Raw genomic sequence first — 72,089 nt, 5'->3', positions numbered from 1 at the left:
GACTTAGCACGTATTCTCTTATCTCACTCATTCTCTTTCTAAAATCGATTCCTATTTACTATACATTACTTTAGTGTGAAGAGAGTTAAAGATGTATTTTAAGAATTATTTTGTTGTTGTGCTGAAATTATAACTCAAGAGCTTTGGTTTCTTATATATTTATAATTAACAATGAGTTTTCAAGATAAATATGATAAAATCTCGACGAAGGTTGTTGTGCGTGAAACGACAATGAATGTTATCATTCTATCTAGTGGTGTGCAGAAAAACCGGTTATTTTTAACTAAATTGATATCCAAATTATTCCACTTTTTAAAACCCAATCCAAATGTTAAAATGTAAATGCGGATATCCATTTTGTTATCCAAATGTAAACCGGTAACCACAATAATAATGATTTGGTTTAGTTATTGGATACCCAAATTTTATTTTGAATGAAATTTATGTAAATCTCACCATTTTTATACTGCAGTTCCGTTCTCTATCTCCGGTACTCATTAATCTTGCACTGCTATCCATTTTATTTTATTTATAGACGGCGATGAATTGATTTCAACTGTTTAAAAATTTAATTATATTTTAATAATCTTACAAGTCTTTATCTTTTAAGTTATATTAGTATTTACTTTGTAACTTGTAACGAGTGTGATTTTTTCTTTTAAGTTATACTACTATTTATTTTGTAACTAGTGTGATTTTTGTAATATAACATGTGATTTTTTACATAAAAAAATGAATTTAATGAAAATACACCGATAATGTAAAGCAGTTTTACACTGTCAGTGAAATCCAAACTGTTAAATTTTATAAAAATTTGACTTTTTCTTTAAATTAAATATAAAATATTTATTTTTAAGGGTTGTGATGCACTGACCGTGTAAAAAAATTTACACTGACAATGCACTACCTTTAAGCTCTAAAAAAATTTTTTTTAGTTACAATATTATAAATTTGTGCAATTCTTCTACAAAATAAAAATTAAGAATATAAAAAATACATCTAAGTTTTAATAAAATTGTTTTTTTTTTAAATAAAAAATTGATTTCGAGAGAAACCGGTTTTAAATCGTTTTTTTTTAAAACTGACTTTTTGAAAGAAAATGAAAATATGGTTTTGAGAGAAACCGGTTTTAAACCGGTTTTTTATTTAAACAGGTTTTTTTTTAAAAACCGGTTTGGAACTGAACCGATCCACATGTAAATCGGTTTTTAAAAAATTAACCAATTTTAAAAAAATAGTTTTAAGATCCAAACCAAACCATATATATGATTCAATTTGGTTTGGTTATTGATCCATGCACACCCCTAATTCTCTCTTTATCTTATTGGTTTCTGTTCAATTGATTTTCCACTTCTAAATCTCCGCTTCTATTCACTTTTTAAAATCAATCAATTTAAAATTAACTCTTGCAGAACATAGTTTGAAGAAAATAAATCGCCTACTGTCAATTTTTTTTGTGTAATCAAGGATTTCCATTAACGCGAGAACAAAGGGTTCCCGAACCTTTACCCGATAAAACAGGGCAAAGGCCCGCCAAAAGAAAAGAGGAAATTACAAACCAATTATAAACCTAAATTACGACATAAATAGTAAAGAATCTTTACTAAAATCATAAAAGCTAGAATTGGGATAGGTAATTTCGCCTATACAATTCCATTTCCACGCCAAAAATTTAATACTCTAAACCATGTCATTGACATTCCACTCGTCGTTTTGGAAGCACACCCCATTCTAATATAGCCAAATGGTTCAAATTGTTGCATGATGGTCCAAGTCATTCCAAACCATGTCAATGACTTACCGTAATTTGATCTTAACATGATGGTTTAAAAAAGATAAATTCTGTTGTTGTGCTGAAATTATAACTCAAGAGCTTTTGTTGTTATATAGAAAATTGAGTGATGAGAGGCAAAATAAAAGAAAATCATGTGTTTCTTACTAGATAAGTCACCAAAATGCATATTATTATTCTGGATCAATTGAATGTAACTTAAAGTTAGTATAATTGTAAGCTAATTGGAAAACAAAAATTAGCTATGACATAGGGTCTCTACTCTCTACGCACTAGACTTATGAGGATCGAAATTTCCCCACGTGTGCAACCTATGGACACCGCATGAGTTTTAATACCGACGGTGAGAAAACAAAAATGAAACGCAACCTACTAATAATGCGCATACAGAAAAAAAGAAGCATAACGATTTTAAGCAATTTTTGTTCGATTTCACATTTGTATTTTTGGTAGGAGTACCTACTTTATTACACGTAATCAAATCAAAGAGTATGTAATTGTTTTTTTTGAAAAGGCTAAAATATATTAGAGTCTATACTAAGCACAAGGTGTGCAAAGCAAGACTAAGAACACATACAATCCACAGCAGTATACAATGTTGCACCTTTCGGTTGATAATACACAGAACCCCAACCCTGCTATGCTATCTAACTCTACCATACAATGCCATGACAGTTAAAGCCAAGTTATTGTCCAATGCTAATAGAAACTATCGGATTACACTGACACACTGCTGCAAACAATTATACTTAATAACTTAGCCACAGCCTATTTCATAGCAATCCAAATATCTTCCAGCAGAGCAGGCCAGTTTCGAACGGTAACCAAACTAAAGCCCCAAGCAACCTGCATAAGAATCCATAACTGCCTCCACACACTCTGCGCGAGCTCCTTGGCGTCACACCCCGACCGACTTCCTAACCGAGCCCCTTGCGAAGAATTTGAATGGGGTTGACGTACCAATGCATCAACTCACAGTTTTGGATTTTAGGGCTTCTACTCAACCAGTTCCACGAATTCCTTTGGACAGCTTCAAAAATCTGCATTACCGATTCTTCCTTGTTTTTAAAAATCTTCAAATTCCTCGCTTTCCAGATGCACCAAATGCATGCGAACCACACGACTCTGATATTGGTAGTTGTATTACCTCCACTGCCGAGTAGAGCTTCGAATTGCTCTAGGTGCTCTGTGCACTCTTTTGGCATCACCGACAGCAATCCGAATCACTTGATCACCTGAGCCCATACACCTGCAAAACTAGGACACTCAAAGAATAGGTGAGAAGCCGACTCTATCTCCCCGCAGCCGCCAACACACCGGACATTTTCTTGACATATGCCCCCTCTCTTAACTAGATTGTCCTTAGTTGGCAATCTATTATGGAACAATCTCCAACCTAGACACGATACTTTTGACGGTATCGATTTGTGCCAAAGTGCAGACCACTTCTTTGTGCACTCGAACCTGTTTTCTAGCCTAAACACCTTGTAACTCTCCTTCACTGAATATTCTACTGAATTCACCATGTCGCCTATGTCTATGCTGCTAATGACTCTCCACCATTCTGATTTTTTATTGGCTTGAGTCACAGTATTACCCTCGGTCCCACCGTACCTATCGCTCAGAGCTTGGAACCAAAGACCAGACCTCTCTTTACTCATTTTCCAGACTCACTTACCTAATAGGGCCTTATTAAAGACACTCAAGTTTTTTAGACCCAACCCTCCCTCATTAATCGGATTGCAAACTTTATCCCATTTAACCCAGTGAATTTTTTGTTTCTCCTCGCATCCCCTCCATAAGAACTGTTTGAATAAAGACTCGATTTTAGAAATGATACCTGAAGGTGCTCTGAAGAAGGAGAGAAAGTAGACCGAAATTGCAGACAGGACAGATTTTAAAATTACCACACGACCTCCGATGGATAAATGTTTTTGTTTCCACTTTGACAGTCTGGACCTGACCTTATCAATCACTGGCTGCCAGGTTTTCTTTGTAATCTACAATATAAGAAAATTGTATGTTCTGTCAAGTACCATTTTACCCTGCTGCTCATACAACTAGCCACGTGGATAACCTAAGCTTCCTTCAATTGCTTTTCTTTTATTTTCACAACTTTTTCTCTCTCTTCACTTCACTTCACTTCCTACATCTCCCTCTTTTTCTCTTTCTATTTTCTTCTTCTCTTTCTACTCTCTTTCTCTTTTACTATCTTCTCCTATTTCTCTTCTCCTCTTTATTTTCTTATTATTGCTTCTGTTTTGTGTTTATATTCTCATTCTTCTACTATTCAGTTTGCAATAACATGTATATTTTCTTTAATCTTACTTGAGTTTGTATTCAATATTATAATTTTTCTTCAATATTTTGTATTCAATATTTATTTAATATTATTGAATTTTTTCAGGATTCATTATTTAATATTTAATATTTTCTTCAATGTTTTGTATTCAATATTAAGAGTGTTTAATATTTTTGAAATATTGAGGGGACGACCAAAATATTGTGTAATTGCATATCTATGCAGCTTCGATGGAGATCTCCAACCCCACGGGTTGTTTTGTCAAGTATGAACCGACTTTTTTTAATCGTTTCCTTTATGTTTTTTCTAACGTTAACTATTTTTTTTTTCCTTTTAGATCTGAATCTTTGTCGCTCAGATGTGCAGTTTGGAGGTGAAGTGTTTGCAAATGAACATTGAATATTGCTTTCAGATTATTATAATTCAAAAATAAGTTAAACAATGAACTAAGATAAAAAGGTGCAAGCTTTAGACATCGCTTCAACTTTTTCTGGTAGAACTTTATTTTTCTCAATTTTTTTTTTAAATCCATATCTCTTAAAGTTAGATTTTTTTTAATCAAAAACAGTTTTGTTATATTGTCTTTCATATTGCTACAAGTTTCACAAATTTTTAATTTTTGGGTTCCAATTTGTTTTTCTAATATTTAGCTTTTAGTTTTTCAGACTTTTTCAGTTCCAAATCTCCCAATTTTCTTTCAATCTTTTTTTTTATTTGGTCTGTACTCATTTTCTTTATTGTGAACTTTTAATTTTTTTTCTTTTATGCATTTGAAATGTTAAGAGGACAATCAAAATATTGTGTTCACTGATGCAGAAGTGTTGTAGTTGACACACAAAAATGGAGTGACGAAGTGGTGTTGTATTAGAAACACAAAATAAAAATCATAAACAAAACAAAAAGAGGAAGAAGACTCCAATGGATAACATGGATGATATTCTTTTGTAATTTTTTTATTTCTTTGTAATGGATAAAAATTGACTTTATTATATCTCTATACCATTGTCCATAACTATCCAAATTCAATTGTAACAGTAGAATTTTAACTTTTTTATTTTCAACTATTAAAATTTTTAATCAATCTAATCAATGTAAGGACAACATTATTGTCTATATATTTATGATATTTTTATTTTCAATCAATGCAAACAATTGCTCCTAATGTTGCAGGTATCAAAATGCACTAGCAAGTTAATAAATTCACTTATCGAAAGCTATTATGTACAAACACAAATTTACTTTAAAGCTACTTTATAGCCATCATTATCATATTTCTAAAATTTAATTTATACTTCGTCACTCTTTTAAAATTTGATTTCTAATAATTTGATTTCACAATATTAACTACTTTATATAGTTATTACGAGTTTCACGAAATTTCATTTTCACATTTATTTCATCCTTTCTTTATAATTATTCTTCAGGTAATTATTCTTCACAAAATTTAATTTATTTTATGTTTTTGTAAACGATACTAATAATTTTATTTTGAAATTATTTTTATGTTACCGATCAAAATATTGTTTTTATTAATTATACATTAAATTATTATTTTTTACACGTACCAGAAATTTTTCTATTAAAAAATATACATCTGGAACACATGCGCGTCCCATACCAGAACCCGTGCATCAAAATATTTTTTTATTAATTAAATATATTTGATTTTGAACAAGAGTGGATTTCTTAAATAGCTTTGAATGTTTGTTTTATAAACCATTAAATTGAATTTGTTTACTATGCATCTAATCAATCAATTAAAAATAGATAAAATTTAAAAACTTGAGTACCTGCTGCTACTATTATTATACTGTGCTATACAGGCTCTATGACTATGCACTATACTGGCTCTATTACTATGATGTCCTATACTGGCTCTAAATCAAAAATAATTTTTATTTTTTTATCTTAAAAAATACTATTTTTTTTATAGACTGGTCTCCTTCCTGCCACTTAATGCCTGATCACGTAACTTCCGAAAGTTGTTCCTAAGAACACCTTCGAACTCAGGACCTCAGGAGAGCATACCCTTGAGGCCCAAGCACCCTCCCACTAGACCAACCCTCTCGGGTTAAAAAAAAATTAATATCCTTATTTTTTAAAATTTCACCAATTTTCATTATAAATTGATTAGACAACACTTGACGGTAAAGATTTGACACATTGTGAGTCTCAAGATAATAAATATTCATTATAATTTAATAACATTAAATGGTAGAAAAAATATGCTTTTTTTTTATTTTCTATACACAACAACTATCGTTTTTAAATTTTTAAAAATTTGTTTAAAATTTGATGTTACCACTGTTTCATATTCTCTCATCTTTAAACTACTACTATATTATAATAGTAAAAGAATAACATGAACAATTTTTTTAACAGTTCAATAGACATGATAGAGCAATGCATCTACAATATAAGAAAATGAATTGGTCTGGAAAATACCAAATTAGCCCTCTGATTTATATATGCTTCCAAGTGGCTGCTTGCTTTCAAATTATATTATTTTTGTTTTCAAAAGTTAACTATTGCACTTTCTATTTGAATTTTGAATTTCCCCTCACAGAAATCTATGTTATGCAACTCATTAAATGCCATAGGCCTATTTTCATTTTCTGCAACTCATTATTAAATTGATTGTATGTTTGCTACTATTAATGTTGAGGTTTTTTATGTTATAATATTTGTAATAATTACCATTAAATATTGTTATCAGGTGTATATTATTATAATTTATTACATGATTATCTTGACGTATGAAGTTTGAAAATCAATATTGTTTGTTATATTATAATTACCAAATTAATGTATATCAAGACAAATATTTCTCAACTTTACCTTAAATGTTGTATTTAATTTTACCAAAAAGGTTGTAAAATTGAATTTCAACACTATTTTTACAAAAGAATAAGCTTAACATATTTTATTGATTTGTAGAATTAAATATGAATAAGAATAAATTTGTTTGTAAGTAAAACCATGTGGTTGACCAATTAAATATGGGTTGGTTTTGAATTGGTTAAAATTATTTATTTTATGTTGTGTTTAATTAAGTTTTTAATAATTATCCTCTAATTTAAAACTAGACCTTAGTCCAACTATATATTTAATTATTATTTTTTCACGAGACATTTTTCTATATGATCAATTATTATTTTTTCACGGGTACCAGACGTTTTTCTAAACATTCAATTATTATTTTTTCACGGGTACCAGATATTTTTCTAAACATTCAATTATTATTTTTTCACGGGTACCAGACATTTTTCTATACATTCAATTATTATTTTTTCACGAGTACCAGACATTTTTCTAAACATTCATTTATTATTTTTTCACTGATACCAGACATTTTTCTATACATTCAATTATTATTTTTTCACGAGTACCAAATATTTTTCTAAACATTCAATTATTATTTCTTCACGGGTACCGAAATTTTTTCTATACATTCAATTCTTATTTTTTTCACACGTACCAGACATTTTTCTATACATTCAATTATTATTTTTTCATGGGTACCAGATATTTTTCTACACATTCAATTATTATTTTTTACAGGTACCAGACTTTTTTCTATTAAAAAATATACATCTGAAACAAATACGCATCCCGTATCAGAACCCGTGCGAGCGAACGCACGGATTTGTTACTAGTTTGTAATCTAATCAAACTTGTTCATTTTCTTTTATTTCTTCCTTTCGCTTCTCTTCCATCCTTTTCCCTTCTTCAAACCTTTTTGTTTTTGTTTCTTCTCTTCCAGATCATCATATCTAATCTTTAAGGGTGTGTTTGTTTCATGGATACAAAATATATTCCTGGTAACTTAAGGTTGGAAATAAAAATACTTATGTTTGTTAGAAGGGAATAAAAAATTGTTCCTAGGAAAAAATTATACCCAGAAAAGAATTTCTCTCATGTTTAATGGCTTTCTAATCCCCTCTCATAAGTGTGAGAATCTTTTATTCCCGACGGTTACCACCAAAATAGTAGTTACCTCCACTACTACATACTATTTTATTTATAATTATTATTTTCTATCTATAATTATAATATATTATTAATTAAAAATAATTTAAAATTAAAAGATTCCTAGACTTTTTAAAATACTTTTCAAACACTTTTTATAAAAACTTATTCCTTAGAATGTTATGCCAGGAAAAATTATTTGTGGGATTAATTTTTTATACCATGAAACAAACGCCCGCCTTTAATTCCATCTAAGCTTTCCCCAATCGGTCCCTTCATATAGAATAAGGATATATATTAATAATTAATATTAATAATAATAATAATAATATAACACTAAAGCATAAATAACAACATACTAGTAACTCACATGGTGTCACTTTGTCTCTTTCCGTAAGAACGTTCAACCATGAATGAAGTGGTCAAGTCTTCAATTTCCTGCTCCACCCTCCTTTTCTTGTTTATCGTTTCGTGCATTTCGTAAGTAGTTTGCATCAGAAGCTCTTTTTTCAAATCATCTTTTGTTTTCTTTTTCTCACGCGCCTTATGAACACGACGAGAAGTAGTAGTATTGCTACAACAATAGTATAACAACCATTACTCTTCATACACTAATCCAAACATATATCATCAACCTAATATTCTAAAGATATAACCAAGGTTTTACAAAATGAAGAGCGGTCGTGACGCAGTTTTGTTGCAATCAGAACTAACTTTCGAATACATCATAAAATTAGCTTATGAAAATATAAAAGATTCAATAGATGAAATGAATCCCATACCTCAGTTCTCCCCTTTCGAATACCACCCTTTTTCCTTGAAATTCAGGTGAATTAATTATATCATCGTCGTCTTCACCCCAACTCCAACCACTGTTGTCACTATGGGATTCAAGCACTTTTTTCTTGAGTTTCTTTTTCTTCTACTTTCTACAACAACGTTCAATCACCTACAAATACAATTAAACTATGTAAAAATTACCTACAATTAAACAAGATTCAAGCACTAATATAACTAAAGTTACAAAACCTACCTACTGAATTCACCTCCAGTTCTTTCATCAACTTCCAATACTTCTAATCCGTACATTTCATTGCTATAAACAAAAACGAAAATTAAACTATGTAAACAAAACGGGTTCATATTTCATACAAATAAAATACGTAAAAATCACCTTTCGCCATCCTCTACAATATTCTTGCCCTTAATCTTTTTCTTTTCTTCTTGAGTCTTTTCTTCTTGAGTCATTCTGAGAGTGAGAGTGAGAGAGAGATTTGTGAGTTGAGAGTGAGTGTGAGAGAGAGATTTGTGAGTTGAGAGTGAGTGTGAGAGAGAAATTTGTGAGTTGAGAGTGAGTGTGAGAGAGAGAAATTTGTGAGTTGAGAGTGAGAGTTGAATTATAAGCATGTAGAAATATATATATCTAATCTTGGAACGAAAATTTGTTACAAACAGATTAACTAACTTTTACAAAGCTCTTTCGTCAATGAATAATGATTTACTCAATATTTTAACTATGTATGTGCGCTTACATTAAACGTATAAACATATGCTATAGAAATTATTTTATATTTTTAATTTTCATTTTTAAGGATAATTTTTACTCCTATTCATGGTATTTCTCATGTGGATTGTTTTTAAATTATTTTTATTTTATTAGTTAGATACAGCAAGGCCGCCACTACAAACTATTATTTTCATATAGAGATCCATATATATATATATATATATATATATATATATATATATATATATATATATATATATATATATATATATAAACGTGTCCTCTAACCTCTCTCTAAAAGGGGTCTAAAAGGGGTTAGGGTTTTGTGTCAATCTCAGTGATGCAAGGAGGGTTTCAGCGTCAGAGAGATGAATGGGAGAGGTGAAGAAGAGAAGCTTCAAGAATTGGACATCAAGGTGGGATACGTTTCCATGTAGAGGAGGTTTTAAGAAATAGAGACATGAGCCTCTAACTTTTGTTTACATCTTTGAATTTCTAGATTATTGCAATGATAGGGCTTTATTCGAATTGTTTGACTGTATATGGAAGGTGGTGGAGGTGGCTATCTCTCTGAGAAGGAACAAGTTGGGGAAGAGCTTTGGTTTTTCCAAGTTTGAGGAGGTAGAGGATGATAGGCTTTTGGCGGTCCGTTTGGATAATGTGATGATGTCTAGGAAGAAAATCCACCCTAATCTTCTAAGATTTGAGCGTTTCAAGGAGTTGGAGCAGGGAAGGTTCGGGGGAAAGATGTATCAAAGGTTTTGAAATAAAGGTCAAGCACCACGTCGGGATTTGGAGGTTAATAATGCGAAGAGAGATAACAAAACATTTGTGGATGTCGTTACAGAAGAGAAAACTAAGGAAGATGGCAATGAGATGGATTGCTCGCATTTCAGTTTTTGAAACTAAGGAGGAGGACAGAGCAAGACTAAACAAAGCTTACATTGGGATTATGACTATACTAGGATCTACTTACAACATTCAAACACATTTCAAAATAGAAGGTTACTTTGCGATCAAAGTTTTGCCGATGGGAGGAAATTTGTGTTTGTTAGAAGAAGTGGAGGAAGGAGTAATCGAAGATCTTATAGGTGATGGAGAAACTTGATGGAAACAATGATTCAGGTTATTAGGAGGTGAAATGATTCGGATGTAGATGGTGGGTAGATAGTTTGGATAAGAGCGCATGGTGTTCTGGTTCGCAGTTGGAGCACGGAGTTCTTCGTGAAGCTGGCCGATTCTCTAGGATCCTTTGTTTTCCTTGACGAATCTACTTCAAAAGGTACTAATATTGACATAGCTAGATTCATGGTAAAGGTGTCTCTTTCATTCATACTTTTGGATAAACTTTACGTTAAGACTGATGGGAAGAAGTACGAGCTTATCCTTAGGGAAGATTCTTATGGCCCAACGAGCAACACTACAAGTAACTCTAAGACTCTTATTTTTGCTTCAATGTCTTCTGAGTCTGAAGACGATTGGTCGAATAATTTGTTCGAAGGAGAGGATATTTATGATTTAGTAGATAGTAATGATAGTATACAAAACTCCTTGGAAACAGGGGTGAAGGATGATCCTGTTATGTTAAATGGAAGGTTGAAGAATAAGTTTGGAGTGCACAAAGGCAGGCTCATTACAAGGGAGAAAGAAGCAAGTTCCTTTTTGCGTAATGCTAACAATGGAGATGGAACAATGAGTGGTTATTTTGATAAGGTTGTTGTTAAGAGTCAAAGGATTAAATGCTATGAACTTGTCATTGTGGTGGATTCTTAGTTTGCTCTTCTGCCGAGTTGGAGAGGTCAATCGTTCAATGTTTATTAATGAAACACTGCGGAAGAAACAAATCTAAAAAGGTAAAGTTCAAGAATTTATTGGAGATGGGAGGTACCAAATGCAAAAGTTCCTTCCCTATCGGAAAGGATATTCTCTGTAAGGGGGAGGAAGGTTCGAATGGTAAGGTAAAGTTACCTCCTTTATACTATTCGAAGAGTGGTAAGAAGGGTGTTGCTGATTTTTCTATCGCTCAATCGGATCTGGGGATGCAACAAAGTGGGAGTGTGTCGGTGTGTTATGGTGAACAAAATGAAGAATCAGAAATTTATAGAAACAACGGAAGACAATGGGAGTTTTTGAATGGAGATGTGGGAAGTAAACTATAGTCTACCATCGTAGTGTTGGGTGTGGTGGATTCGGAGGAAAGAAATAAATGGGTTAGTATGATCGAGAAATTGGAAAACAGAGGAGGTAAACTTAAGGAAAGTAGGGAGGAGCTTTTAAATCGTTCGTCATGATTATTGGATCAATGAATATAAGAAAGGGTTAACACTCTTAAGAGGAGAAGGGGGATTTCTATTATTAAAAAGGGAAGGGTGGACATCTTTTTTATTAAATAGACTTGTAATACGGTGAACTGACTTTATCGGAATGTACGGTAAGCAAGAGTCGCCACGGACTTTTATTTTATCCAATTTTAGGAAAGGCTAAAAGAATAGGAAAAGACCTTTTAAAGATTTTGAGTTCGGGGGGTAAGTTATACAAAGGGAAGGTATAAGGCACCCTTTGCATCCATGGTTATCCATGGGCTCTTAATTGCTTAGCTCACTTGTTTGTTTGTTTGAAATGTTTGAAGTGAATTTGGAAATGATTTTGAAGAATAACTTTAGCTTGTAAATAAGCGTAGTCTTTTTGAATTTGATTTTTTTGAAAAGAAGTGGGAAAAAGATTTTGAATTTAGAGCAAGCAATTAGTATCAACTACCCTAAGTTAGAAAAATTGTTCTTTTAGTCTTTCGGGCGAAAGGGTCTATCCATACCATAAGAGGGCAGGAAGTCTTTCAATTGGATGTTGAAGGGTCATCGAGTTATCGTTCGCCATAAGACTGTCCCTTGCCATAAAGAGGGCAGGTAGTCTAAGGGAAGGATATAATAGTCATTAATCTTTTTAGGCATCATGCGAGGATACCTTAGCAACGGGACAATCATCATTTACAAGGCAACTTCGAGGGGCAAGATCATTTTTGTTAAGGCAACTTCGAAGGGACATATGATCTTATGATGATTTATGAACCGAGGGCAACATTTGTTTTGCTTTAGGTATCCTCGGAATCGAGGGACTTGACTATTTAGTATAATTAGAGGCAACAAGCAACAATTAAGGCAACAAGGCAACAATTAAGGCAACAAGGAAACATAGGGATTACCCTAAAGGTGTGTGGGTGCACAATCATGTGGTTAACTTCGATGACATTTATCTTGTAATTAGGTGATCTATGTTCAATTCATGGTTATCACTCCCTAAATTACTAACCACGCAATTAAAATAAAATAAAGGCAGAAATAAAATTTCCTACGCTATTACAATAAACACCTGCGGAGATGGGGGAAATTAAAGGCAGAAAAATAAAGGCGGAAAATAAAGCCTTTTGGCCACAACAATACAACCTGAACGCAGTTACATAATTTATAATAGCAAGCAATAGTATTGAATAAATTGAAATAATTCAAATGAAATAGATAATTAAAAAGGCACAAATTAAAATAAAGGCAAAAATTGAAATAAAGGCAAACATTAAAATGAAGGCAAAAATAAAGGCAGAAATTAAAGCAAAATTTAAATAAAAACAAACATTAAATAAAGGCAAAAATTGAGATATGTAATTAAAAGACATATGACATACACTGGAGTGGGAGATGAGGAGAGAATTCGCGAATAAAAAAGGAGTTTAGAAAAATCAGGGTTAAAAGCCTTATGGCTAAAAACCTAAGGGTAAAATCCTAGTTGACGGACAACACCTACCAAATATGACTTTTTAGGATTAAGGGCAAAGGTTGGTGATAAAACCTATTAAACCTAAATTAATCAGTAGACCTAAAATTATTAGCCTAAATTTAATTAAAAACTAATGTCTAAATTAAAGTTAACTAAAAAAACTAATTTTAATTACTAATTAATTTAACCTAATTAACTGATTAATTAATTAAAGAATAAAAATGCTAATCCTAAAAATTATTAATCTAAAATTTAAATTTAAATTATTTATTTAAAACCTAGTTGATAAAAAAAGGTATGCTATTTGTAAAAAGAAAAAAAACAGATTTAATAAAATAGAAAAGGAAAAAAAAAGGAAAGAGTTTCTCTAAAAATAAGATAAATGATAAAAATAGGAACCTGGCGCTATTTCTAACACCCCTTACTAATCTCGCGGCAATTTAAACAAATCATTCAGAGTACATGAAATAAGGGTGCCACAATTCATAATAAAATAAACATCATTCAGTCATGTCATGCATTCACTGAGGTAATCATCATTAATGAAAAATGTTTCATGTTAACACAGCGGAAATTAAATCAAATGGACTGAGTTTAACATCTTTAAAACTTATCCTTCAGCACATCAAAACATAACTAGAATCATAAAACATAAACTCTAAAACATCGCGTCCCCAGTGTTACAACTATCAGAGCATGACACCTGACGCTAACTAAATAACTTACTCATGAGCTAATCCTCACCGAGTCGAATAGCCGCTATCCTCAATCTGAAAATGACAACATGTAAGGGTGAGTCTCATCATAATTAACAAATGTTATAAGGTTATAAAGCAATAACACATCACAGTTGCATTGTTCACCCAATTGTTTCATAATCAGACATTCAACAAGTTTCACCATCAAAAACAAACAACCAACACATCATCAATATTTATAACACTGGAATACATCCAATCATGTTATAAAGATATGCATATGTATGAACTGACATTATGCATGTGGTACCAACATCATCAAATGGGACTAACCCATGACTGATCCAACATCATCAAGATACAGCCCTGCCAGCATAGATTCCACACAATGGGAATCATGCCCTTTACTGATCCAACACATCATCATGGATACAGCATCATCAACATATGATTATGAATGAATGCAAACATATACAACATACTCATACCATCATCATCATCATCAATATCATCATCATTATCATCAAGTATGTTCATATATATTAGCATCATTCATTTATATCTCATTCATCACCATCATCATCATCAAAAGACATACATGTATTCGCATCGATCATCGTCATCAACAAGAAATAACTGAAGGATAGAAAAACACTTAGAAAGGGGGGGTTTGAATAAGTGTAGCTTTAAAAACTTGACAGATAAAAATAAATTGCACAGTTATTTTTATCCTGGTTCGTTGTTAACTAAACTACTCCAGTCCACCCCCGCAGAGATGATTTACCTCAACTGAGGATTTAATCCATTAATCGCACGGATTACAATGGTTTTCCACTTAGTCCGCAACTAAGTCTTCCAGAGTCTTCTGATCACACACTGATCACTCCAGGAACAACTGCTTAGATACCCTCTAAGACTTTTCTAGAGTCTACTGATCAACGCGATCACTCTAGTTACAACTTGCTTAGTTCACTCCTAAGACTTCCTAGAGTATTCTGATCAACACGATCACTCTAGTTACTTACAACTTAATGTAATTCTAAGAGTATTACAAATGCTTCTTAAAAGCGATAATCACAACTGTGATATTTCTCTTAATCGTTTAAGCTTAATCTCACTAATATATTACAACAGCAATGTAGTGAGCTTTGATGAAGATGAAGATTCTGAGTTTAGATTTGAACAGCGTTTCAGCAAGTTTGATATAAGTTGTTTTGGTGCAGAATCGTTAACCTTGCTTCTCATCAGAACTTCATATTTATAGGCGTTGAGAAAAGATGACCGTTGAATGCATTTAATGCTTTGCGTGTTCCGTACAGCATCGCATTTAATGTTATACGCTTTTGTCAACTACCTCGAGCCTTGTTCACGCTGTGTCTACTGACGTAGCCTTTAATAGCTTTTAACGTTCCTTTTGTCAGTCAGCGTAGCTTGCCACTTGTACTTCCTTCTGATCTGATGTTTGTGAATACAACGTTTGAATATCATCAGAGTCAAACAGCTTGGTGCATAGCATCTTCTGATCTTCTGACCTTGAAGTGCTTCTGAGCGTGATACCATCTTCTGAGCTTCAGTGCTTCTGATCTCATGTTCTTCTGATGCTTCCATAGACCCATGTTCTGATTCTGCTTCGACCATCTTCTGATGTCTTGCCAGACCATGTTCTGATGTTGCATGCTGAACCCTTGAGACAAAGCTTCTGAGCGCTGAATTATGCGTACTCTTTATATATATTTCCTGAAAGGGAAATTGCATTGGATTAGAGTACCATATTATCTTAAGCAAAATTCATATTATTGTTATCATCAAAACTAAGATAATTGATCAGAACAAATCTTGTTCTAACAATCTCCCCCTTTTTGATGATGACAAAAACATATATAAATGATATGAATTTGCGATCAGAAAGAACAGTTGGCAAAAGACAAATTACACAGCTATAGCATAAGCATATGAATATGTCTCCCCCTGAGATTAACAATCTCCCCCTGAGATAAATAATCTCCCCCTGAAATAAATACTCGAAGAACTTTAATAAAAGACTTCCCTGATTATTTCGGTAGAGACGATCATATAAGCTTCTTTTCTTCAGAGAATTCATAGCTTCTGACTTCTGCTTCCATAGGACAGCTTCAGAACTAGAATTTCCTTAGATCCTTAGAACACTCACAGCTTCTGATTCCTGCTTCCATCTAGGACAGCTTCAGAACTTGAATTTCTTTGATCTTCTGAACATTCACAGCTTCTGATTTCTGCTTCCATTCAGGACAGCTTCAGAACTTGAATTTCTTTGATCTTCTGAACATTCACAGCTTCTGATTTCTGCTTCCATTCAGGACAGCTTCAGAGCTTGAGTTTTCTGGATCTTTAGAACATTCGCAGCTTCTGATTTCTGCTTCCCTCGGATAGCTTCAGAGCTTTGAATTTCTACCAACATCACTTCATGCTAGATTTGTATCAGAACATTGTTGAATGTACCAGAGCATCATCTGAGCATCTCTACATCCTGAAATGTTACAGAACAAAAACTAAACGACAAAAGTCAGCATGAACGAGTTAGAACATAAGATGTATGTTTGAACACATTATATGTATCAGAGCCATATAGGCTGAAATAATGTATCAGAGAAAATAATGTATCAGAGCCATAACATTATATGTATCAGAGCATATAGAATTTTGTCAAAATAAATAGACGAATATAGATCAAATTCTATCATCAGTGCTTCTGATAGTGCTTCTGATTCATTCTTCTTTCTTGCTTCTGATCTCTGAAGCTTGACAGCACTCGGCTTGCTTCAGTTTCCATGGTTTTGCTTCTTGTGTTTGCTTTTTGCTTTGAAGATTCTCTTCACTTCTTTATACCTGCAAAACACTTAAACCATGTAGAACTTGCAGTTCTTGTTAGTGAATGTGTGGGAGCTTTACCCAGCAACTGATAGATTTAATCAAATCATTTATCATTTATCTTCTCCCCCTTTTTGTCATAACATCAAAAAGCAATATGTCAAAAGAATTAGAGGCATAAAACGACAAATAAAATCACTGGAATGTAAATCAAAGAAACTTTTCATTGATAATCAAAAGATATTACAAAAGGTTCCTATGTTTAACAAGATGAGAAACATTCCTAGCAAATACAAAAAAAGAATTTCCAAAGAGGAAATCACTACAAAAAATAAAAACAAAACCCTAGCAAGACACACTCTGTGTCAACCCATCAAGAATCCCTGAGGACTTCTTGTCTTCCATACTGGAACCTCCACTGTAGGAGAGATCCAAGTGACCAAAGAGGAAGATAGGGACAGTTCACAGACAGAGAGCTAATGTTGCAAACGGGGCTTTCCCTTAACATAGAAGTTAAGAATATCATTCTTAACCTCCTCCCATAACTCAAGAAAGTCTTCTGTCTTTGGGTGAAAGTTGATAACAACATCAAAGAAGAGGTCTGACTTGAGAGGTATTAGGAGAGCCATCCCGAGATATGCAGAGATCTGTCGCCTTTGAGTCATAGATCTTCAACAGGCTTAGGGTGAACGCTAGGTTTGAGCTAGGATTTAAAAAAAATTGTTTGAGCAAGAGACGAAAAAAGAGAGAGAGAAAAACTTGATGAGGAATGCAAAGAGATAGAGAGATATGAGAGTATTTAAAAACTTTGAAGAGTTTGAAGAGTATTTAAAAGGAAAATAAAATGAAACGAATGATGAAAAGCATTTAATGTTACGTGACGTGAGGAGAGATAATAAAGACAAATGAGGTGACTAGCACAGTTACCTATGGTCGGTGTCCCTTCAACTGCACGCACGTTTATCCATGAATAGTAACGACAGGTTTACCATCCCGAGATAAAACGTAACAGCTGTTTTGCTTTAAAAGAGGTTCTGAATCAACTTAGACAATGAAACGTTAGTAATAACCGAATCATAATTTCTAAAAGATTTCAATCAGAACTTCTGATATAAAAAATAATCCATTTTCATTTCAGAAGATACTCATACATGAGAACTTCTCATCTTCTCATTCTGGGCATAAATCCATACTGATGTTCTTCAGAATGAACTTAAACCTATCTTCAGCCAGGGGTTTTGTAAAGATATCAGCCCATTGATGGTCTGTATCAACAAAGTTTAAAGATATAACACCCTTCTGAACATAGTCCCTTATGAAATGATGTTTAATCTCAATATGTTTAGCTTTTGAATGAAGAATAGGATTCTTAGATAAACATATAGCAGAAGTATTATCACAGAATATAGGAATGTTACTCTCAAATATCTGATAATCTTCTAACTGACTCTTCATCCAGAGCATCTGTGTACTACAACCAGCAGCAGCGACATATTCTGCTTCTGTTGTTGATAGAGCAATAGTTGCTTGCTTCTTGCTATACCAAGAGATCAAATGACTTCCAAGAAACTGGCAACTTCCTGAAGTACTTTTTCTTTCAATTCTGTCTCCAGCATAGTCAGCATCGCAGAATCCTACTAAGTTGTATTCTTTAGATTTTCTGTAAACTAAGCCAACATTAGTAGTACCTTTCAGATACCTTAGAATTCTCTTAACAGCAGTTAAATGAGATTCTCTAGGATCTGATTGGAATCTAGCACACAAACAAACACTGAACAGAATGTCAGGTCTAGAAGCAGTCAGATATAGAAGAGATCCAATCATACCTCTGTATAACTTCTGATCTACCTTCTTACTTACCTCATCCTTACCTAGGATGCATGTTGGATGCATAGGAGTTTTGGCTTCTTTGCAGTCCAGAAGATTAAACTTCTTCAGAAGTTCCTTCACATACTTGGTTTGATGAACATACGTTCCTTCTGATGTTTGATTTATTTGTATTCCAAGGAAATACTTGAGTTCTCCCATCATGCTCATTTCAAACTCAGCCTGCATAGACTTAGCAAACTCCTTTCCAAGTGTAGCATTAGATGTTCCAAAAATAATATCATCTACATATATTTGACAAATTAAAATATCCCTTTTAAAGGTTTTACAAAAGAGAGTAGTGTCCACTTTTCCTCTAGTGAAACCATTATCCAGAAGGAAAGAACTTAAGCGTTCATACCAAGCTCTGGGAGCCTGTTTCAATCCATACAATGATTTCTTAAGTTTAAAAACATGATTAGGAGACATAGAGTCTTCAAAACCAGGAGGTTGATGGACATAAACTTCTTCATCTATATAACCATTTAAGAAGGCACTCTTGACATCCATCTGATAAAGAGTGATGTTATGTTGAGTGGCAAATGAAATTAATAGACGAATAGATTCTAACCTGGCCACTGGTGCAAAGGTTTCTGTATAATCAATCCCTTCTTGCTGACTATAACCCTGAGCCACCAGTCTGGCTTTGTTCCTTACCACTTCACCTTTCTCACTGAGCTTGTTTCTGAAGACCCATTTTGTACCAATTATATTGAATCCATCTGGTCTAGGAACAAGATCCCAAACATCATTCCTTGTAAACTGATTCAGTTCTTCTTGCATAGCAATTATCCAGTCTGGATCTTCTAGAGCATGATCAACAGAAGTTGGCTCGATCAAAGATACAAGACCTAATTGACAGTCTGCATTGTTCTTAAGGAATGCTCTTGTTCTGATTGGATCATCCTTCTTTCCGAGAATGACATCTTCTGAATGACCAGAGATGAGTCTGGATGATCTTCTGACAGATGGTTCTTCAGAAATGCTTAGATCCTCCAGAGAAGCTGATACTTGATCTTCAGATTCTTTGCTTCTGAGGAGCTCTGCTTCTGATGCGTTGCTTCTTGGCTCAACAACTTCTGATATATCAATATCACAATCTGCAAAATTATCAAACTGCTTTGGTTTTTCAGAACCAAGCTTATCATCAAACCTGATATTGATTGATTCTTCTACAATCAATGTTTCAGTATTGTATACTCTGTAGCCTTTTGAGCGTTCAGAATATCCAAGAAGGAAACATTTTTGAGCTTTGGAATCAAACTTACCAAGATAATCTTTAGTGTTCAGAATAAAGCATACACATCCAAAAGGATGGAAATATGAAATGTTGGGCTTTCTATTCTTCCACAATTCATAGGGAGTCTTATTTAGAATAGGTCTGATAGAGATTCTATTCTGAATATAGCATGCAGTGTTTATTGCTTCTGCCCAGAAATGCTTAGCCATATTGGTTTCATTGATCATGGTTCTGGCCATTTCTTGCAGAGTCCTATTCTTTCGTTCTACAACCCCATTTTGCTGTGGAGTTCTAGGACAAGAGAAATCATGGGCAATACCATTTTCTTTGAAGAACTCTTCAAAGGATCTGTTCTCAAATTCACCACCATGATCACTTCTGACCTTTATGATTTTACACTCTTTTTCAGACTGAATCTGAATGCAGAAATCAAAGAACACTGAATGAGTCTCATCCTTGTGTTTCAAGAATTTTACCCATGTCCAGCGGCTATAATCATCTACGATGACTAATCCATATTTCTTCCCTCTGACAGATGCTGTTTTGACTGGGCCAAACAGATCAATGTGCAAGAGTTCTAATGGCCTTGAGGTAGAAACAACATTCTTGGACTTGAATGCAGGTTTGGAGAACTTACCCTTCTGACATGCTTCACAAAGAGCGTCTGATTTGAATTTCAGATTAGGGAGTCCTCTGACCAGATTCAGTTTGTTAATCTGAGAAATCTTTCTCAAACTAGCATGACCTAATCTTCTGTGCCAGACCCACTGCTCTTCAGAAACAGACATAAGACAAGTCACCTTCTGACTCATAAGATCTTGCAGATCTGTCTTATAAATGTTGTTCTTCCTCTTGCCTGTAAATAGGATTGAGCCATCCTTCTGATTTACAGCCTTGCAAGACTCTTGATTAAAGATTATATCATAACCATTGTCACTTAATTGACTGATAGATAAGAGGTTATGTGTTAATCCTTCTACAAGAAGTACATTAGAAATGGAAGGAGAGTTACCAGACTTTATAGTTCCAGAGCCAATTATCTTGCCCTTCTGATCTCCTCCAAACTTGACTTCTCCTCCAGACTTAAGCAACAGGTCTTGGAACATAGACCTTCTTCCTGTCATGTGTCGCGAGCATCCAGAGTCCAGGTACCATGACATGTTGTGCTTTGTCCTTTTTGCAGTCAAGGATATCTGCAATAGGAATAATCTTATCCTTAGGTACCCACATTTTCTTGGGTCCTTTCTTGTTAGTTCTCCTCAAGTTCTGATTGAACTTAGGTTTAACATTGTACGCAGAAGAAGGAACAACATGATAATTCTTAATGTGAGTTTCATGATATTTCCTAGGTTGTGTCACATGCTTTTTGGTGTGTGTTATGTGAAAACTTTGAGCATGTGAAGTGTGCCTAATATCATGGGAGTGGCCATACTTGAACTGATCATACAATGGCTTGTATGTGATTTTCATTTCATCAACAGGTTCAAGTTTGTATGGGGTTTCACCCTCAAAACCAATGCCTACTCTTTTGTTTCCAGACACAGCATATATCATAGAAGCTAGCTGACTTCTGCCAATACTTCTAGATAAGAACTTCCTGAAACTTAAATCATATTCTTTCAGAATATGGTTTAGACTAGGAATGGATTTTTCTGAATCAGAAGGAGATCCAACATTATTGGATAATTTTAAAAGTTTTTCTTTTAATTCAGAATTCTCCAACTCAAGCTTCTTTGTTTCAAATTCAAATTGCTTTTTCAGCTTTTTGTATTTGAGACTAATCTGAGACTTGAGTTCCAGAAGTTCAGTTAGACCGGAAACTAACTCATCTCTAGTAAGTTCAGAAAATACCTCTTCAGAATCTGATTCTGATGTAGATTCTGATTCGTCATCTTCTGTCGCCATCAGCGCACAGTTAGCCTGCTCATCTTCAGAGTCTGAATCATCTTCTGACTCATCCCAGGTTGCCATAAGACTTTTCTTCTTATGAGACTTCTTCTTGGGATTTTCCTTCTGAAGATTTGGACATTCATTCTTGTAGTGTCCAGGCTCATTGCATTCATAGCACATGACCTTCTTCTTGTCAAATCTTCTGTCATCAGAAGATTCTCCACGTTCAAATTTCTTTGAACTTCTGAAGCCTCTGAACTTCCTTTGCTTGGTCTTCCAGAGTTGATTTAGCCTTCTGGAGATTAAGGACAGTTCATCTTCTTCTTCAGATTCTGATTCTTCAGGATCTTCTTCTCTAGCCTGAAAAGCGTTAGTGCATTTCTTGATATTGGATTTTAATGCAATAGACTTACCTTTCTTTTGAGGCTCATTTGCGTCCAGCTCTATTTCATGACTCCTCAAGGCACTGATAAGCTCTTCCAGAGAAACTTCATTCAGATTCTTTGCAATCTTGAATGCAGTCACCATAGGACCCCATCTTCTGGGTAAACTTCTGATGATCTTCTTTACATGATCAGCCTTGGTGTATCCTTTGTCAAGAACTCTCAATCCAGCAGTAAGAGTTTGAAATCTTGAAAACATCTTTTCAATGTCTTCATCATCCTCCATCTTGAAGGCTTCATACTTCTGGATTAAAGCTAGAGCTTTAGTCTCCTTAACTTGAGCATTTCCTTCATGAGTCATTTTCAAGGACTCATATATGTCATAAGCCGTTTCCCTGTTAGATATCTTCTCATACTCAGCATGAGAGATAGCATTCAGCAAAACAGTTCTGCATTTATGATGATTTCTGAAAAGCTTTTTCTGATCATCATCCATTTCTTGCCTTGTCAGCTTTACGCCTCTGGCATTTACAGGATGTTTGTAACCATCCATCAGAAGATCCCATAGATCACCATCTAGACCCAGAAAGTAACTTTCCAGTTTATCTTTCCAGTATTCAAAGTTTTCACCATCAAATACCGGCGGTCTAGTATAACCATTGTTACCGTTGTATTGCTCAGCAGAGCCAGATGTAGATGCAGGTGTAGGTGTAGTCTTTTCACTTTCATCAACCATCTTTTACTGAAGCGTTTTTCTCTTCCTGAATCTTTTCTAAACACGGTTAAGTGCTTGCACCTTAGAACCAGGCTCTGATACCAATTGAAGGATAGAAAAACACTTAGAAAGGGGGGGTTTGAATAAGTGTAGCTTTAAAAACTTGACAGATAAAAATAAATTGCACAGTTATTTTTATCCTGGTTCGTTGTTAACTAAACTACTCCAGTCCACCCCCGCAGAGATGATTTACCTCAACTGAGGATTTAATCCACTAATCGCACGGATTACAATGGTTTTCCACTTAGTCCGCAACTAAGTCTTCCAGAGTCTTCTGATCACACACTGATCACTCCAGGAACAACTGCTTAGATACCCTCTAAGACTTTTCTAGAGTCTACTGATCAACGCGATCACTCTAGTTACAACTTGCTTAGTTCACTCCTAAGACTTCCTAGAGTATTCTGATCAACACGATCACTCTAGTTACTTACAACTTAATGTAATTCTAAGAGTATTACAAATGCTTCTTAAAAGCGATAATCACAACTGTGATATTTCTCTTAATCGTTTAAGCTTAATCTCACTAATATATTACAACAGCAATGTAGTGAGCTTTGATGAAGATGAAGATTCTGAGTTTAGATTTGAACAGCGTTTCAGCAAGTTTGATATAAGTTGTTTTGGTGCAGAATCGTTAACCTTGCTTCTCATCAGAACTTCATATTTATAGGCGTTGAGAAAAGATGACCGTTGAATGCATTTAATGCTTTGCGTGTTCCGTACAGCATCGCATTTAATGTTATACGCTTTTGTCAACTACCTCGAGCCTTGTTCACGCTGTGTCTACTGACGTAGCCTTTAATAGCTTTTAACGTTCCTTTTGTCAGTCAGCGTAGCTTGCCACTTGTACTTCCTTCTGATCTGATGTTTGTGAATACAACGTTTGAATATCATCAGAGTCAAACAGCTTGGTGCATAGCATCTTCTGATCTTCTGACCTTGAAGTGCTTCTGAGCGTGATACCATCTTCTGAGCTTCAGTGCTTCTGATCTCATGTTCTTCTGATGCTTCCATAGACCCATGTTCTGATTCTGCTTCGACCATCTTCTGATGTCTTGCCAGACCATGTTCTGATGTTGCATGCTGAACCCTTGAGACAAAGCTTCTGAGCGCTGAATTATGCGTACTCTTTATATATATTTCCTGAAAGGGAAATTGCATTGGATTAGAGTACCATATTATCTTAAGCAAAATTCATATTATTGTTATCATCAAAACTAAGATAATTGATCAGAACAAATCTTGTTCTAACAATAACGTACATTAATTCACATCATTCTAAAACAAATCAATTATCATCATATAGATTATTTTATAAGATTCGTTTAGCTCGAACGACACATCAAACGGGCCAACGGTTAAAAGTTATGCATCTTTGAACTTTTTAAAATATCCCAAACACAAACAGCACGCGGCGCCATCTTAGTTCGCGGAGCAAACTGAGCGTCTCAAAAATCCTTGGCTCTCTTCCAAGCTGTTCGCGGCGCAAACATATGCACGCGGCGCGAAACGAGAAAAAGTTACGCATTCGCGGCGCCAACACTGGTATGCGGCGCGACCTGTGCGTATCACAACTTCCTGGCATTCTTCCTAGTTGTTCGCGGCGCCAACCCTTGTACGCGGCGCCAACCGGTAATTTCAGAAACTCCAACCTGTAGAAAACAGCCTTCTACACATCCCAAAAGCCCTCAAAATCATACCAGTACGAGTTTCAGAAAATGAACCACACATACAACACAATTTGCACATTAGAATACACAATTCAAGCATCAATTAACATCATAACATAATACACATCATAGATTTCAACAAAGGGATCAAACATCACACAATTTAACCCAATCCCTAAACCTATCATATGACTCAATTGATACGAATTCTACATCTATTTAGTATTATCAAACCCTAACCCGATAATAGATGCTAATCAGATAAGTCCCCCCTTACCTTAGCCAAATTCTTGAACTCTTCCTCTTTCTCTGCTTCTGCACTTTCACATTCTTGCTCTCTTCTCCTCTTTTGCTCTTTCCACGTTCTTTCTCTAATTTTCCTATTTTCCTTCTTTTATGAAAAATAATATAATTTAGTAAAAAGGCCTTGTGACTAACACCCCTCCTTTTACTAAATACTACCTCGGCCCAATTCCATCATTTTTCCATAATTTTTAGAGAAAAGCCAAAATAATCCCAATAAAATAATTTAAATTCTAATTAAATTAATTTAAGAAATTTACGGAGAACCAATGACATTAGGAGAGAGGTTCCACTTTCTGTTGACTGACCAATGAAGCTTCACCGCGCGCAGTGAAAAGTTGTTGGAATTCAAACGGACGAATCATGTGGCGCTAGGTCCGGATCCTCTGTTTCGGGTGAGCCCAAACCGCCGTCCAGGACGGTCTTCTTCGTCTTCTCCAGCGAGGGAAGATTCGAACCCCGAAAAACAACGCCAACGAACACGCCAAAGATACCTTACCCCCTATTTCCTAATGGGATCGTCCTCTTGGTTTGAATCACACTGTATCGAGGGCATCTGAAGCTTTCCAACCTCGAGCCTCATCAATGGCGGGTCACGATTTATGGCCTGGGACTCCCATGAGGAACGTTAAACCTGTACTAATAATCATCAGGAACATGTTAGAATCATCATATTCTGTTAAAACGCAACAACCATAAACATAACAAATTTTCAACACGAATGAGGAAGATGATCATGGAAAATTGTGTTTCGGGTGCTGCAACATCTATTTCTAGATCAGAATTCGTCCTTTGAGATCTCAAGGAGAGATTGGGACGGTTGTAGAGGGCTGCAACTTGATATGGAAGGAATTCTCTTGTGCCCTAGCTTTCGTTGTTTTTTACAACCTTGAAACCCTTATGCCTCCAACCATTTCTTTTTTCCTTGGCGTGAGCTTATTAGGTATATATTATAGAGCAAGTTAGGTCAAACTTTGGGCTTGGACCTTTGGGTTATTGGAGAGAAAGAAAATTGGTAAGAAAAGCCATATTTCCTTCCTAAATTTGGATAATTCCTTCTCATGCCAACGAAATTTGGACCTCATTGTGGTGTTATTTGGGCCTTCACCTGATTGAAACCAAAAACTACATGAATTAGTTTGATTATTTTGTATTTTTATTTAATTTATTTGTCTTTTAATTAAATAAAATTCAAATAAATAGAAATAAAAATAATAGAAGTAAGGGAATGGCTTTAGAGGTCCTCATTTAGGTCATGAGTATGTTTAGAATCCAAATCCTATGTCCATTAACCCAAAAACTCAAAATCTACCACTTTGCCTTTTATGCATTTTCTCAAAATCGCCCAACTTGTGCAAGCCATAACTTATTCAATCTTTATCATATGGAGATGTTCTAGGACTTTTTGGAAAGCCCGAGATGTCTTCTTCAAGCCACTTTGGAACATATTTTTCGTTTGGAGACTTTATCTTGATGATGTGGCTTCTAAGAAAAAACTTCTTTTTGTGAACTTTTAGGAGGACCTGTAATGTTTTTACTCGTATCTCCCAAATGAAGCATTTTTGGACTTGGCTTTCGAGAGACAAAATTGTAGATAATTCAATTTCCTTCAAAATGAGCATTGGATGAGAAATTTCTGATGTTCCATGTGGAAGTTATGGCTGGTCAAAGTTGGGTTGACTTTCTCCTTAAAAACCCTAATTTAGCAACTTTTGAATTTGTTGATTTCTGATCTTTTCTTGATGAATCATGATTAATCCTTGATCAAATTATGAATGATACTTCATAATGAGGATGTTGACCAAAAATAAGAAGTTTTGACTGTGGTTTGACCATAGTTTGACTTTTAGGTCAAATTAGTCGACTGTTGACTTTCTGAGCAATTGAGTGATCAACTCCTTGAATTGAGACCTGAATTTTGTCATGGAGGTAGTTTGGAATTTCATAAACCATATGAGATGCCTTGGAGATTTTGATCCATTGATTTTCTTCAGAACAACAAAAACCCTAGTTTCTTGAACCTTTGTTTAGGAGGGGTGTCTTTGAGTCTTGAATTTTGGTATGAGTTTGAATAAGAGAAATGGGATGGGCAAATTTTGGGGTATGACAAGACTAAATTGACTAGTTTCCATGAAAATTATGCTAAGAGTTTTTGGAGTGGCACAAATGTTGGTTTTTCTTTCTCTAATTCTTCGCGAAGGTTGGAAGGTTTTTTAATCCTTTGGAAGATGGGTTGTATGGATGTGTTGAATAGCTTCAAAGGGGATGGATTTCTTGGGATCAAAATTTTATGGAAGAAGGATGTTTATTACGTGGTTAATATCTACTCTTCGTGCAATTTAAGTAAAAAGGATTGTGGAGGGACTTGTTAGCTTTAAAAGAGAAATTCAAGGATAGAGAAAGGATTATGGGAGGAGATTTCAAGGTTATCAAAAAATATAATGAAAGGAAAGGGAGGGAGGAGGTTGTGACTTATAATGAATAAAAGTTATTTGTGGAATTCATTAACAAGAGTTACTTATTGGACATACCGTTTAAGGGAAAAAAATCTCGTTGTATAGTGGAGATGGCAGGTCTATGAGTAGAGTTGGTCGATTTCTTTTGTCTAGCAACATGGTGAATAAATGGGGGTGATTGGTCAACTTATCGGAAATAGGGACATTTCGGATCATTGTCCAATTTGGTTAGTGGTGGATAATATTAATTGAGGGCCAAATCCGTTCAAATTCAATAATGAATGGTTTTCGTTGTATTCTTTTCTTCCCTTTATAGAGAAAGAATGGAAAGGGTTTAAAGTGGAAGGAAAAGTGGATTACGTCTTAAAAGAGAAACTAAGGCTTTTAAGGAGATACTCAAGTGGTGGAATAAGGAGATATTTGGGAGGTTTCATTTGGAGGTGTGTAATTGGTGGGAGAACTGACTTTTAAATGTGCGGATAGCAAGAGTCGCCACCGACTTTTATTTTATCCAATTTGGAAAGGCAAAAAGAATAGGAAAAACTTTTTGAAAGATTTTGAGTTCGGGGGGTAAGTTATACAAAGGGAATGTGTAAGCACCGTTTGTATCCATGGGCTCTTAATTGCTTAGTTCACTTGTTTATGTTTGAATTGTTTGAAGAGTGTCGTGTGTGTTTAAAAAAATAGTTTGTAAAAGAATTAACTTTGTAATGATTCATCATTCGATTATATACAAAGTGTTATCTTGAAAGATGTTTTGAAAAACGAGGTGTGAAAAGCATTTGAAGTTTTGATTTGTTGTGAGCAAGCAGTTAAGAGTTACTTACCCTAAGTTGTAAAGTCTTTCATATACTTTAAGGCTTTCGTTGAGTGATTGTACTATCCATACCATTTGTGGATATGTAGTCCTATACATTGGATGTAAAGAGACATTGAAGGGTAAGGCAACATGTGAGGTACTTTTAGCAAATTTAAAGGGACGATCATCACTTTTCGTAGGCAACAATCGAGGGACGGGATCATATATTCTAAGGCAACATCGAGGGTCATCGAGGGACTATGATCTTTGTCATGATTTTTGAATTGAAGGCAACATGTGCTAAGGTACCCTCACGTTCGAGGGACTTGACCATTTAATCGAAGATAACAAGAAGGGTTACCCTAAAGGTGAGTGTGTGAAGAGTGTGTTAGGTTCAAATATTTTATCTTTGAGGTTAGAGTTAGCTAGAGATTGATTTTATCTTTTCATACAATCCTAACATACATCTAGCAGTTATAATGGTGCAGAAAGTAAAAGTGGAAAATAAATCTAACTATTACAAGGCTTCGGGGAGGGGGAATACATAACCAAAACGGGGGAGTGCGAAAAGTAAAGTGCGACAAAATAAATCAATGTTATTACAAAAAACCTTTGTGACCTATACATCAATTTCTAGAATTTAAATATAAATGAAATAGTTTAAACAAATAAATAAACAAACATGCGACAATCATTGAGAGTTTGAGAGGGAGAAGAAGAATCGAGAGAAATTAGAGTGGAAAAATCAGGTTTAAGGAGATTAAGTAAATACCTAAATTAATTTAATTATTAAACTAATTCTGAATTAACTTAATTTTAAATTAATTAATTAATCTGATGTCTTCATTAAACCCTAAAGTCAAGAACTAATCCTAACTAAACTAATTGAAATTTTTATTAAGAATTGATTAAATAAAACCGTAAAAAAAACTAATTATTTTAATGATTAAATATAACATTGATTAATTAAATCTAAAATTAAATTAAATTAAATGACAAAACCTAATTCTAATTAATTAATGTGATTAATTTTAGGTTAATGGTTAAAGTGGGGTTTGATGGTTTAATAATAAAAAACTAAAAATGTAATTGAAATAAACCAAAAAACAGGCGTTGAATTGATTAAATAAAACCGTAAAAAAAACTAATTATTTTAATGATTAAATATAACATTGATTAATTAAATCTAAAATTAAATTAAATTAAATGACAAAACCTAATTCTAATTAATTAATGTGATTAATTTTAGGTTAATGGTTAAAGTGGGGTTTGATGGTTTAATAATAAAAAACTAAAAATGTAATTGAAATAAACCAAAAAACAGGCGTTGGGATCCAGTGTAGGAGCCTCTTGAAGGTGCACCATGAGGGATCACATTCTGGAACCTTTAGATCTGGGTTTGAGAAGATCAAGTGACAGATACCTGAGTGGCATGGGTGAGGTTCGAACCCATGACACTTTGGTTAAAATTCTTTCACGATACCAACTGGGCTGCAGACATTAGTCTTTAATGAAACAATTGGAATAACACAAATATAAAAAAAAAGTGTTAGTGGTGGGAAGTCAAATAAGTCAGAGCGGGACCCATGGTTGAATGGAATGGACGAATGAAAGCTAGAGAGAGGGATTCGTTTGACTGGCGAATGAGTACGCGCCACGCCTGGTCAACGAGTCAAACAAGTAGGGCCACCAGACCGGTTCAATTCCGGTCACTTTCTCCGGTGAGTTCCAACCATCCAAACCTGCAAAACGATCGAAAAAAACAAAAAAAAAACACCCAGATCCACTAATTCAGAGGCTGCGAACACGATGGCAGTGGTAGTTTAGTACCGGAGTGTTCACCTTTAGAAAAATGGTACAGTTTAATTAAAAATATTTGTTTTAAATTGGTAAGATACTTCGGTCCAAAAAAAATTGGTAAGATATTTTCTATAAAATTGATTAGCATTTTAAAATTTAACAATTTTAAGTTTTATGTTTGTTACAATCAAATTAAAACAAAAAGATTACGTGGAATGATAAATAACGCAATACTTGTTTATTTTGTTTGGTATTTAACCTAATCCTTACGCTTTAAATAAGTGAGTGCATCAGTATCAGTATTCCATAATCATTCATTCAGCTTGATATCGTGAATATGAAACCACTCTTCCTCCTCACCATGATGAAGATGACGAAGAAGAAGAAGAAGAGTTCTTCTCGACCACTATCGCCATCTGCCCTTGCTATGAAAAAGAAGAAGAAGAGAACTTGTGTCAAATCTTCACAACAACAACAAGAATCACTTGAACGTGAATTTTACTTACCAGATGAATGTTGGGAGCATATCTTCACATTCCTCATCAACCCCGTCCACCCGATTGAAGTCTTCACATTCCTCAACGACCCGATCCTCATCGACAATGACGGCATAAATAAAAGTTACTTTAATTCACTATCTCTAGTCTCAAAACAATTCCTCTCCATCACCAACCGTATCATATTCTCTACCAGAATTTATCATCGACAACTTCCTTTTCTCCCTAGTTTCTTTCGTAGATTCTCCAACCTTAATTCACTTGATCTCTGGTGCGGTGGCTCCCATCATCTCGATGCCAGCATTGCCTTGACTCTCCGTGACAGACCAACATTGAAATCTTTATCTATTGCCGGGATTGACTTAAAGGACGCAAACTGCGTTACTTCATATTACATTGATTCCTTCGTGAGTTTGAAGGGCTTGAATTCTCTTAAGTTCTGGTATTCGCGAATATCGGATGATTTGCTTTATTCTATTGCCAGAGAAGGTCTTCCTTTGAAGAAGTTTGTTCTTGAAAGTTGTACCGGTTATAGTTACAGTGGAATCTATGGTTTATTATCCAAATGTCATGGGATACAACATTTGGGTCTCCAAGGTGTTGATTTTTTAAATAATCATCATGTTTCTCAGTTGTCTTTGTTTCTTCCTGATTTGGTATCTATAAACCTTAATGAATGTTCCAAACTCACAGAATTAGCTTTGTTTGCATTCATTAAGAATTGTCATTCACTTGGTGAGATATCAATGGAACGCATACATACTAAGATAAAGAATGTAGAAAATGCATATACTTTGAAAGATTTTGATGTCAATCCTCAATTGAAGTTTCTACGTTTTTCTGACAATTCATTTATAAACAACGAAATCATGGTATTGTTTGCTTCTATTTTTCCCAATTTGCAAAGACTTGATTTGAGTTACTGCTATGACATATCTGGAAAAAGTATTTGTCAAGTTCTAAGTAAATGTTGTAAGGTTAGACATCTGCACTTGGCCGGTTGTAAAAAAATGAGACGAATTAAAATGAACTTTGTAGCTCCCCAACTAGAGTTGTTGAACTTGTCTGGTACAAGTGTTGATGACAAAACACTCTATGATATTTCAAAGAGTTGTTGTGGGCTTTTGCAACTATTAATAATATGTTGTAAACATGTCACAGAAAACGGAGTGATGCGTGTGGTTGAAAAATGCAAACAATTGAAAGAGATCTGTTTGGGATGTTGTGATAAAGTGAATGCTGATGCTCTTATTTCAATGCTTTCATCAAATCCTTCATCAGAAAAAGTTAAATGCTCCAGTGAAATTCGGCTGAAGTTTTGATTCTTAAATATAAGAAATTTTTTGTTTTTAGATTTGTTTCTATAAGAAATGACTTAATTTTTTAAAATTCCAACTTACAAATATGTATTTAGTCGTCATTTTGTCACAATAATCCTCTAAATATAGTTAGATTTTTATACCATGTTTTAAATTTTGATGTTTTTCTTTACTCTGACATAGAGATGTGGTCTAACAAAGTGTGCTCCCTATCATGATCCAATGACATGTGCAGATGTGTTTGTAATTCTGCATATTGTATATAAGAGGTGGTTCCAAATAATTGTGTAATTTTGGTGTTTCATTTTTAGAATTTCAAGTGATGCAGTAGTCATATAAAACAAGATTGAGTGACTTAATATGAAATTAACAATAGTGTGAATGAATGAGACTTGCTACTAATTCTAATGAATGAAACTAACATTTGTTTGTTTTATGAGTTTCATAGAAGGTCTAATGGAATTATGATTTACAATGTCCTTTTTAATCTTTGTCGTAATCTTTCTATATGGTAAAATGTCATGAAACTGTGCTTAAATTAATGTTTATTAATTCATTTTGTCTTAGCAAAAAAGAAAAGAAAATATGTTCTAAAAAAGTGTTTTTCATTCACCACTAGTGGTCTTGCCTAGGTTGCAGACAAAAATTAGTAGAATGAATCTGTTTCTATCAGTAGTACTATGCTAGACTGAAAAAGTTAAATTTCTCTGTTGAATGCCACTGGGAGCATATGTGATTCATAAGACTAAAGTATTTGACAAAAATATCGGTAACAACGAGGAACAAATATGCAAATTACATAACACAGAAAATGGAAATTTTCATATGAGATTATCCCAATTATTGGAAATGGAAATCATGCCAATGTAGTTATGTAGTTATGTGACAGATATTCAGATTGTCCATGTTTAGAAATTAAAGTCCCGAAAACCTTTTAACTGATTTTGGCTTCTGTTTACCATTTGGTCTTAATTATACAAACTTGTGTAAATTTCTCACTGGAGAAGGAATAAGATGCATATACATATTTCTAGGTAGAACTTTTCAGGTTATATATTTCTTGCTTTGAAAGTGGTTATAAGTCTATTGATTATATACAATGTAGGTATATGGGAAAGTTCCTTATAATCCACCGTCTAAGTTACTTTTTGGACAATGGAATTTTCATTGAAGGATAATCAACTTGTCAACCTTTTGTGCTGTTCCGTTGAGAGAGCACTGACACCAGGAAGCCAGGAAGCCGTACTAATGCGTTTTGCAGTGGTTTTAGTTCCACCAGTTCCATAACTTTCTCAATAAACATCTGCAACCATTAGTCAGTTTCAAACCTAGCAACATTCATGTTAGAATTTATGGAAAAGAATTTGGTGATTCAGGTATTAACCTTTCTGGTTTCAGCATTGATCTCAGGGGAGAATCAGAGCCATGCTGAATAGAGCTAAGATTCATGGACAGTAACATGAGGAGAGTGGATATCATTTTGCTCACAGTATCCAGAAATTCTTGCAAAGGTTTCTTGCATCTTAAGATATCCAGAAATTCTGATGTCCCCGCTGATATATCCACCAGTTTTTCTACCAGCGAGCACATCCATCAGATTTGTTTTGCCAGCCCCAGTAACACCCATCAAAGCAGTAAGAACACCTGGTCTAAAAGCTCCACTTACACCCTTCAAAGTAACCAACTTATCCTCAACAACACCCCGGTTTTGCATTTCCTGCAAGTTCAGTTCAAGTATTTGATAATCTTTTCTTCACAATAATACTTTGAAACTTAAATATAATATATTAAAATTAAACTCTATTTTATTCGGCTTCTACATTACGTGTGGCATGTCCACAGGATATGTTACTTCTTCAAAGGTGATTGAATGTTCAAACGGAAGAACCGTTCCTCTTTTCCTACTAAGACTTGCTGTTCCGGTATCCTTTGTGTACTTCAATATATTAGTTCTATTTCTGCTTTGAGATTCCTCTGGTATAATAGTTTGATGCTTCCCAATTGCTGCATGATTAATTATGTAGAATTAGTATATGTGTTTGTCTGAACAATTTTTATTATGCATTTAAGAAGACACTCACGATTCAAGAAAGTGAGAGCAAGGATATATCCGAAGTTGAATAGGAATGTATATCCGATCAAAGCACCAACACCTATCCAGTACCAATATGACTCACTAAAGAATCTGCAAGATTTCAAAACTTCAACTCTCAGCGGCTCCGTTGAGTTAGGAAGAACCTTTCATAAGAAAAATGTATCATGACATCATTAGATTAGTTATAGTTTTTTAGTAGAAATAGAACTCGATACTCTGGAGTTTACAACACTAACATCCATTGGGCACCAACCAATTATACTAGACCTCGGTAATACATCATATGATTTATATGTTAAGGAATTCATAGAAAATGAACCAATAAAATAGTAAAAGAACTTACATGTTTCCAGCTATCCCCGAGGAACTCATTATTTATAATTGCATTTTGTGCATACATAATAGGTGATATCCAAAATCTCCATATCAACCCTTTTTGCCACTGTCATATCTGGATAAAGATGGTCATTGCAATCCCTGCCATTATAAATACCTAAAAGTAGAGTGAAATCATCAATAAAGGATTTGTATAATGTAAACAAGCAAAAATGTTCCATGTCACTTGGGAATCAAGGTTAGCAGTAGTTTATAAACATCCACACTCCTCGATCTACACTGGAAAACATATTACATAATCAAATTTCCAAACATAGTTGGCAAAACTTGAAGATGTAGACGACTCAATTGCGCTTCATAAGTAAATATTCTCTTTTAGTTCTTTTTGTTGTTGTTGCTGCTGCTACTACCATACTTTTCCATGTTCTCTATTATTTCTGTTGGTGGTATTCTAGAGGTGGTATGTTATAAATTATAATGTTACAGAATTCTGCAGAGGAAAACTGGTTTTTGACACTTTTTGCACTATACTTCCACTGGTGGAAGATATGCTTTAAAACTGCACTGGACACTTTTTTCACTATACTTCCACTGGTGGAAGATATGCTTTGAATATGCTATTTTACTGAATTCACCACCAACTGATATGTCTTTCTTAACATTACAAAGCCTTTATATAGGCTTGAATCAAAACTGACATAGAAGACAATAAGATGATAATTAAGATGAGGACTCTTTGGTTCTCTCAATCTTAATGATACAATTCTAACATAACTCTAAATAAAGACAGTAATTATATTATGATGGTTACAACTCTTTTGCACTTCTTTCATAATGCTTACTCATAGTGGTGGTTACAACACATTAATTTTAACACTCCCCCGTAATGTGTTGCTCTTTAACTCCCATTGCTTCTCTAAGTTGCTGAAATCTCCCTCTTGGTAGTGCTTTAGTAAAAATGTCTGCAAGCTGCTCTTCTGAATTGCAGAACACTAACTGCACATCACCATCTTCGATCACACTTCGAATGAAGTGGTGCTTTATATTAATATGTCTTGTTCGACTGTGGAAAACAGGATTCTTCGCCATGGCTATTGCTGATTTATTGTCACAGTGAAGCAGCAGACTTTCTTCTTGCTTTTCTCTGATATCTTCAAGTATTCTTCTCAACCACAATGATTGTTGTGTAGCCAAACCAGCTGCCATATATTCTGCTTCAGCTGAAGATTGCGCTACTGTGTCTTGTTTCTTCGAACACCAAGAAATTACTCCTGAACCCAGGCTGAACACATAACCAGAAGTGCTTTTCATGTCATCAACACTTCCAGCCCAATCACTGTCACAATAGCCTTTAATTTTGAGTTTAAAACTCTTTTCAAACCTGATTCCATGCTCCATGGTTCCCATGACATACCTTAGAACTCTTTTTGCTGCTCCAAGGTGCAAGTGACTCGGTTTACTCATGAACCTTGAGAGTAAACTAGCAGCGAACATTAAGTCGGGTCGTGTAGCTGTTAGATAAAACAAGCTTCCAACCAAACTTCTATACATGCTTGCATCTACTAATCTTCCACCATCTTCCTTCTTTAATTTTTCATTCACCACTAAAGGAATGTCAACAGGTTTGCAGTCTTTCATTCCAAACTTTTTCAAAATATTTTCAGCATATCTCCTTTGACAAATAAAAACTCCATATTCATCTTGGTAAACCTCAATACCAAGAAAATGATGCAGCAAGCCAAGATCACTCATCTCATATTTTTTCATCATTTCTATTTTAAAATTTTCAACCATTTTCTTGTTGTTACCCGTATACACCAAATCATCAACATAAAGGGCAACAAGAAAGATATCATCTTTACCTTGATGTTTCACATACAAGGTATGCTCACTTGGACTTCTTTGAAATCCTTGTTGAATGAAGTAGCTGTCAATTTCACTATACCATGCTCTAGGGGCTTGTTTCAACCCATAGAGAGCTTTCTTCAACTTGTAAACTTTTTCTTCTTGGCCTTTAGTCACAAAGCCTTGAGGTTGCTGCACATATACCTCTTCTTTTAATTCTCCATTCAGAAAAGCTGACTTCACATCAAGTTGGTACAAGTTCCACCCTTTTTGAGCTGCTAATGCAATAACTGTTCGTACAGTATCCAATCTTGCAACTGGGGCAAAAGTTTCACAATAGTCAATTCCAGGCTGTTGTGCATAGCCTTTTACTACCAATCTAGCCTTGGCTCTTTGAATTGACCCATCTGGATTATGCTTCAATTTGTACACCCACTTTACTCCAATAGCTTCTTTCTCATTTGGCTTTTCAACTAGCTGCCATGTTTTGTTTTTCTCAATGGCATTTATCTCTTCTTGCATCGCATTCCTCCAAACATCTTCTTTGATTGCTTCATCAAAATTTTCTGGTTCCACAACACAATAGTTGCATCTTGCATAAATATCACTCAAATCCTTTAATTTTATTGGAGTTGAGCTGGGAGATGATGAACTTGAACTTGGTGAACTTGGAGAGGATGAGGAACTTGGTGTACATGGAGCCGGTTGCTCATTCTCAGCTGCTGAATTTTGTTGTTGTAATATGATTGCAGGGACTGTTTTCTCCTTCATTCTGTCTTCTTCCCAATTCCAAGAAGCATTCTCATCAAATACAACATCCCGGCTAATGATCACCTTGTTTGTCTTCAAGTTGTAAAGTCTATAGCCCTTCGACATGGAACTATAGCCAATAAAGACACATCTTTCACTTGTTTCTTCCAGCTTTGTCCTCTTTTGTTTAGGAATTTGAGCATAGCAAACACATCCAAAAATTTTAAGATGGTTCACCGACGGTGTTCTTCCACTCCAAGCTTCAAATGGAGTCTTTTTCCACACTGCCTTTGTTGGACACCTGTTCATCAAATACACAGCAGTGTTAACGGCCTCGGGCCAAAAGGTTTTAGGTAAACCTTTCTCAAGTAGCATAGATTTCGCCATCTCCATCACAGTTTGGTTCTTTCTTTCAGATACACCATTTTGCTGAGGTGTATAGCCAACAGTGAGCTGTCTTTCAACACCTTCATCTTCACAAAATTTGTGAAATTCATTTGAGGTGTACTCCTTCCCTCGATCACTTCTCAGCATTTTTATAAATCGGCCACTTTGTTTTTCAACTAATGCTTTAAACTTCTTAAAGATTACAAACGCTTCAGATTTTTGTCTCATGAAATATACCCAAGTCATGCGGGTAAAGTCGTCAATAAACAAGATAAAGTACCTGTTTTTGCCATGAGACAAAGTATTCATAGGACCACACACATCTGTGTGTACAAGTTCCAACACTTGTTTGGCTCTCCATGCACTTTCTTTTGGGAATGGTTGCCGGTGGTGTTTGCCTAGGACACATCCTTCACACGCACCAGATTTTTCTTCAATTCTTGGTAGCCCATACACCATCTTCTTTTGATAGAGTAACTTGAGACTTTCGTAATTCAAATGCCCAAGTCTCCTGTGCCATAAACACGAGTCATTCTCTTCTCTGGCCATCAAGCTTACATTTTTCTCATAGTTGAAAGATAGTGGAAAGCTCCTGTTGCTAGTCATCTTCACAACGGCAACACTTCTTCTTTCTGAGTCAAAAATTCTACACTCTCTATTCTCAAAGTTTAGAGAATAGTCGTGCTCCAAAAGTTGTCCAATGCTAAGCAAATTTTTGTCTAATTCTGGCACATAAAGCGTGTCATGCATGACTTTGCTTCCTTGCTTTGTGGTGACTCCAATGCTTCCTTTCCCTTTCACTTCGACATGTTCTCCATTGCCCAATTTAACTTTTGAGGCAAATGAAGAATCAATGTTTATAAATGCTTCCTTCTGTCCGGTCATATGGTTGCTACAGCCGCTGTCCAAATACCAAACATTTTTACCTTCTTCATGCAATGCTTTTTGACAAGCAAAAAACAAATTTCCTTCATCAGATTCTCCTTCTGCGTACGAAGCATGTTGCTGATTTGCAAGACGACAATCCTTTTGAAGGTGCCCGAATCTCTTGCAATTGTGACATTGCGGTTTGCCTTTGTTCCAACACTCCTTCTCGTCATGAGTGCCGCTGTTACAAATTCTGCACCATTTGTTTGATGCCTCATTCCATCTTCCGCCATTTGTGCCTCTTCCAGATCTGCCACGTTGGTTTCGACCTCTGCCTCTGCCTCTTCCAAATCTGCCACCTCTAGAAGACTCACCTCTAGTTTGTATTTGGGGCTTATTTTCACCATTGTTGGACTGAATGTTGAGTTTAGATTGAAAGGCACTCTCAATTGATTTTTCAGAATGTCGTAACATCCTTTGCTCGTAGGATCTCAAAGACCCCATCAACCCTTGAACAGTTAAGGTTGATAGATCCTTGGTTTCTTCTATCACACCCACCATTGGGTCAAATCTTGCTGTCAAACTAATCAGAATTTTGTCAACAATTCTGCGATCTTCTATCGTATCACCATGCGACTTCATCTGATTCACCAACTCGGAGAGTCTGTTGAAGTACTCATTCAGGCTGTCGTTCTCCTTCATCCTTTCATTTTCGTAATCTCTCTTAAGAGATTGAAGCTTCACCGTTCGCACCTTTGAGTCTCCTTCGAACTCTTGTTGTAGGATACTTCAGGCTTCTTTCGATGTTTTAGCTCTCATAATCCTTGGGAAAATGGATAGAGAGACTCCTCTTTGAATCATTCCGAGAACTCCAGCATCTGTGATCTTCTTCTTCTTCAACTCTTCAAGCCGTTGGCTTGATTCTTCAGCTTTTTCTTTTGATTTTTCAGCCTCCGTTCGTGCCGGTTCTTCATATCCGTTTTTGACATACTCTAGAACATCCAAAGATGTGAATAGAGTCTCCATTTTAACAGCCCAAAAATCATAGTTCTCTCCTTCAAATAGAGGAACTTTGACATTGCTGTAAGTTGCAGAAGGGTTGTTTGTAAAAGCCATAACTTTTGTTGTTTTTGTTGGGGCTGCAAGGATCTGCAGCTCTGATACCACTCTGTTGGTGGTATTCTAGAGGTGGTATGTTATAAATTATAATGTTACAGAATTCTGCAGAGGAAAACTGGTTTTTGACACTTTTTGCACTATACTTCCACTGGTGGAAGATATGCTTTAAAACTGCACTGGACACTTTTTTCACTATACTTCCACTGGTGGAAGATATGCTTTGAATATGCTATTTTACTGAATTCACCACCAACTGATATGTCTTTCTTAACATTACAAAGCCTTTATATAGGCTTGAATCAAAACTGACATAGAAGACAATAAGATGATAATTAAGATGAGGACTCTTTGGTTCTCTCAATCTTAATGATACAATTCTAACATAACTCTAAATAAAGACAGTAATTATATTATGATGGTTACAACTCTTTTGCACTTCTTTCATAATGCTTACTCATAGTGGTGGTTACAACACATTAATTTTAACACTCCCCCGTAATGTGTTGCTCTTTAACTCCCATTGCTTCTCTAAGTTGCTGAAATCTCCCTCTTGGTAGTGCTTTAGTAAAAATGTCTGCAAGCTGCTCTTCTGAATTGCAGAACACTAACTGCACATCACCATCTTCGATCACACTTCGAATGAAGTGGTGCTTTATATTAATATGTCTTGTTCGACTGTGGAAAACAGGATTCTTCGCCATGGCTATTGCTGATTTATTGTCACAGTGAAGCAGCAGACTTTCTTCTTGCTTTTCTCTGATATCTTCAAGTATTCTTCTCAACCACAATGATTGTTGTGTAGCCAAACCAGCTGCCATATATTCTGCTTCAGCTGAAGATTGCGCTACTGTGTCTTGTTTCTTCGAACACCAAGAAATTACTCCTGAACCCAGGCTGAACACATAACCAGAAGTGCTTTTCATGTCATCAACACTTCCAGCCCAATCACTGTCACAATAGCCTTTAATTTTGAGTTTAAAACTCTTTTCAAACCTGATTCCATGCTCCATGGTTCCCATGACATACCTTAGAACTCTTTTTGCTGCTCCAAGGTGCAAGTGACTCGGTTTACTCATGAACCTTGAGAGTAAACTAGCAGCGAACATTAAGTCGGGTCGTGTAGCTGTTAGATAAAACAAGCTTCCAACCAAACTTCTATACATGCTTGCATCTACTAATCTTCCACCATCTTCCTTCTTTAATTTTTCATTCACCACTAAAGGAATGTCAACAGGTTTGCAGTCTTTCATTCCAAACTTTTTCAAAATATTTTCAGCATATCTCCTTTGACAAATAAAAACTCCATATTCATCTTGGTAAACCTCAATACCAAGAAAATGATGCAGCAAGCCAAGATCACTCATCTCATATTTTTTCATCATTTCTATTTTAAAATTTTCAACCATTTTCTTGTTGTTACCCGTATACACCAAATCATCAACATAAAGGGCAACAAGAAAGATATCATCTTTACCTTGATGTTTCACATACAAGGTATGCTCACTTGGACTTCTTTGAAATCCTTGTTGAATGAAGTAGCTGTCAATTTCACTATACCATGCTCTAGGGGCTTGTTTCAACCCATAGAGAGCTTTCTTCAACTTGTAAACTTTTTCTTCTTGGCCTTTAGTCACAAAGCCTTGAGGTTGCTGCACATATACCTCTTCTTTTAATTCTCCATTCAGAAAAGCTGACTTCACATCAAGTTGGTACAAGTTCCACCCTTTTTGAGCTGCTAATGCAATAACTGTTCGTACAGTATCCAATCTTGCAACTGGGGCAAAAGTTTCACAATAGTCAATTCCAGGCTGTTGTGCATAGCCTTTTACTACCAATCTAGCCTTGGCTCTTTGAATTGACCCATCTGGATTATGCTTCAATTTGTACACCCACTTTACTCCAATAGCTTCTTTCTCATTTGGCTTTTCAACTAGCTGCCATGTTTTGTTTTTCTCAATGGCATTTATCTCTTCTTGCATCGCATTCCTCCAAACATCTTCTTTGATTGCTTCATCAAAATTTTCTGGTTCCACAACACAATAGTTGCATCTTGCATAAATATCACTCAAATCCTTTAATTTTATTGGAGTTGAGCTGGGAGATGATGAACTTGAACTTGGTGAACTTGGAGAGGATGAGGAACTTGGTGTACATGGAGCCGGTTGCTCATTCTCAGCTGCTGAATTTTGTTGTTGTAATATGATTGCAGGGACTGTTTTCTCCTTCATTCTGTCTTCTTCCCAATTCCAAGAAGCATTCTCATCAAATACAACATCCCGGCTAATGATCACCTTGTTTGTCTTCAAGTTGTAAAGTCTATAGCCCTTCGACATGGAACTATAGCCAATAAAGACACATCTTTCACTTGTTTCTTCCAGCTTTGTCCTCTTTTGTTTAGGAATTTGAGCATAGCAAACACATCCAAAAATTTTAAGATGGTTCACCGACGGTGTTCTTCCACTCCAAGCTTCAAATGGAGTCTTTTTCCACACTGCCTTTGTTGGACACCTGTTCATCAAATACACAGCAGTGTTAACGGCCTCGGGCCAAAAGGTTTTAGGTAAACCTTTCTCAAGTAGCATAGATTTCGCCATCTCCATCACAGTTTGGTTCTTTCTTTCAGATACACCATTTTGCTGAGGTGTATAGCCAACAGTGAGCTGTCTTTCAACACCTTCATCTTCACAAAATTTGTGAAATTCATTTGAGGTGTACTCCTTCCCTCGATCACTTCTCAGCATTTTTATAAATCGGCCACTTTGTTTTTCAACTAATGCTTTAAACTTCTTAAAGATTACAAACGCTTCAGATTTTTGTCTCATGAAATATACCCAAGTCATGCGGGTAAAGTCGTCAATAAACAAGATAAAGTACCTGTTTTTGCCATGAGACAAAGTATTCATAGGACCACACACATCTGTGTGTACAAGTTCCAACACTTGTTTGGCTCTCCATGCACTTTCTTTTGGGAATGGTTGCCGGTGGTGTTTGCCTAGGACACATCCTTCACACGCACCAGATTTTTCTTCGATTCTTGGTAGCCCATACACCATCTTCTTTTGATAGAGTAACTTGAGACTTTCGTAATTCAAATGCCCAAGTCTCCTGTGCCATAAACACGAGTCATTCTCTTCTCTGGCCATCAAGCTTACATTTTTCTCATAGTTGAAAGATAGTGGAAAGCTCCTGTTGCTAGTCATCTTCACAACGGCAACACTTCTTCTTTCTGAGTCAAAAATTCTACACTCTCTATTCTCAAAGTTTAGAGAATAGTCGTGCTCCAAAAGTTGTCCAATGCTAAGCAAATTTTTGTCTAATTCTGGCACATAAAGCGTGTCATGCATGACTTTGCTTCCTTGCTTTGTGGTGACTCCAATGCTTCCTTTCCCTTTCACTTCGACATGTTCTCCATTGCCCAATTTAACTTTTGAGGCAAATGAAGAATCAATGTTTATAAATGCTTCCTTCTGTCCGGTCATATGGTTGCTACTCAACTATATTCAATCTAAGATCACTCATCTCTCATATTTGGTAAGTTTCTCATTTTCTTACTTTTTATTTTAGATACATGCATTACATAAATGGTTATATGTATGATATATTAGGTTACATGCAATAAATATGTCATATTTGCTTTATCCTAAAATGTGTTGGCTTGAAATTTTGACTTTGTTACTTAGGGTTCATATGCTTTATTTCTGCTTCATCTATTTGATTTCGTCCAGTCTAGATTTTAAAATTCGGATCCTTAGTCTAGATAACAAAATTCAGATTTCTCTATTTTCTATTTTTTTAGTTCGGTTTTCCAATACTTTCTTTGATTATGACATGTTTTTCTTGTTTGTTTATAGGAAAAATGGAAAACAACTAATAAATAATGAGACATGGTAGAGTGGCAAAGCATGAATCTGTTTGCAGAGAAACATCTTGCCATATGTTCCACATTTGGAGAAACTTCATTGTATGCTGAAGCATCGTCTTCCCGGGTTCATCTTTCCCCGACACCGTCCTCCCAAATTCATGTGTCTTTGACTCATCATGATGCCCCAGAAGCCTCTTTTATATATGATGTTTATGTGTCTCATAGTTTTTCAAGATGTCCCTCAGACCATTCACTACTACATTTGTATGCAAACCATACTTCTAGGTGTCCCTTTTAATCTCATCCACCATATTGCTCCATATTGTTTTAGCATTTCCACAATCTCGCAAAATGTGCAGGGTTGATTCTTCTGTGTATTGGCAATCAATGCAATATGGCAAACTCAAGTGCCTCATGGAAAGCCACTAATTAATTATCAAAATGTTGTTTTAAACCAACCACACTAAATATCTTATTCATTCAGGGACCTCTAAATTCCAAATTTTATTCCAATTCTCAAAAGCATCATCATGATCAGAACATCTCAATAAGTCATACGCACTACATCATTTTCTTTATCAGAATTATGAGGACTTTCAACGAATGTTGTCGATGATATTACTCTATTTTCTCTCTATTATAAAAAAAAATTATTGAATGATGAATGTATCTAAATAGACTCTCTCAATATAATAATTATTCAATAAATATAAAATAATAAAGTGTATCTTATAATAGAAATGGAGAGTATCAAATATGTTCTTCATAGTCAATTTTGAACCCTAATTAAAATTCTCAAACCTCCTTCCACTAGGTATGATTTTATGATATTGAAATTTTTAATGATGTTTTTTTTTTCATTAAATATATATACTATGACAGCAAGAAATCAATCACTATTAAGATTCCTAAATTTAGATGACAATTATAGAGATGTACCATGTATTTTTTTTTGGGTCGTTGATTTATACTATGTATTAACAATTTATTTATATTAATTTATTCATACTTGAGTCGAGCTACCCACACACCTTTTTTTTTTCCTATGCATTTTTTATTAATTTTTTTTGTCAACGTTTAGAAAGTTTTTGTGTTAGAAATAACAAATGAAATAAAAAACACACTATCATTACCCTGTTCCTGCTGTAGGCAATCAAAATTCCAAATCTCCAAAGTTTCATTTCATTGCACACTAACTTGACTTCAGTGTGTTCTTTTCACTCACAGTTGAAGTCAACGCTATGTTGAGTTAGTTCTCTTTTTTCTCTAAACACCATTTCAATGAATCTTGTTGTTGTTACCATACTTTTCCCTGTTCTCTATTATTTCCTTAAAACCGTTCACTCAGTTTTCTATCTCCCATACAAACTCCAACGACACTTCCGCAACCAAGGTATATCCGGTCCTAAATACCGTCCGATCTTCGGTAACTCATCTGAGATCAAACGCCTCTACGCACAAACTAAATCAGATTCAAATCAATTTGATCATGATTTCTTAAAACTTGTGGTTCCATTCTACCACAGGTGGTCTTGCATGTATGGGAAAACTTTCCTGTATTGGTTCGGGTCAACTCCCCGGTTGGCGATATCCGACCCGGATATGATCAAGGAAGTGTTGACTACTAAGTGTGGAGAGTATGGGAAGGTTCCTTATAATCCATAATCCAAGTTGCTTTTTGGACAAGGACTTGTTGGTTTGGAGGGTCATCAATGGAACTTTCATTCCAAACGGGGATTCTTAATATGAGAATAATAATCAAAGTAGTCATATGAAATAGCCATTATCATAATTCTACATTGTGGTTACGGATGCGATTGTAGTTTTTATGATTGCGATCATTGCAGTTGTTGCTTGTTAGTATGAATATTGATTGACAGGTGTTTGAAATACACCATTGAAAAATTATTTAAGTCAATATTTTTTCATTATATTTGAAGAAAATTAAGATTTATGGTTCTAAAGTTTTAATTTTTGGTTACAAGTACAGAAAGATGGCCAAAAGACCAAAATTATCTCATAATATTGTTCATGATCCGCAGTGTCATCCATGATTTTAATTCAAACCACAATTGTAGCTTCATTCTGTTTGCGGAGGTTACCATATAATTCTTTCTCTCTATTTATCTATCTCTAAAATATATTCTCTTCACCAAATTTTTATTAATGCCTTAGGCTATGTACAATGGTTTTATTATTCAACACTCTTCTTTTTTATTTTTTGTACTACACATCATCTTCTCTTTCTTCCACCTAATAATTCAACACACATTCAATTTATACTCACTACAATGATTTTGTTTAATAAAATTCAACATCCTATTCCACCACCATTCACAACACACTAAAAAATTTAAACATTCAAAACAACCAATAAAATTTTACAAAGTATTTTGTGGACCCCACTCTTTCCACATTCAACATGTTGAAAACTTTCAACACCAATTAATACACCTCACTTTACACACCCTATTCAACACCCTCATTGTAAGGATTCAACTATTGAATTTGTTTTTCAACACCCCCATTGTAAATAGTCTTATGAGTGAAAACTGCTTGTGAGAAAATAGTTGCGCTAGTGTCATGTCATTGTTATTATTTTCAAGAATGTGATTCCCATAAAAAAAACATAGTTTGGTTCTAGAAATACGTTTGGAAAAGTTTTGTTTGGTTTTTGAGATCAGCCTATAAAATTTCTAATTGGTTCATTAGCTCAGCCCGTGGAAAAGTTTTCTTTTTGGCTGGAGATAAGCCATTGTAAAATCTCTTAATTCGCTTGAATCAAAGGCTTTTGGGCATAACCTATAATAGCTCAATATTATTCAAATCTCAAGAAGATCTCTTTGGGACGGAGTAAGCCAATCTTTGCACGAATTTGTATAAATCTCTAATATCATCTCTCTAACCCTTATCTTTAAATTATAGCTATTTATAATATTGCCTTTATCTTACGTTGTTTTTACTATGATCTTAAAAATACTAACATGATTTACTACTTAATAATTAAAACTTCTAAATTAATCGAGAATTCACCCCCCCCCCCTCTTATGGTTGGAGTCCTTTGTTCAACACGTGTACATTCATACTTAGAACATCTCTCAAGTTATACTCAACTATATTCAATCTAAGATCACTCATCTCTCATATTTGGTAAGTTTCTCATTTTCTTACTTTTTATTTTAGATACATGCATTACATAAATGGTTATATGTATGATATATTAGGTTACATGCAATAAATATGTCATATTTGCTTTATCCTAAAATGTGTTGGCTTGAAATTTTGACTTTGTTACTTAGGGTTCATATGCTTTATTTCTGCTTCATCTATTTGATTTCGTCCAGTCTAGATTTTAAAATTCGGATCCTTAGTCTAGATAACAAAATTCAGATTTCTCTATTTTCTATTTTTTTAGTTCGGTTTTCCAATACTTTCTTTGATTATGACATGTTTTTCTTGTTTGTTTATAGGAAAAATGGAAAACAACTAATAAATAATGAGACATGGTAGAGTGGCAAAGCATGAATCTGTTTGCAGAGAAACATCTTGCCATATGTTCCACATTTGGAGAAACTTCATTGTATGCTGAAGCATCGTCTTCCCGGGTTCATCTTTCCCCGACACCGTCCTCCCAAATTCATGTGTCTTTGACTCATCATGATGCCCCAGAAGCCTCTTTTATATATGATGTTTATGTGTCTCATAGTTTTTCAAGATGTCCCTCAGACCATTCACTACTACATTTGTATGCAAACCATACTTCTAGGTGTCCCTTTTAATCTCATCCACCATATTGCTCCATATTGTTTTAGCATTTCCACAATCTCGCAAAATGTGCAGGGTTGATTCTTCTGTGTATTGGCAATCAATGCAATATGGCAAACTCAAGTGCCTCATGGAAAGCCACTAATTAATTATCAAAATGTTGTTTTAAACCAACCACACTAAATATCTTATTCATTCAGGGACCTCTAAATTCCAAATTTTATTCCAATTCTCAGAAGCATCATCATGATCAGAACATCTCAATAAGTCATACGCACTACATCATTTTCTTTATCAGAATTATGAGGACTTTCAACGAATGTTGTCGATGATATTACTCTATTTTCTCTCTATTATAAAAAAAAATTATTGAATGATGAATGTATCTAAATAGACTCTCTCAATATAATAATTATTCAATAAATATAAAATAATAAAGTGTATCTTATAATAGAAATGGAGAGTATCAAATATGTTCTTCATAGTCAATTTTGAACCCTAATTAAAATTCTCAAACCTCCTTCCACTAGGTATGATTTTATGATATTGAAATTTTTAATGATGTTTTTTTTTTCATTAAATATATATACTATGACAGCAAGAAATCAATCACTATTAAGATTCCTAAATTTAGATGACAATTATAGAGATGTACCATGTATTTTTTTTTGGGTCGTTGATTTATACTATGTATTAACAATTTATTTATATTAATTTATTCATACTTGAGTCGAGCTACCCACACACCTTTTTTTTTTTCCTATGCATTTTTTATTAATTTTTTTTGTCAACGTTTAGAAAGTTTTTGTGTTAGAAATAACAAATGAAATAAAAAACACACTATCATTACCCTGTTCCTGCTGTAGGCAATCAAAATTCCAAATCTCCAAAGTTTCATTTCATTGCACACTAACTTGACTTCAGTGTGTTCTTTTCACTCACAGTTGAAGTCAACGCTATGTTGAGTTAGTTCTCTTTTTTCTCTAAACACCATTTCAATGAATCTTGTTGTTGTTACCATACTTTTCCCTGTTCTCTATTATTTCCTTAAAACCGTTCACTCAGTTTTCTATCTCCCATACAAACTCCAACGACACTTCCGCAACCAAGGTATATCCGGTCCTAAATACCGTCCGATCTTCGGTAACTCATCTGAGATCAAACGCCTCTACGCACAAACTAAATCAGATTCAAATCAATTTGATCATGATTTCTTAAAACTTGTGGTTCCATTCTACCACAGGTGGTCTTGCATGTATGGGAAAACTTTCCTGTATTGGTTCGGGTCAACTCCCCGGTTGGCGATATCCGACCCGGATATGATCAAGGAAGTGTTGACTACTAAGTGTGGAGAGTATGGGAAGGTTCCTTATAATCCATAATCCAAGTTGCTTTTTGGACAAGGACTTGTTGGTTTGGAGGGTCATCAATGGAACTTTCATTCCAAACGGGGATTCTTAATATGAGAATAATAATCAAAGTAGTCATATGAAATAGCCATTATCATAATTCTACATTGTGGTTACGGATGCGATTGTAGTTTTTATGATTGCGATCATTGCAGTTGTTGCTTGTTAGTATGAATATTGATTGACAGGTGTTTGAAATACACCATTGAAAAATTATTTAAGTCAATATTTTTTCATTATATTTGAAGAAAATTAAGATTTATGGTTCTAAAGTTTTAATTTTTGGTTACAAGTACAGAAAGATGGCCAAAAGACCAAAATTATCTCATAATATTGTTCATGATCCGCAGTGTCATCCATGATTTTAATTCAAACCACAATTGTAGCTTCATTCTGTTTGCGGAGGTTACCATATAATTCTTTCTCTCTATTTATCTATCTCTAAAATATATTCTCTTCACCAAATTTTTATTAATGCCTTAGGCTATGTACAATGGTTTTATTATTCAACACTCTTCTTTTTTATTTTTTGTACTACACATCATCTTCTCTTTCTTCCACCTAATAATTCAACACACATTCAATTTATACTCACTACAATGATTTTGTTTAATAAAATTCAACATCCTATTCCACCACCATTCACAACACACTAAAAAATTTAAACATTCAAAACAACCAATAAAATTTTACAAAGTATTTTGTGGACCCCACTCTTTCCACATTCAACATGTTGAAAACTTTCAACACCAATTAATACACCTCACTTTACACACCCTATTCAACACCCTCATTGTAAGGATTCAACTATTGAATTTGTTTTTCAACACCCCCATTGTAAATAGTCTTATGAGTGAAAACTGCTTGTGAGAAAATAGTTGCGCTAGTGTCATGTCATTGTTATTATTTTCAAGAATGTGATTCCCATAAAAAAAACATAGTTTGGTTCTAGAAATACGTTTGGAAAAGTTTTGTTTGGTTTTTGAGATCAGCCTATAAAATTTCTAATTGGTTCATTAGCTCAGCCCGTGGAAAAGTTTTCTTTTTGGCTGGAGATAAGCCATTGTAAAATCTCTTAATTCGCTTGAATCAAAGGCTTTTGGGCATAACCTATAATAGCTCAATATTATTCAAATCTCAAGAAGATCTCTTTGGGACGGAGTAAGCCAATCTTTGCACGAATTTGTATAAATCTCTAATATCATCTCTCTAACCCTTATCTTTAAATTATAGCTATTTATAATATTGCCTTTATCTTACGTTGTTTTTACTATGATCTTAAAAATACTAACATGATTTACTACTTAATAATTAAAACTTCTAAATTAATCGAGAATTCACCCCCCCCCCCCCCCTCTTATGGTTGGAGTCCTTTGTTCAACACGTGTACATTCATACTTAGAACATCTCTCAAGTTATACTCAACTATATTCAATCTAAGATCACTCATCTCTCATATTTGGTAAGTTTCTCATTTTCTTACTTTTTATTTTAGATACATGCATTACATAAATGGTTATATGTATGATATATTAGGTTACATGCAATAAATATGTCATATTTGCTTTATCCTAAAATGTGTTGGCTTGAAATTTTGACTTTGTTACTTAGGGTTCATATGCTTTATTTCTGCTTCATCTATTTGATTTCGTCCAGTCTAGATTTTAAAATTCGGATCCTTAGTCTAGATAACAAAATTCAGATTTCTCTATTTTCTATTTTTTTAGTTCGGTTTTCCAATACTTTCTTTGATTATGACATGTTTTTCTTGTTTGTTTATAGGAAAAATGGAAAACAACTAATAAATAATGAGACATGGTAGAGTGGCAAAGCATGAATCTGTTTGCAGAGAAACATCTTGCCATATGTTCCACATTTGGAGAAACTTCATTGTATGCTGAAGCATCGTCTTCCCGGGTTCATCTTTCCCCGACACCGTCCTCCCAAATTCATGTGTCTTTGACTCATCATGATGCCCCAGAAGCCTCTTTTATATATGATGTTTATGTGTCTCATAGTTTTTCAAGATGTCCCTCAGACCATTCACTACTACATTTGTATGCAAACCATACTTCTAGGTGTCCCTTTTAATCTCATCCACCATATTGCTCCATATTGTTTTAGCATTTCCACAATCTCGCAAAATGTGCAGGGTTGATTCTTCTGTGTATTGGCAATCAATGCAATATGGCAAACTCAAGTGCCTCATGGAAAGCCACTAATTAATTATCAAAATGTTGTTTTAAACCAACCACACTAAATATCTTATTCATTCAGGGACCTCTAAATTCCAAATTTTATTCCAATTCTCAGAAGCATCATCATGATCAGAACATCTCAATAAGTCATACGCACTACATCATTTTCTTTATCAGAATTATGAGGACTTTCAACGAATGTTGTCGATGATATTACTCTATTTTCTCTCTATTATAAAAAAAAATTATTGAATGATGAATGTATCTAAATAGACTCTCTCAATATAATAATTATTCAATAAATATAAAATAATAAAGTGTATCTTATAATAGAAATGGAGAGTATCAAATATGTTCTTCATAGTCAATTTTGAACCCTAATTAAAATTCTCAAACCTCCTTCCACTAGGTATGATTTTATGATATTGAAATTTTTAATGATGTTTTTTTTTTCATTAAATATATATACTATGACAGCAAGAAATCAATCACTATTAAGATTCCTAAATTTAGATGACAATTATAGAGATGTACCATGTATTTTTTTTTGGGTCGTTGATTTATACTATGTATTAACAATTTATTTATATTAATTTATTCATACTTGAGTCGAGCTACCCACACACCTTTTTTTTTTTCCTATGCATTTTTTATTAATTTTTTTTGTCAACGTTTAGAAAGTTTTTGTGTTAGAAATAACAAATGAAATAAAAAACACACTATCATTACCCTGTTCCTGCTGTAGGCAATCAAAATTCCAAATCTCCAAAGTTTCATTTCATTGCACACTAACTTGACTTCAGTGTGTTCTTTTCACTCACAGTTGAAGTCAACGCTATGTTGAGTTAGTTCTCTTTTTTCTCTAAACACCATTTCAATGAATCTTGTTGTTGTTACCATACTTTTCCCTGTTCTCTATTATTTCCTTAAAACCGTTCACTCAGTTTTCTATCTCCCATACAAACTCCAACGACACTTCCGCAACCAAGGTATATCCGGTCCTAAATACCGTCCGATCTTCGGTAACTCATCTGAGATCAAACGCCTCTACGCACAAACTAAATCAGATTCAAATCAATTTGATCATGATTTCTTAAAACTTGTGGTTCCATTCTACCACAGGTGGTCTTGCATGTATGGGAAAACTTTCCTGTATTGGTTCGGGTCAACTCCCCGGTTGGCGATATCCGACCCGGATATGATCAAGGAAGTGTTGACTACTAAGTGTGGAGAGTATGGGAAGGTTCCTTATAATCCATAATCCAAGTTGCTTTTTGGACAAGGACTTGTTGGTTTGGAGGGTCATCAATGGAACTTTCATTCCAAACGGGGATTCTTAATATGAGAATAATAATCAAAGTAGTCATATGAAATAGCCATTATCATAATTCTACATTGTGGTTACGGATGCGATTGTAGTTTTTATGATTGCGATCATTGCAGTTGTTGCTTGTTAGTATGAATATTGATTGACAGGTGTTTGAAATACACCATTGAAAAATTATTTAAGTCAATATTTTTTCATTATATTTGAAGAAAATTAAGATTTATGGTTCTAAAGTTTTAATTTTTGGTTACAAGTACAGAAAGATGGCCAAAAGACCAAAATTATCTCATAATATTGTTCATGATCCGCAGTGTCATCCATGATTTTAATTCAAACCACAATTGTAGCTTCATTCTGTTTGCGGAGGTTACCATATAATTCTTTCTCTCTATTTATCTATCTCTAAAATATATTCTCTTCACCAAATTTTTATTAATGCCTTAGGCTATGTACAATGGTTTTATTATTCAACACTCTTCTTTTTTATTTTTTGTACTACACATCATCTTCTCTTTCTTCCACCTAATAATTCAACACACATTCAATTTATACTCACTACAATGATTTTGTTTAATAAAATTCAACATCCTATTCCACCACCATTCACAACACACTAAAAAATTTAAACATTCAAAACAACCAATAAAATTTTACAAAGTATTTTGTGGACCCCACTCTTTCCACATTCAACATGTTGAAAACTTTCAACACCAATTAATACACCTCACTTTACACACCCTATTCAACATCCTCATTGTAAGGATTCAACTATTGAATTTGTTTTTCAACACCCCCATTGTAAATAGTCTTATGAGTGAAAACTGCTTGTGAGAAAATAGTTGCGCTAGTGTCATGTCATTGTTATTATTTTCAAGAATGTGATTCCCATAAAAAAAACATAGTTTGGTTCTAGAAATACGTTTGGAAAAGTTTTGTTTGGTTTTTGAGATCAGCCTATAAAATTTCTAATTGGTTCATTAGCTCAGCCCGTGGAAAAGTTTTCTTTTTGGCTGGAGATAAGCCATTGTAAAATCTCTTAATTCGCTTGAATCAAAGGCTTTTGGGCATAACCTATAATAGCTCAATATTATTCAAATCTCAAGAAGATCTCTTTGGGACGGAGTAAGCCAATCTTTGCACGAATTTGTATAAATCTCTAATATCATCTCTCTAACCCTTATCTTTAAATTATAGCTATTTATAATATTGCCTTTATCTTACGTTGTTTTTACTATGATCTTAAAAATACTAACATGATTTACTACTTAATAATTAAAACTTCTAAATTAATCGAGAATTCACCCCCCCCCTCTTATGGTTGGAGTCCTTTGTTCAACACGTGTACATTCATACTTAGAACATCTCTCAAGTTATACTCAACTATATTCAATCTAAGATCACTCATCTCTCATATTTGGTAAGTTTCTCATTTTCTTACTTTTTATTTTAGATACATGCATTACATAAATGGTTATATGTATGATATATTAGGTTACATGCAATAAATATGTCATATTTGCTTTATCCTAAAATGTGTTGGCTTGAAATTTTGACTTTGTTACTTAGGGTTCATATGCTTTATTTCTGCTTCATCTATTTGATTTCGTCCAGTCTAGATTTTAAAATTCGGATCCTTAGTCTAGATAACAAAATTCAGATTTCTCTATTTTCTATTTTTTTAGTTCGGTTTTCCAATACTTTCTTTGATTATGACATGTTTTTCTTGTTTGTTTATTGGAAAAATGGAAAACAACTAATAAATAATGAGACATGGTAGAGTGGCAAAGCATGAATCTGTTTGCAGAGAAACATCTTGCCATATGTTCCACATTTGGAGAAACTTCATTGTATGCTGAAGCATCGTCTTCCCGGGTTCATCTTTCCCCGACACCGTCCTCCCAAATTCATGTGTCTTTGACTCATCATGATGCCCCAGAAGCCTCTTTTATATATGATGTTTATGTGTCTCATAGTTTTTCAAGATGTCCCTCAGACCATTCACTACTACATTTGTATGCAAACCATACTTCTAGGTGTCCCTTTTAATCTCATCCACCATATTGCTCCATATTGTTTTAGCATTTCCACAATCTCGCAAAATGTGCAGGGTTGATTCTTCTGTGTATTGGCAATCAATGCAATATGGCAAACTCAAGTGCCTCATGGAAAGCCACTAATTAATTATCAAAATGTTGTTTTAAACCAACCACACTAAATATCTTATTCATTCAGGGACCTCTAAATTCCAAATTTTATTCCAATTCTCAGAAGCATCATCATGATCAGAACATCTCAATAAGTCATACGCACTACATCCTTTTCTTTATCAGAATTATGAGGACTTTCAACGAATGTTGTCGATGATATTACTCTATTTTCTCTCTATTATAAAAAAAAATTATTGAATGATGAATGTATCTAAATAGACTCTCTCAATATAATAATTATTCAATAAATATAAAATAATAAAGTGTATCTTATAATAGAAATGGAGAGTATCAAATATGTTCTTCATAGTCAATTTTGAACCCTAATTAAAATTCTCAAACCTCCTTCCACTAGGTATGATTTTATGATATTGAAATTTTTAATGATGTTTTTTTTTTCATTAAATATATATACTATGACAGCAAGAAATCAATCACTATTAAGATTCCTAAATTTAGATGACAATTATAGAGATGTACCATGTATTTTTTTTTGGTTCGTTGATTTATACTATGTATTAACAATTTATTTATATTAATTTATTCATACTTGAGTCGAGCTACCCACACACCTTTTTATTTTTCCTATGCATTTTTTATTAATTTTTTTTGTCAACGTTTAGAAAGTTTTTGTGTTAGAAATAACAAATGAAATAAAAAACACACTATCATTACCCTGTTCCTGCTGTAGGCAATCAAAATTCCAAATCTCCAAAGTTTCATTTCATTGCACACTAATTTGACTTCAGTGTGTTCTTTTCACTCACAGTTGAAGTCAATGCTCTGTTGAGTTAGTTCTCTTTTTTCTCTAAACACCATTTCAATGAATCTTGTTGTTGTTACCATACTTTTCCCTCTTCTCTATTATTTCCTTAAAACTGTTCACTCAGTTTTCTATCTCCCATACAAACTCCAACGACACTTCCGCAACCAAGGTATATCCGGTCCTAACTACCGTCCGATCTTCGGTAACTCATCTGAGATCAAACGCCTCTACGCACAAACTAAATCAGATTCAAATCAATTTGATCATGATTTCTTAAAACTTGTTGTTCCATTCTACCACAGGTGGTCTTGCATGTATGGGAAAACTTTCCTGTATTGGTTCGGGTCAACTCCCCGGTTGGCGATATCCGACCCGGATATGGTTAAGGAAGTCTTGGTTACTAAGAGTGGAGAGTATGGTAAGGTTCCTTATAATCCACAGTCTAAGATGCTTTTTGGACAAGGACTTGTTGGTTTGGAGGGTCATCAATGGAATTTCCATAGAAGGATAATTAACTTAGCATTCCACTCGGAGATTCTTAAGGTAACATGAGAATATTAATCAAACTAGTCATATGAAATAGCCATTATCATAATTTTAAATTGCGGTTACGGATACGGTTGTAGGTGCTTTGATTGCGGTTGCTGCGTTTGAATAATGATTGACAGGTGTTTGAAATACACCATTGAAAAACGATTAAAGTCAAGATTTTTCATTATATTTGAAGAAAATTAAGATTTATGGTTCTTAAGTTTTAATTTTTGGTTACAAGTACAGAAAGAAGGCCAAAAGGCCAAAATTACCTTATATTGGTCATGATCCGCAGTGGCATCCATGATTTTAATTCAAACCGCAATTGTAGCTTCATTCTGTTTGCGGAGGTTACCACATAAGCAATATTAGGACCTCGATTGTAACCTGATGCCATGGCGGAAGTTATGCATCAGCAATATTATGGCCGCAATTATGGTTGCCGAATGCAATTTAAAACCATGGTTATTGAAAACTATACTATTTAAATCCTATTAGAAACATAGATTTGTGTTAAAATAAGTGAGAAAATATTTGCCTTATTACTACTGTACTACATCAGTGTGGAACTGTGATGCCATTGTGGTTGAGGTTGTCTGGACATGACCTATTAGAAACATATATCGGTCATATTCGAAGCACAGGTTAAACATATATCGGTCTTACTACTACATCAGTGTGGAACGGTCATGCCATTGCGGTTGAGGTTGTCGGGACATGACCTATAAATACATGGAGCGTAATCATCAAATATATTGTTTCATGTTGATGCCACAAAGGACATGATAGTGACCTTATATCAAACTAAAATTGAAATTAAAATTATGTTGACTGTGATTTCCATTGCTTTTGATTTTAATATTGCGAAAAATTGTGAATAAATTTTAAAATTAAAACCATTATTTTATCTGTCAAATTAGTTCATGTGGAATTAGTATATTTTCCCCTAGGTCAAACAACTACTGGAAATTCTTGACTTAACTTTAGTACTGGTTTGATTAGGAAACTAGACATCAATATTGAAATAAATAGATCGGTCTAATATGACCAATCTTTTGAAGTAATTTGATTAATAACTAGCCATTTTATAATGTTGTTTTGTGTGTCAGAATTTAACATTCATTGATGATGGTGGTGTAATGAAAACTGTTGTGCAGGGATGGGTGCCGGATATTGTGGAAAGTGTGACAAAGATGCTTGAAAATTGGGAAAATCAAAGAGGAGGAAGAGATGAAATTGAAATAAATGTTCACAGAGAACTTCATGATCTTTCTGCAGATGTTATATCAAGGACTGCTTTTGGCAGCAGTTTTGAAGAGGGCAAACATATTTTCAAATTACAGGAACAGCAGATGCATCTTTTCTCACAGGCAGTTAGAAGTGTCTATATTCCTGGGTTTAAGTAACTATTCCAAACTTTCTTAACTTAAAAAGTGCTTCTATTTGTTCAATGCTTTAGATGCTGCACTGTGTGTATGTTAGTATGTAAACTTCAATTTGTCTTTTTTTGATGGCATGCCTCTTATGATATTCCATCTTGAAATTTCGATAAAATGATAGATATTTGCCAACAAAGAAGAACCGGGATAGATGGAGACTAGATAAAGAGACGCGTGAATCAATTTGCAAGCTGATTGAGAGCAAGAGCAATGCAAGAGAAAATTCCAAAAATGTTCTAAATTCGTTAATGAGTTCCTACAAGAATGAAGTTGGTGGAGAAGACAAATTAGGATTGGAAGAAATTATAGATGAATGTAAAACGATATACTTTGCTGGAAAGGATACAACAGCTAACTTATTGACTTGGGCGCTTCTTCTTTTAGCAAAACATCAAGAATGGCAAAGTAAGGCGCGTGAAGAAGTTCTTTGTGTCATTGGACACAATAAACCTCCAATTGCAGACAATTTAAATGACCTGAAGATTGTAAGTTCCCATTTTAAGCCTGACTTGCCTCTTTCATTTTACGCCAGTTAGTAGAGTGAATGCCACTGGGAGCGTAGTGGTTTTTATCAGTAAATATGTCTAGATGATTGCTCATTAGTCAAATGGTTGGTTGTGAATATTCAGTCTATGCTAAAATGAGACATTTAAGTTGAAGCAGAGGTGATGAGAATCTACCATAGATGGAGAAACAGTGGAATTTTATGAATTTAGTGTAATCATTTAAGAATTTAAATTAAAATCTTCAAAAATAGTGCAGCATGTAGTACTAGTATGTTGGGGCAATCGGTATTTGCATTTCATCAATAATGAACGAAACAATCGATTGAGTTTATGGACTAATAATTGATGGTTGTTTACATATTCCAACAGGTTGGCATGATCATTAGTGAAACACTTCGACTCTATCCTCCAGCTCTAATGTTAATGAGGCAAGCCAATGAAAATGTGATGCTAGGGAGCATGGAAGTTCCTGCAAAGACTCAACTCTACTTGGCATTGGCTGCTATTCATCATGACACAGAAATCTGGGGAGAAGATTGTCACGAGTTTAATCCAATGAGATTTAGTGAACCTCGGAAGCATTTAGCAGCATTCTTTCCATTTGGATTAGGGTCTAGAACTTGTGTTGGGCAAAATTTAGCATTAGTTGAGGCAAAGATAACTCTTGCTTTGATTATTCAAAGTTATAGTTTTCTGGTATCTCCAAGCTATATACATGCTCCTATACTATTTATAACTTTGCAGCCTCAACATGGTGCACAAATCATCTTCAGAAGGATTTCAGGTTGACTAATTGTTATTTCTCTTTTTTGTGTAATTTTGAACTTTGATTAGTAGTAAGTCTTTCAAGTTGCATGTAGTATTTTAAGAGGGATTGATAATAACACTTTCCAGGGATGTAGCCAAAAGTCTTGCAACACTCCAGAGTCCAGACCAGTTGGCTGATATTCTCACTAAACCATTGTCAAGTTAAAGAAGGACTTATGAATGGAGGCCTTAACTAGTGTTACTTGATTTCTTTAGATAGAAGTCAAAGTAAGTAAGGGAGAGATTGTTGTATAATCTTATTAAGCTTTGTTAGTTAGATGTTACGTTTTGTTTGTTCAAAGTTGAGTTAGTTACAACATTACTTGCTCTACAAGTAATGATCACAACTATATGTTTGCTAGTGTAAATAATAGCCTACCCATCGAATATGAATGAGAATTGTCATTTTCATCCAATAGTGATGTCATGCTTTCAACATGTTCTAGTGTCCATTAATTATAACTGAATCTGCATTCTCTTGAGTTGTGCTCACTACACATCATGTCTTAAAGCATAAATCTGTTATGCCAGCATTCTCTTGAGTTGTGCTCACTGCACATCATTTCTTAAAGTATAGAGCATTACTTTTAGCACTCTTAGTGGTGCTCACCGATGACTTTTTTTAATAAGGGTACTAATAAGATGGTAGTAATACTAGGCGAATTTGAAGTAAAACTAGGCGATCTACGTGGATTAATTCTCTAGCAACAAGTTACAATTGCCTATCCTTAGTTAATTACTAAGTTGTACAATTGCTCTGATTCAGATCGGTAGACTTGCAGTCAATAATCTATGCTCATCTAGATTGGCTTTGCGCGCGCTCGTCAACACACAAAGAACATTCAGAATAAAAGCAATTGAATTATAACTAAATTGTAAAAACGTTCAAATAACATCAATTATGCATATCATCCAACATGATACAATTAGGTTCATCTTCTATGACCTAATCAAAGAAAATATATTTATATTAAACAATGAATTACGTTGAGTTGATATGAAGATTACATGAAAATCAATGAAGAAATGTCTCTAATAGCTCCAAAGCAATACAAATTCGTACTAGAAATTCCCTTGTCATCACTTTCACGCATAAAATTCATAACCTTAAAAAAGTAGCATTTCTTTTCTATTTAAAGTTTCAAAAAGTGTGTCACGATTTCGCGCCATCGTGATACTTTATCACCACATCCATGATGAGAGCATCGTTGTAGCGAGAAATCCAGGGGCAAAACCAATGTTTTTTTCCTTTTTCTTCTTATTTTTTTTTTCTAAGTCTGCAAACTCTTCACCTTTGGCAATTTTACTCACTTATTCATCATTTTAGTTTTCCTTTTTCTCATAATTCCACCTATTCTATTGAAAATATTCAAAAATATTACATAATGACATAGTGTAATCGCAACTTTAAACTTAATCTATTTCTTGTCCTCAAATAACTTGCCTTTAAATTGAAACTTTCATGAGAAACATAATGCTTACCCTTACCAATAAGCATCACCTTTTTTTCTTGTTTTTCCTGATCAACACATCAGTTCTCTGCTTCAATCCAAATAATTTCGAAAACTTCTTCCAACATCACATGTACTCAACCTGTCTCTCATCTCACCATTGTTCACTCGAATGGACATGGTAAACACACAATTAACGTACAAAAGCATTTAACCATAAGTTTAACAAATTTATAACAAATTCAATCAAAGTCGTCTTTAAACACACACTTTTGAGGTCTTTTCAAGGTTGTAATGTGGCTTATGTCATAGTAGAATATTTTAGGATAGTAGGCTTAAATATTTGGAGTTTGTTATCTAATTTTCCTTATGTTACCATGTTCCTTTCACGACATTCTCTTGGTAGCGTGTTTCCATACATTTTATCAAAATGTAGACAACAATAGATGTCATAATTTTGTCTTTGCATTGAGTAACGTGCTTTCTTGCATGTGATTTAATTGGAGCAGCATATCCTGTTCTTCGAATCTTCTGAATACAGAGTTAAAAACTTATGTCGCTTGTACTTCTGAGGAACCTTGTATTATTTGTATTGTCAGACCTTTGTTTCTATGATGACTTATGATCTTCTGTCACTGATTGTTGAATCCTTGTTCTATGTGCAGAACTTCTAATCATTTACTCATGTGGTCTTCTTGTTGTAATGAGTTCTTCATGTATCTGATAATTCTGTTTAATTCCTTGAAGCTTGTCTGAATTTCTTTTTGACGCTGTCGTATAAGGCTTATAGCATAATCTCTGCACACTTAATGAAAACATTAGTAGTAAAATTGTTTACTCACAAAATATATGTTTGTTATCATCAAAACCAGATTCTGAACATAGATTCTCAATCTTGTTCTAACAATGCTTAACCTGAATGTACGATTCAGGTTAAGGTTTCCAAAGTATCATGCTCATTTGCACCCAATTATCTAAATTAGTGGGGGCGAATCGAACCTGATGCTTAGTGTAAACACACGCTTTGGAATATTTTTTGTGCAACTTTCATCGTATCGTTTCTATCTTCTTCTTGTCCATGTTTTACAGCAAACCCCCAACACAAGTTCCGACAGCAAGATCATAAAATCATCTCTCCGATATGCTAAGATTTTCTATCAGTAGTGGCACAATCTCTTCTATGGCCATTAAATATCGTTCCAGCCAGAGATTGAACTTGAGTATTTTCATTCAAATAAGTTTCATGTGAAGGACGTTAAACACTTGAATACAACCGCTTAGTTAAATATTAAATAGATATGTTATGATCTAAAATATTAAATCTGACTAGTTAAAATTTCATCGACGGCCATAATCATTAACTAATGTGACTACTATACATGTCATGAACCCTTAGATTTTGTTTGTGAGTTTGGAAGGAAATGGATGGGAAGACTTTGGAAAATAAGAAGAATTTATTGAAAAGAATAAAAAGATTTTGGGTAGGAAGGTTTTGGAGGGTTTGATTTTATTCATAACACCAAAAACCCCATAAAATAGGAAACTCAAAAATGGTATTGAAGAAGGATTTTGGAGGACTTACATAAATTTTTCAAATATCTTTTAGGTTGTTATACTATTCTGAAAATTATAAATTTAGTAATGATAATGACTATTTTATCATTCTTAAAAAAATTATTATTTTTAAAAATATCAAATATTTTTCTATATTTTTTTAAAATTTTATTTTCGAAAGTCTTCTTTTTCTCTCCTCTTCAAACTCGAAACATAGCCTTACGATATTTTTTTATGTGTGTATTTTTGTTGTGACTTGTAAATTCATATAAATATATTAAACCCAATCCTTAGGCTCTGTTTGGTAAAATTAGCAGTTGGGTGATAAGCTAGCTTATAGTTGATGGCTGATAGTTTATGACTGATGGCTGGTGACTGATAGCTTATGGCTGATGGCTGATGACTGATAACGGATAAGCTAATTAAAATATTTGGTAAAATTAACGGTTTAACAAACTAATAAATGTAAAATGACATAAAAAGACATTTATTAATTAACAATTAAATGCACATTTAAAATAATTAAAATTTATAAGAGTATTAATGAAAGAAAAAATGATAAGCTATAAGCTAAAACGCTATTTAAAATAGCGTCTGAAAAAGAAACTATAAACTCGTGATGAAAAGACTGTTACCAAACAGATCTTTTATTATTATACGAGCTTATAAGCTATAAGCCATAAGCTATAAGCTCAAAATCAGACATGCCAACTAATATGTGAAATCCTACTTAGTATAGAAAGAAACTCACACACTTATAAAATATAAAAAATTGTGAGTTCAAGTATCCACTAATCACGTATGAAAATTTGTAGTGTCACTTATTGTGATTTCTCTTATACAACTCTCTTAATATGATATCTATATATGCGACTACTCAAATGTATACTATTTTTAATTTTGTAATTAAAATTTCAAGTATATAATGAAATAAAATTAATCTACATCCGCGCATCGCGTGGGTCTTATTCTAGTTATTTCTAAATGTTGACAAAAAAAATTATCGACTATAATAAAATATGTATAAAAAATTAGGGGTGTTCGCGGACCGGTTTAGTTCAATTTTTAGAAAATTCGATACCCAAACCGATTAAAATAAAATGGATTGATTTAGATTGGATTTGTAAATTTTTGCGATAAACTCCAAACCAAACCGAGAAACAACGGGTTGGTTTGGATTGATCGGGTAGATTGAAAAATGTAAAAATATTTGAAAAAAAATAACTTATTTATGGAAATTAAGTTAACTTGTCCACATACAACATTTCATTTTTTTTCTTCTTGAAGTTGAATGTTTGGTAGTAATTATCATAATAATTAGTCATGATTGGTTTAGGTTGGGTTTGAGGATAGAAAGTTGAAAATCCGATGCCCGAACCAATTGTCATTGAATTTTATTGGTTTGCTGCGGTTTTTGCCCAAAGTGAAAAAATGTCCATCCCTAACACTATGGTTGGTTCGGATTCTGGTTTGGTTCGGATTTACCCGAACCAAATAAACATCCCTGTCAAAAATCACGCCCTGCCCATCCAATCCTTATATCATCATATTTGTTTGGTTCGGATTCTGCAAGGAGAAACACTCAGAATTGAATTTAGATTTGATTGTGTGACATTTACTTATGAAACCAAGCCATTATACCCCTCATTCGAACTACTTTTCATGATGCTGCAATTTAATGGTTTAGTCTTCAAATAGTTAAGCGTAATTAGTATTTACTCTCCGTCTCTTTTTAAATTTTATAAACCCCTCTTGTGAGTGCAAAATCTGCTTATGCATGTTTAGAATTAGCATTACTGCAGATTTCTCAGAATCATATTGAGCCACCATCTTTCTTAAGTTTTGAAAAATTACGATGACTCACCAGTAATACCAAACATGCATTAGAAATGGACAAGAAATACTACTTTTTATTTACCCAGTTAACACGTGTTATGGAAAACACAACAGAAAGAAACATAAATAGAACAGCTGCTGCAAGGAATCCAAAGTCAAATAAAAGAAAGTGAATTCAAAACACAAACCCCCTTCATAGTATGCCTTCCACACCATCATTGGTGGGAAAACTAACTTAAGAACTAAAATTGTACCTTTTTTAAAATCTTGGTACAGTTAAAACAAACAGTTCATATTAGAAATGTAGTACATACCAACATTGAAATTTGGGTTGTAGGAAGTTGATAAGATACTGTCCTGATAAGATGTAGTAGCCATTATCTGCACTGTACAATAGAATCTCATCCTAACCAGGGTACCAAATAAGATAGGGTGTCGAAGAATGTCATTGTCAAAACTTTTACTTAACTAAATGAAAGGTAAACATACAAGTCCTCATTGAACACAACAGGACGGGGAAACACATTAAGTAAAGCTCTAGATATTAATCGATCAAGTCTTCCTTGCTAAAATTAAATTTCAAATGAATCAGTATTGTCTTGTCAGTTCAATGCTGATTCAGCAGAACATAAGGTTTATTCATCTGTCCTTGGCCGCTTAGAGGCTTGATGGCTATCTTCATTATCATTATGCTTAAGATCCTCAGAAGCTTGGGCTTTGAAGGTATCCTGTTTCCCACCAGCTTCCGGCGAGCTATCCTCAACTGTGGTACTACCATTAGCTTGATCAGATTCTGACCTGCAAAGGTCCGTTTTAGATGCTTCTGATTCATTTTTGGTAAAAGGATCTTTTATGGGGTCAGGAGACACTCCTGATGGATTCTCAATGGCCGACGATGATGCCTTAAAAGGTTCAACACCAGATTTGCATTGTTTCTCGAACATCATCTGGAGGTACCTGCCCTGCTCTTCTATTCGCAACTGTAGATTTCTTTGAATCTAACACAGAAATGAGAGTATAAGATCACGGAAAAAGGCGTGACAACTATATGGGAAAACTGTGAAATGCCTTGGACAGTTCATGTATGTGATATGACAGAAACAACATAACCCTAAATGCCATATGCATAAAGGTACATGTCAAATAATATTCCTGAAATTAGTTCCATGACCCAAGAAGAAACAACATAATTCTAATCAATATAACCAAAAATCTTTGGATTTCAAGAGGAGAAAAGAAGTACTCAATTCAAGTCTTAGATCTTTTGCAAAATTCATCTTAAACAGGATAGATAATTCTCTTCTTTTACAAATCAAGAAACGGGCATCACCTATATATTAACATGTTTTCTAAATGGTTAGTATCTGATTTCTAATTCATACTCCACAGCAAAGATAAACAATCAAATTTCAATGGACAAGTACACAGAGAGAATTAACATCACCTACTTTTGCTTTGTGAGGTAGCTTGTCAACTTTGGAGTAAATTCTGAGACTGTTGAATGTGTCCACCTGATTTACAGGATATGAAGTTTTTGGGAGTAGCCAGGCTAAAAGGTTGTCATTATCCTGTTTTTTTGTATGGAGGCTTGGTTTTATAGCCTCTCTGCGGGTCTCCCCATGTGATTTTAAGGTGATTCTGAATCATATTTGCAAAGGGGCTAGTTTTCTATTTCGGGTTGATCTTTTTTTCCCTTCAACTGCTGCTTACCTTGTAGATTTTGGAGGATTCCCGATCCTCCTGTTTTTTATTTCTTATTTCTTAATGAATTCTTCCTTTCGTAAAAGGTACCACAAGTATCTACGATGATACACAAAACTAATCTAATGACTGCATAGATGTTCACATTTAATTTTTGCAATGCATGTTAAACTTATGATAGATTAATTTGTGAAGATGCTACCAGATTAAGTAATGTTTTACTTTTTCAAATGAACCATTATTTTATTTCTCAATTTTGCCTCCACACAAATGCCATGTGCATCGCTCTCAAATCATTCTACTTTACCCAAAAGCATTTGGATGAGATGGTAAGGGATCTCTTCAAGCTTAACAAGAGGACCTGGGTTCGAACCTAACTCTAGGCATGGCAACTATTATAACAATAGTTAATAAGGACAATTTAGAAAAGTTGTTACACCCGTTGACTTATTTATTGCTTTTCCAGATTCTAAAGTAAGAGGAAAATAAGATGATAGAAAATATCCTGATAATAAAATACAGTAAGTTATATATTTATTATTATATATTATACTCATATTTATATGCAAATGCATTAATATTAGTTTATTAAATATTTATATATACATTTTAAATAAATATTTATATTTTTCCTGATACGTATTTATTAATATAAATATTTATATGTAATTTTAGTTTATACTTTATACTTGTTTGTATATTATATAATATGGATACATTTTAAATAAATATTTATATTTTTCCTGATACGTATTTATTAATATAAATATTTATATATAATTTTAGTTTATACTTGTTTGTATATTATATAATATGGATAAAGGAGGAAAAAATATAGCATCCATGCACTTCCTTCCCTTTCCGCTCAATAGTGGAGGGAAATATATTTTAGGTAGGTCCCACACAACTTTCCATCCTTTTTCAGTGTTCCATTAAACCATGATAAACCAAACGGTGGAACATTTTTTTGATTTGCGTGCCTTCTATCCTCACACTATCTTTCCTTCAACTTTCTCATACGCCAAATATACCATAAATATCACTTAATATGGGCCATAGAGGGCATAATCATACCATTAAGACACTCTATTTAGACCACTATCCATTTTTTATTAAAAAATGAACAAAAGAACAGAAAATGAGAGAAATAGTGAATAATTTTAACTACTTTTATAGGCAAGTTACATTCCAATTTCCTTGAATTCATAAGCACCAATTGAAGCACAAATCCTAGTAAATCCTAAAAAAAGTTTATCGTACTAATCCCATTAAGTTATAGATGATGAATTTCTAAAGTCATGGCAATCGCAACAGAAATAGAGCTTGCTTACAAGTGTCTTCAAATCACACTTCTAATCTTTTAACAATAAAATGAGCATATCATAAGGAAATTCACAAAAAAGAATAAAATTCAAACCTCAAGCTGTTCGTGCAACCGCTTCTGAACCTCCATTTGCAGTCGTAGAGCTTCTGTGATCTCAATACCACTGTCAACGATGCAAAGGTAAAGTCAGCATACCAATCACTGTGCATGCCTGTGCATGGATGTATATGAAATATGACCAAAAGCTTACATAGAGACATTAAATATTAAATCTGCACTAATGCATTTGTCTAAAGAAGTACCTTCCTGATCCATACAACTGAGAACTTGCTGCAGACTATATTGATGGATTATCTTAAAATCCTACTTTTCTAGCATTTTATTCATAATACTCAATCTTGAAGATATCCATAATTTTTGTTTGTCTGTTATATTATCAGATTTTGAGATGATATATGCATATATGCATAATTACTAAGAATCTGTTATCTTATCAGCTTATGAGATGATATATGCATATATGCATAATTACTAAGAATAGACCTTAACTAGGAAAGGACACATCAGATTGGCCAAAGAATTAGTCATACGTTTTAAGTTAGAGCAGGCTGTGTCAACAGGCTGTTAGAGTAGTTAACTAGTTATCCCTTTATAAATAGAGACATAGAATGTAAGAGAAGGCAGTTAGTTGGTTATTAGATTCGAGATGTCACAGTTCAGGCTCTTGAATTCCTCTAGAAGATACCATTGTAAGATGGTTTTCTTCTTGACCCTGGATACCCACTGATCCAGAGTTGAAAGATAGTGGGTAAAATTTCCTATTTTCTTTCTGTAAATCTTGATACTCTCAGTATCTTTCATAATGCCAGCAGATGAGATAAATTTATACCACTAATCTCCATGCATGTTTACATGACAGTGTTGTGTGCATTGGTGACTTAATGTCAATCTCTAGAATGAAATTGGTAGCCAGGATAATTGGCCATGCAACTTTTTCCCTCTAAACAAAACAAATGGCCGACATCAATGATGAATGGAAAATGGTTATTAAAATTTCAAGTTTCAAAAGCGACATTCTCCTTTACCTTTAGACTGATTAGATTCGATGTTGGTAAAAGCTCAGGAGCAACATATATAATATTTAGGATTTGACTCCTCTAAAGTGGGGTGCAAATGTGCAATTTACTCCTATAACCCACAACAACAACCAAATATTTTACCTACTATTGCCAAATTATAACTGTTGATTAGAAAATTAATGGTAGAGATTTTTGACAACATCTTTGTATTTTTATACATACACATATTTTATCACAACCTCTTATTGATTTCTAATCAACAGTTATCACTCTGCATTTTACCCTGTAAAATACATCTCCCCTTTTAAAGAAGTCATAAGATTTAAAATGTAGAGAATATTTGTATTAGCAGAGTCATATTAGAGAACCAAAAAGTTGTCTAAAAAATTGATGTATCAATAGTCCTTAAAATACAACAATACATAACAAAAAAAGATGTTAACTTCAAATAAAAGTGGATAGTTTACTTACGTTTTTAAATCTAGAGATGAAATATCATCAATGGGGCTTAGTTTTTTCTCTCCAGCTCCTGCCAACAGTATTCAACAAATTGTACATCATGCGATCAAGCAAAGAAGGAGCATTACTCTATTTCAATAAAGATAATAAAGACACACTAGTTATAGACATCAAATGCAGAAAAACCAGGTCAATAACAGAGTTCACAGTTAGGTCTCATAATATCTCCAATCTGCAAATCTAATTAAAATATTACAATAAAGGAAGTTGCAATTAGTACTTAATTTATTTAGAAAATTTAAAATTCTTTGATTCTCTTTGGACTTTATATAAAACGGTTAAATTTAGCGGTATCACAACTAATTACACAGAATGTAAGAAAAATTCCGTGGAAACTTGCATCTTAAATGGTTTCCTCTTACATGAGCACGGGGGAGGGACAAAGGAAGGGGGAGGGACAAAGGAAGGGGAAAATGTCTGAAGAAAACAGATAACCAAAATATTGCAAACAAAGGGTTAAGAGCCATAGACAACAAATTAAGACGTCACAGAGTTGCATCATTCAACAACTTCTTACATAGGTGACTTTTACATTCGTATATTCGAAAAGCATACTTGACATAAATTCCATGTTTCTCGATATGGAACAAACCAAGTTTCCAATTAAAAGGAAATTTGACAAGAACCATCTGCTTGGTAAAAGCTTTTAATTCTACTGTAAATTTTGCAGATCATTGTTCTTACTAAAATAAGTTATTTAATAGCCAATGGACTCCTCATCCTAAGTCCTATATTTGGTTATTTGTTTTCTTCAGACATTTTTTCCTTTGTGCAAGAAGGCGCATATAATATACAATACATATCTTATGTACCTTCAGATGACTCTGGTCTATATCTAGCTGTCCTGTATTTCTGCATTTCACGGAGCAAGATATTTGAATATAAGCATTCAAGGAAACAAACCTTGAAAAATAAGACAAAAGGAACATACTTGTAAGTGGCTTTTAACATGATATATAGTTAGTCCTTCAACTTTCATGAGCTTCAGCACACCCTTAGGGGTAGCTCCTGTAAAAAAATAAAAATAAAAATAATTGAGGCAGGAGTTTAACCAATTAAGACAATACTTGGGAGTGTGAAAGAGCGAGATGGACATACTTTCACTTCCACCAAGTTGGCTGACAGCCTCCACAAATGCCTCGTGAAGCTCAGGAGTCCAACGCATCCGTGGCTTGGCAGATGCAGAATTTGCTGAGGAAGATGGAGCAACACCAACATGGTTTTCTCCGGATATAGCTGGAAGTTGTTGATGGCCTTGGGATTGGTGTCCTGCCGAAAATTGTGAAGATGACTTTGAAATGGGATCCACCGCCTAAAGAAACAAAATGAGTTCCCAACATGTTCCTTAAATAAATTGCTAATCATTTACTCTGCAAGCTAATACTAATTTGAGTAATGAAAACCGTAACCTTTGGCTCAAGATCTTGAATATTATCAGCAAGAATATCATTCCAATTAGAAGTCAAAGTATCATCGTCACTGATTAGCTGGTCAGCCCACTCCTGCCAATCATTTCGCTTAGAAAACTCCTCAGTAGCCATAATATTGCAGTCACTGCTCTCTAATGGATTATTATTAATTGAGGCATTCGCTGAGAAATCAAGAAAGCTAGGCAGGGAATCTGCATGCCATGAAGCACTGTTTCCATTGGAATAATGTGTTGATGTGGTAGAAGGTACTGGTCCATTATTTGAAGAATACGGTAATGGCACTGGAGTCACGCTACTCAATGGCTGTACAATAAAATGAGCATTTCTAGAGGATTTTTCATGAGGTGAAAGGGATGAGTGATGAAGGTCTGTTGAATATCCAGGGGAAGATGAAAACATATGCCCAACTGCACCACTGGAACTTATATGACTTGCATGATTAAAAGTTCTTGTCTTAAGATCTTTTTCCACAAAAGCCTGCTGCGAATCAGATAATCTGGGGTATGTCTCGTCTAGAGGATTTGGATGGATAGACATCGATGAAGGAAGAGCTCCAGACATTCCTATGTTACTCAGCTGCTGGGAACTTGATCTTTCAATTGAGAAAGCAGGACGAGCTTCCATTATTTTCCTAAGTTGTTAATTGAAAAAGGTAAAAGTATCAGCTGTCCAGTCAACTAATAAAATCTGAGATTCGCGATCTCTCAGATGGTAATGCTCACCAGCAAAATACTACAGATGTCGCTTTCTATTCTTGATGCCCAAATCAGACAAGTTGTCATCAATCTGCACACTTGAAAAAGAAAAAAGACTGTTTAGTCTTAAGTATCAAAAGCTAACCAAAAGAAACTCAGGTGTGAGAAGTTGCTTCAGAAGATCATAAAATCCCGTCATGAAAAAAAAAAAACTTATATAAATAGAATGGCAAGCTTAAATATAAGGTTAAACGTGATAGAATGAACATGTTAGTGTTGTAAAAACTTAAAACCCCTATAGTTGTTGGTCACAAACCTCAAAGTTTCATAAATATAAGGTAGATATACAGTGCCATTCATGGCAGTTTAGGCTAAGAGATATGTAACAATTTCTATAGTTCACATAAGTGGTAAGCACAGTCAGATATATGAAAAACATCATAGTGTCCACAGTTATGCAATTATTTAAAAATGAAGACTCACATTAAGCTAATGGGCTACAGACTACAGAGTACTAGTTTGCATTTGTACAAGAATAACTCGGCATCTCCAGAATGTTACAGCTTTCAAAATAATTATAACATAAAATAAATGCACGGCATCTAAGCATCACAACATGAAATGTTAAAGAAGAGGGCTAGAGAAATTCTTAGTATCATGTCTGATGATCCTTGGAGAAGGGATTCAGTGACTTTGGGTGATTTTAGTTATTTTTTATGAAAGAGAAAGTAAAATATTAAAAATTAATGAGAGAGTCTTTTTAGTGTGAAAGAGACACAAAGTTACGGTGACTTTGGCACCCCAAAGTCACCAAAACCCATTATGATATTGATAACACACAACCTGAATATTGTTCATCACTATCATCATGCAATATAAACCAAAATCTAAAAAAACCTCAACCATTAAAACATACAAAGAAGAATTTCCCCATTCACAATCAATATCGCCATCAAAATTTCTAACTACAAGTATATAGTTTACGAAAAACAACACAAAAACTGCAAAAGGCTAATCAGAAAACGGAAATGGATTCAGTGACTTTCCGGCGGGAAAGTCACGGTAACTTTAGCCTAAGTTTTGTTGTTTTTTTCATAAAAAATGATTAATTGATAATATAAAAATAAAAGAAAAATAAAATAAAAGAGATAATAGGGTAAAGTCATGGTGACTTTACTGTTTCAAAGTCACTCAAACCTGATCCTCAGAAAACAAGTTATCTCCCACCTAAACAGTAAACACCAAGCTTCACTAATACATAGAACTGATAATAACTACTTATCCTTAGCTTGTAACTCTTAGAAAAATAAATAAACATACAAAAAACTAAAATTTAAAATAAAATTAAAAAAAAAAAAAACATGAGAAACAAATTCACACTCCATGATCAAACCTTCACATGATATAAACCTAAAAACATGCAAAATTAAAATACTCAAATTCGATTGAATTAAACATCAAATAGCAATAAAAAACACTAAAAAGACAAAAAAAATAAAAATAAAAACGCAGGAAATCGACAAGAAGCATCCACGAAAAAGGGGAAACAGAAGCAAAGGGAATAGAATAGCAACGGAAAGTTTCACAAAATCGATTGTGTGGTGAATAATCGAATTGTTACCTGAAAGATGGAGATTCGACGGGAAGTTGTAGAATTGAGAATTCCGTCGCCGGCGAAGCGAAGTTGATTGGATTTGTGGGAGTGAACGGTGACGAACGGATGCGGTTAGCACCTCTATTGGTTATGGAGGAAATGGCCACTTCATATTCAATCCAACGCCCCAAAGGAGCGCGTGAAGATACTCTCGGTTATGAAACACTCGTCAGCGATTGGTTTGCAACAGAAAAAAGAAATGAAAATATCTTAATCTTAACGGTGTGCACGTAAGGATTGGTTTGGTTTGCGCCATATGATTAGGGAAAATGTTCTTTCATTTACCTCAATAGGTAAAATATAAAAAGTTACTCTCGCCCTCAACAAGTGAAAAATTTAGAGAATTTCTCGATCCTTCCCTTAATCTCATTGTCACATAGCAAAATTTCAATTATATTCCTTGCATGCAAATTTAAAAATACGTTTTTTTCAAAAAAATTGTTTCTTTCCGTAAATATATTTATAGAAGTATTTAAAATTGGCAAAGATGGGAAGAATTACTGTTTTATTCAATTCAAAGATTTTTTCGTAGGTACATTTACGGATTGGCTTAGCATCTGAATATTTCGTAGATGCATCTACGGAAGTATCTGATATACGCATGATCACTCTCCCATTGTTACATTTCTTCATCAACACTCACTCTCCACAACCTAAAAACCCTACTTCTCCAATATGATTTTTCACTCCAAAACTCCAACTTTTTGATGCAACAAATCAAAGGGAGCAAGAGAAGACTGAATTTC

General features: G+C 34.1%; 3 protein-coding genes across 5 annotated transcripts; 2 read left to right on the top strand and 1 right to left on the bottom strand.

The window, feature by feature from the left end:
• Nucleotides 1-30,438: 30,438 nt before the first annotated feature.
• On the top strand, nucleotides 30,439-31,887 carry LOC131640646 (F-box/LRR-repeat protein 4-like). Its single transcript, XM_058911025.1, has one exon. It carries the CDS (start codon nucleotides 30,439-30,441, stop codon nucleotides 31,885-31,887), a length of 1,449 nt encoding a protein of 482 aa, XP_058767008.1.
• A 22,885-nt stretch (nucleotides 31,888-54,772) lies between these two features.
• LOC131640651 (cytochrome P450 734A1-like) lies at nucleotides 54,773-58,881 on the top strand. Of its 2 annotated transcripts, none has more exons than XM_058911029.1 (5): nucleotides 54,773-55,360; nucleotides 56,506-56,750; nucleotides 56,909-57,272; nucleotides 57,663-58,077; nucleotides 58,188-58,879. In XM_058911029.1, exons 1-5 carry the CDS (start codon nucleotides 54,875-54,877, stop codon nucleotides 58,193-58,195), a joined length of 1,518 nt encoding a protein of 505 aa, XP_058767012.1. In that variant the 5' UTR covers nucleotides 54,773-54,874; the 3' UTR covers nucleotides 58,196-58,879. The 2 variants fall into 2 exon arrangements, with proteins under 2 accessions (XP_058767012.1, XP_058767014.1); XM_058911031.1 differs by having other exon boundaries at nucleotides 54,846-55,360; nucleotides 58,196-58,881.
• A 4,295-nt stretch (nucleotides 58,882-63,176) lies between these two features.
• On the bottom strand, nucleotides 63,177-71,569 carry LOC131640652 (protein PHOSPHATE STARVATION RESPONSE 1-like). 2 transcript variants are annotated; one of them, XM_058911032.1, is made up of 9 exons: nucleotides 71,311-71,569; nucleotides 69,717-69,787; nucleotides 68,974-69,625; nucleotides 68,663-68,876; nucleotides 68,496-68,572; nucleotides 68,377-68,416; nucleotides 67,517-67,574; nucleotides 66,060-66,129; nucleotides 63,177-63,939 (listed from the first exon to the last, which is right to left on the bottom strand). In XM_058911032.1, the coding sequence occupies exons 3-9, from the start codon at nucleotides 69,616-69,618 to the stop codon at nucleotides 63,577-63,579; spliced, it is 1,467 nt and encodes a 488-aa protein (XP_058767015.1). In that variant the 5' UTR covers nucleotides 69,619-69,625; nucleotides 69,717-69,787; nucleotides 71,311-71,569; the 3' UTR covers nucleotides 63,177-63,576. The 2 variants fall into 2 exon arrangements, with proteins under 2 accessions (XP_058767015.1, XP_058767016.1); XM_058911033.1 differs by having other exon boundaries at nucleotides 69,717-69,780.
• Nucleotides 71,570-72,089: the final 520 nt, after the last annotated feature.

The sequence above is a fragment of the Vicia villosa genome, unplaced genomic scaffold (genome assembly GCF_029867415.1).
Source record: "Vicia villosa cultivar HV-30 ecotype Madison, WI unplaced genomic scaffold, Vvil1.0 ctg.003254F_1_1, whole genome shotgun sequence".
Classification (NCBI taxonomy): domain Eukaryota; kingdom Viridiplantae; phylum Streptophyta; class Magnoliopsida; order Fabales; family Fabaceae; genus Vicia; species Vicia villosa.
The sequence above is the reverse complement of the archived record's forward strand: the minus strand, read 5'-3'. Positions and strand labels throughout refer to the sequence as shown.

Coding starts and splice junctions, on each gene's coding strand:
- LOC131640652 (XM_058911032.1), bottom strand. CDS start 69,618: ATGGAAGCTCGTCCTGCTTTCTCAATTGAAAGATCAAGTTCCCAGCAG. Junction 68,573..68,662: donor CCAACTTGGTGGAAGTGAAA/GTATGTCCATCT, acceptor ATTTTTTTACAG/GAGCTACCCCTAAGGGTGTG. Junction 66,130..67,516: donor TCATCTCTAGATTTAAAAAC/GTAAGTAAACTA, acceptor CATCGTTGACAG/TGGTATTGAGATCACAGAAG.
- LOC131640646 (XM_058911025.1), top strand. CDS start 30,439: ATGACGAAGAAGAAGAAGAAGAGTTCTTCTCGACCACTATCGCCATCT.
- LOC131640651 (XM_058911031.1), top strand. CDS start 54,875: ATGAATCTTGTTGTTGTTACCATACTTTTCCCTCTTCTCTATTATTTC. Junction 55,361..56,505: donor TCCACTCGGAGATTCTTAAG/GTAACATGAGAA, acceptor ACTGTTGTGCAG/GGATGGGTGCCGGATATTGT. Junction 56,751..56,908: donor GTCTATATTCCTGGGTTTAA/GTAACTATTCCA, acceptor ATAAAATGATAG/ATATTTGCCAACAAAGAAGA.